Here is a 72,089-nt window from a genome sequence, read left to right on the forward strand (position 1 = left end):
CCGGTTCGATTAAAAAATGGTTAAAAAAAACCTAACATATAAAGTTTGGTTAAATCTGTTGGTTTTAAAGGTTTGGTTATAACTGACACAAAATGCATAAATTTGACATTTTTTTAATGATTAACTTAATAAATAATAGTAATTATCTTTTTATTTAAAATGTACTAATTTAAATTTGTCCATGACCTTTTAAATAGCTCTACCATTTAATTTCAGATTATTAATTAAATCAATTCCACATTTTATAACCGTCCAGACTCAACTAATTCAGTTCAATTTAGAATTCACATCATTAATCTAAAATTGTTAATTCAAATTACTTTTTTTTTAGAATCAATCAATCTTATTAATAATCTAAAGCAGTTACACTTATGGGAAATTCAGGAAAGTGACAATACCACTCATGATGACCTGAAATGGAACGGGCATTCTGCGTTACAGTATGCGCTGTCTGATTCGCAGATCGTCTCACAAAAACAAAAATAACATTAATAAATTATTTTTCCAAATACGCACGATCACCAATAATGAAATCGCCAGACCTATCCGATCTCCTAATATTAAGAATCACTTCAATTGCGTTTGGCTCTATAATTAAATTCGGACACCCCTTTAGCCAACTCAAAGCTTCTCGAACACCTATAGCTTCTCCCACTCTCGGCTCCACATTGTCATTGAATCTCACTTGTCTTGCTTGAATTATTCGGCCAGAGGAATCTCGGACCAAAATACCCAAACACGTGCCTTGATTGTTGGAAAAAATAGCGGCATAAATGTTTGCTTTTAACCATCCCCGTTTCGGAGGCTGCCAACTGAAACAACCATCACCTTCAACCATCTCCACCGAACTGAAGCTGACCCCATGCACCCGACATGCAGACCAAGCTGCCAACTGAGTCGCCCAAGCTGCAAGCACAGTACCAGCTGAACCCGCCTTCTTTTGCCAGATAATGGAATTCCTATTAAGTCAAAGCACACCATAACAATCATAGATTTTTCCTCCATGCCCTTACTAACAAGCCAACCCCCAAACTATTCCTGAATACCTGACCCCACTGTCATGACCGGAGCTTTTATTGTTTTCCAGCACTCCGTTGCAACCGGACAGGAAACCAACAAATGTTCAGCACTATCAACCCCCGCAGAGCAGACAGAGCATTGATAAAAAATAAACACCTTTCTACTAGCCAACACCACTGCTGTCGGAAAAAAGCCCTTGCTAACACGCTACATGAAATTTCGAACATGAAGGGGGATACGCAACTTCCAAATGTCTCCCAAATAACTTTGAAATGATCAGAATATTCCCCGCAAATGGCCCGATAGTAGCTCTTCACAGTGAATTTCCCTTTTGAGTCGAATCCCCAACGCCATCCATCTTCTATGTCACGAATGCTAATAGGAATATTCAGGATATCAATCACATCTGAAGGCTCAAACACATCCCTGAGTAAACCTTCATCCTAAACTCTACCCTCCACATCCATAAAATTATTGACAGTGGCATTAGCAAGATTGACTGGCATAGGAGTAGAAATACAACCATTACCAACATCACAAAGCCACGGGATGCCCCACACTCTCGTTTTACACCCTTTACCGATCTTAATTCTAGTACCTTTTGAGTTTCAAAAATACTACGCCATACAAAATTTGGATTTGAACCCAGAGATGCTTCAAGAAAAGAGGACTTTGGAAAATAATTTACTTTAAAAATCTTAACCATAAGATTATTCTCCAAATTGATAAATCTCAAAGTTTATCTTGCCGACATAGCTATATTGAAATTTCAAATGTTCTTAAACCCATGCCGCCATGCTTCTTTGGTTCACAAAGTTTGTCCCAACTAGCCCAACAAATCCCCTTCCTCTTAACTTGATCTCTACCCCACCAAAATGAGTTTAACATTCTTTCGAGTTCCTCACAAAGACGGAGAGTAATTAAAAAAACATCCATGACATAATTGGGTAAAGATTGTGGAATCGACTTAATCAACATATCCTTACCACCTCGAGATAAAAACTTCGAGTTCCACCCTTTCAGTCTACTCCACATTGTATCCTTAATAAATCTAAAAATAGAACACTTATTTCTCCCTACCAACTAAGGAAGTGCTAAGCACTTACCATTCTCCCTCACTTCCTCCGCACTTAAAATGGACTTAATATTATCTCTCAAATCCGTTTGAGTATTAGAACTAAATATAATATTGGATTTAACGAAATTAACATTTTGTCCTGAAAAGTTCTCATAAACATCCAACACTCCTTTAATCACATTCGAATCCTCCATCGAAGCACGGAAAAATAAAAACTATCATCCGCAAAGAATAATACCGAAGGCGCTCCTCTACAAATCGACGCTCCATGTAATCTACCTGCTATCTCTTTCTGAGAAAGAAGAAGGCTGGGACCTTCAGCGCAAATAATAAAATGATACAGCGATAACGGGTCTCCTTGTATCAACCCACGACTAGGAGTAATCGGCCCCAAACTATCACAACTGCCTACACTCGTATACTTGACCGAACGAACACAGTACATTACCAAGTTAATCCATGCTTCGCAAAATCCCAATTTTCGAAGCATACATTCGATAAAATCCCATCTGACTCTGTCATATGCTTAGCTCATGTCAATCTTCAAGGCCGCCATCCCATGTTTTCCTCTCCGCTTTCCTCTCCGCTTACATTTCAACAAAAGCACTTTGAGTCTTAGAAATAATATGAGGCATCAACTTTTTCAGCTAATTTAATTAATTTTTAGTCAAACTAATGACTCAAAATATATAATTAACCCAAATTAATATAGTACAGTTAGCATTTTAGATGTTATATATTTCTAAAACCACCTCACATAAAAAATGCAAGATAATTTTATATATTTATAACAAGAAGAAATTAGCAGAACTATCCATAAAAATATGATAATTCCAGCTGATAAAGTTAAAAGATATTTCAAACCCTCAACTTATTTTCATAATAAATTAGTCTATAATGGAAGAAAAAGTTGTAAATTTGAAGACAAATATTATCAAATTTTACCAAAAATCGTAATTCATAATTATATAAAATATATTCAAATGTTGTCTTATTATATTTTATTTAAATTCTTTATCCTTGTAAAGAAATAAGGAAACTACTAAAATCCAACATGTATTGCCCCTTTTACATTTCTGTGTTTCTTCTTTGTCTGCCTGCGGCCTGGTTAGGTTGATGCATGACATAATGTATAGCATGCATGCCTGCGAGCTGAGATATAGAAATGGGCAGCTCTGTTCATATTACGTATGCTAGGGTTTGTATGTACCCTTCTATTTGCTTGCCTTATTCTAGGCTACATATATATCATTCATATCTTTATTTACTGTTTTTATTCGACGGTTTTGTTGTATTCTGCCCTATTCATTATATAATGTCAATTTTGTATTAGCATAGACAGAGAGAGACGATCAGAATGCTTATTGTAACCTATAAAGGATCCAATGAATGAAAAGTTTAGATTTTTTGAATTAATTGGTTAGTCAATCACAGTAATTATTCAAGAATGTTTTAAAATTTAATTTCATGGCCATTTTTTTTTTGTATGTAACTAGATTTAAAGCCTAGTAATGAAACAAGATAGCAAAGACCTTTAATCATCTAATTCGGAGATGGTATCCATCTTTTTAGAAGAAAAAGTTTTTTGAGTGGTGTCTGAATTTTTTCCGATCTGTTGTTTAAATGTCTATATTTTTATTTTTTTAAAATTATTTTTTAATTTTTTTTAAAAATATCAAATGAATATATTTGTTTTTCAATTTTTGATTACCGGATTACTAATTAGCAAGTACAAAATAAAGTAAAATTTTCTAATATATACTTATTCATTTAAATTACACATATGTTAGAAATATTATTTTTAATTAATTGGTAGGAATAATTAATTATAAATTGGTGAGAATGTGACAACCCACATGTTTAAGAGAGTGTTTAGTTTCAACAATGACCTTCACACTTATAAATTCATTTATATTTGTTCTCTTTGAGATTCTCTTTTAACATATTATCATCATTTTTTTGATAATGTGAGAAAAGCTTACTTTTGCCTTTTATGATCCAAGATAAACTAAAATCACTTGTTTGATAAAAAAAATTAAAGTTTAAACATTACTCAATAACACAAGTTCAAACAACAAAAATGTAATTTTTTAGCAAATTATTTTAAGCCCTCTTAGTTATAGCATAATTAACACTTTTGTACTCTTTATTTTAAAATTTTATTTAATAGTCTCTTATTTTTAATTCTGTAAACTTTTAGACCCTTTCATTAATTTCAGCTTACTTTCAAACGATTTTATACCTCATTTTCAATTTCGTCAACGATATAGTCCATCGTTTTTAATTTGTCAACAATTTGGTACCTCAAATTAAACAAACAGTCTAATAGTTAACGAAATTGAAAGTGAGGTATTGTCAACTATGATATATATGGAGAGGCTTAAAGTCATAATAATTTACTCTTTTTCTTTATTTATTTATTAGAGGTCCAATGGTCATTAAAAGTTTCAGGAATCAACTTTTAAAAAAAATTAAATCTTGAATTTACATTCAAAGAGGGTAAAACAATATTGACGGAGAGAAGCGGACATTAATACAAATAAAAGAGTACTAAAGTTGAAGGCATGCAGCTGTATTTGTCTCGAGTGGAAAGGATGTTTGTGAGGAGATGGCATATTTAAATAATATGTAACATAGAGCCAGAACCAGAAGTAGAAAAAGAACCAGAAAGAATAAAACACAAACAAAGCAGTTTATAATTGAATTTGATTAATGTCAGAACATGTGACCTACGGCCACTAGCATTATGGACACAAACTGAGACCAAACGAGAGCCCCGTGATCACACTATAAACCATATATATCCCATTTTCTTTTATCTATCTATACATATTCATATTTATATATATTCACTGACTCAAAAATCACTGTAAACTCTCAGATAATTCAGATTATGATCATCAACAACCATCCATTTCCCACATCCCTTCCCATGCAACAATATCTCTAATTCATTTTACACTCTTAGGACAGCGGCTTTTTACACTTGGATAACCGACATTTTATTTGTTATATTTTGGTAACGTAACTTTTATTGTTGTTACAACAAAAAGTTACGCATTCGTTTCAGATAAAGTTTTATTTATGTGACAATATAGAATTGTTTGCAAACTCAAACTTTTCTACGTAAGAATAGCATACAAGCAAAATGATAGAAACAAACAACACATGGAGGACTATCTCATTAAAAAAACGATACACGAAAGATCATGTCATTAAAAAACTACCTACGGAAGGTCATATTAGTGAAAAAACAACACACGAAAGACATATCATTGAGTTTGTTTTGTGAAGCAAATTTTTTACTGAAATGAATGAGTAAAATCTCGTTATACCGAAAATAAAATATACCAAATAAAACATTGATTATCAAAGTAAAAATGTTTCTAGTTTGGTAAAGCATAAAACATTTCACTTATATGAGAATGTTATAGCATGAAGACAAGAATCCTCCACTTATTAAATTTAATTATTGTCTGATGTCTCTTAATTAACCTGCAGTCTCTTTATCCAATCTTTAATTTCAAAAAGTGACCGCAGTGTTAAGTCACTTCAAGATTTGAGTTCTAATGAAAAAAGAGTAGTAAAAAAAGAAGGGAATTATACATCCTTGTCTTATTACCAATTTTCTTTCTGATTCAGTTCCCAAATTCACGTGAGACAAGAAGCACTAATAGCCTTACCAATAATATCCAAGATCCCAATACATATAATACTATACTCCATTCCCATGCTATAAATAGAGCCAATCTCCTCTGTACTGAACCTCACTCATTAGCATTTAATAAACAAACACATAATAAATAAAAAGAGAAAAAAATGGTGTCAAGATTTCAAAGAAGAATGGCATTGCGTAGAAAGCTTCACATTCTAAAAAATCTTACTTCCTCTAAATCTGTAATATTAAATAAAACCTTAAATGTATATAATTTCTTCTCTTGCATTATCTTCATGCTAATTATAAGTTCTTGTTTTTGTTTTTTTTAAGGTGAAAAGAAGCTCTATTATTGCAGATGCCATTCTTTACATTTACAAGCTCAGTCTCAAGTTGGAGGCTATTAAAAGAGAACTTTCAATTTTAGAGGCCATCAAAAGAGAATACTTGCAGCACTTGCCCAAGGTCTCCTTAATCTCTCTCTATTTCGGGTTAAAATTTCTTGCGGTTACTGAACTATAAGCTACTTCGGTTATTATCGTTTTATTTTTCAAACAACGAGAGGTTATTCCTTAAATTAAAGTGAATTATCGCTTATGTGGTCGACGGAAATGAACGCTGACTGTCCAGTTATTTTTCCGTCGCCACATAAGCAATTACTAGCAAGAATTGCTTTAGTAAAGTTAGATTATCAAAATATAAACAATGAAACGATGGTAATCGAAGCATAAAAGAGCTATATTTCAGTAACCTAGGTAGCACGGACACGGATACGGGAAAACGGGACACTTGGACACGGCGAAATGGTATAATTTTAAAGTTTCCTATGTATAAAATGAAGTTTCGTATCCGAAACGGCAAGTGTCCGAAACGTTTCCGAAACGGGAAACGTCAATTGAATGAAGTGTCTGTGCTACCTAGTGAGTAACCATTAGATAGTATTAATTTCTTGGAGAAAAATCTAATTATTTTGTGTTTTGTGCATGAAATATATTAATGCAGAGGGAAGTGAAGGTAGAGGAAGCTGGAAAAGGTTTTTTGGTGAAGGTAATTTGCGAGAAGGGAGGAGATAAGCTGGTGCCAATATTAGAGGTTTTTGAAAAAATGGGGTTAATAGTGTTGAATGCTAGAGTGACATCATGCAACTTATATTTTGGGTTGGAAGCCATTGTTGTAGCAGAAGAAGAACAGTGTGGTTTAGATGTGGATAATGTTACTCAACAAATTGTAGAAGCCATAGATAGGCATGTAAAAGTAAAAGGAATATAGCTAGAGATAGTTAATTATCTTATCATTGTAAGGAGTTGATTAATGTCTCTTTAAGTAATCTTATTGTTCTATTAGCCCTTATTTCTACTTAGTCATTGAATTGGAGTTTGAATATAAAATTGTGTTAATTTTATGGATCAGACTGTTCAAATTTTATTTTAAATATATTTATAAAATATTTAAAGTTAAAATTAATTAAAAAAAATTATTTAATAATATAAAAATAAATTATTTTGAGACCCCTCGCATATATCATAATCCATATTTTCATCTTTTTGTTTGAAAATCAAACAATATGGTCCTCTATTTTTATTTCCGTCATCAATATATTTGACACGAATATAAATATACATGATAATCTTTTGAAATTTAATGCTTAATGATTTAAGGAATAATCTATTTTTAGGTCCCTAAAATATAACTGTTTTGTTTATCTGATTCTTAAACTATTTTTTGTCCTTATGTGATCCTTCAACTAAACGGAAATGCATTTTCAAGTCTCTGCATGATAAAAACGACGTTATTTTGGAAATGCAAATTGATACCCTAAATGATGTCGTTTTTGTCAGTCAGGGACTGAAAAATCATTTTTCACTAAGTTGAAGGATCAGATAAAGACAAAATAGTTTAAGTACCATATAAATAAAACAAGTATAATTTAAGGACATGTAAATGAGTTTTTCCTTGATTCAGTTGATTTCAACTTTTAGACCATGTTTGGTTTGCTTTTAGCGACAGATTTTTCCGTCGCTAAAACCAGAAAATCCGTCGGGAAAATGTTTTCGGACGGATTGCCGATGGATTTAATCCGTCGGCAAAAACCTCGTCGCAAATTGTTTTGGCGACGGATTTTTCAGTAATTGACAACGGAGTTTGGCGACGGATTCGAATCCGTCGCTAATTTAAAAAATTATAAAAAACATTATAAAAAACATTATTATTTAATTGGTCAACCACCCGTCGCCCTTCGTCACCCTCTCGTCGCCCTCAGCCCTCCATCACCCACTCGGGAAAATGTTTTCAATCCGTCGGCAAAAACCTCGTCGCAAATTGTTTTGGCGACGGATTCGAATCCGTCGCTAATTTAAAAAAATTATAAAAAATTATAAAAAACATTATTATTTAATTGGTCAACCACCCTCTGCCCTCCATCACCCACCCGTCGCCCTTCGATTTTTACAAATTCCCCAGTTGGTCACCCATCCTTCACATTACTCTCATTCAAGCTCGTTAACTTTGAAGTTCTCCTGCGCATAGCTCCACCTGCACCAACTCAATTTTTTTTTATATATCTATGTATATTATATTTAAATGTAACTAAAAATAATAAATATATGCTCCCGCATTTTAAGATAGTAATTTAATATTTGATAATAATTAATTATTTTAAATAATTATTTTTAAATAGATAAATAACATTTTTTTAATATATTTCATAAATAATTATGATATTTTTAAATAATATTATATTTAATTAAAAAAATTGATAATTATTTTCTTGAATAAAAATTTTATATAAAATTTATTTAATTTTTTTTCAACTGACATTTAGCAACGGATTTTTAAAGTTACCTTTGGCGACGGATTTAAAATCCGTCGCAAAGTCTGTCGCTAAAGATGGACTTTGGCGACGGATTCAAATGCGTCGCTATTCAAAGATGGATTTAGCAACGGATTAAAAATCCGTCGTTAAATCCATCAAAATATTTGGCGGGATTGTTCCCGCCAACTTTAGCGACGGAACAATTTTAATGACGATTTAGCGACGGATTTAAAATTCGTCGCCAAATCCGTCGGCAAAAAAAAATCCGTCGCTAAATCACCGTTTTTTAGTAGTGGCGGCTGGATCCATGTCTAGAAGAATTCGTGACTCCACCAGCTCTCCTCGTCTTCATTGAAATCTCTGACCCTTTGAATATGTTCTTCGTATGAAGAAACCAGTACGGCGGCAGTGAGATATATTGAACCGTAAAAACATCAAGTAAAGAGGTGAAGAATAAAAGAAAAAAAAGGATGTCGTATTTTTGTAGCGAGGTATATAAAATCGTATTCATTAGATTATTTATGTGTTTGGTAGTGCCCTCTCTAATTTCCTCAAAAAGAAAATCAATATATTTAAGAGGGACACTTTTGTACCCTGGTTCATATATTAGGCATAATTTTAAACCTTTCCCATAAAAAATCACTTGTTTCAATCGAAAAGGTAAGTCATTTATATTCTAATTCTTTAAATAAAGTTAGCAAATTAGCATCACTTTATGATTAGTAACCTCTTGCTGTAATGAAAATTTCGATAACTATAATGAGATTAAAGATAGTATCAATTTCGTACTAATAAATAGAAAATGTGGCGACCCACTTGCTTTAATACCCTATTAATTTAGAGAAGATTAGGATAATACTCTATTTTTTAAAATAATTTGATTTCCTACCTCAATAAAGAAAAGATAGAGAAAATACCTCATCATTTTAATGCTTTTATTTTTTTACTCTAATGCATGTATATATTATAATTATATCTATTTTTTATTAATTTTTTACTCCAAGTATATATTTTTACTTTTATCATGTGACAACTGTCATATTATTATATTTTTCTCTCTCCTCTTTCCTCTCTCCTCTCTCCTCTCTCTTCTTCTTCTTCTTCTTCTTCTTCTTCTTCTTCTTCTTCTTCTTCTTCTTCTTCTTCTTCTTCTTCTTCTTCTTCTTTTCTTCGTCAATTTTCTTCTTCTTCTTTATTTTCTTTTTTCTTCTTAATTTTTCTTTCTTCGCAGTTCCTTCATCGCATGCCGCCGTTTCTTCATTGCTCCACCGTCGCTGCATTGTTCATTCATATTTTATTTTTTCTTATGGTGATTATTGCGATTTTTTAATATTCAGATGTAAATAATTTACTCTTGAATTTTTTTCAATTTTAGATCTAAAAATCTGCATGAAAAATGATATTATTATGAAAAAAAACAATTTTCTGCACAAAAAATGATTTTCTGCAAAAAAATAGCATCTGATTATCATATGATTATCATAACACTGCAGAAAAAATAATTTTTTTGTAAATAAAAGCCAGTCTCTGATTATCATATGAGTATCAATATATTATCATGTTGTTATCATAACACTGTATAAAGAAAAATTTTCTACAAAAAAATTGATTTTCATGTTGTTATCACTGTATTATCATCTCGTTATCATAATATAATCATATGATACCGAGATGATAATGTATTATTGTACCTAAATGAATGTTACGACAACGACATAATAATAAAATTATGATAACAGTATGATAATATGAAACCTATATGAAAAACATTACATAAAAATTATGATAACGAGATGATAATGTGAAGAAAATAGTATGATAATGAAGTACAATAAGGGCATATTATCATACTATTATCTTCACATTATCATCGTATTATCATAATTTTTTTGTAATTGTTTTTTTCATACATGTATCATATTATCATACTATTATCTTCACATTATCATAATTTTTTTGTAATTACTTTTTTCATATATGTATCATATTATCATATTATTATCTTTACATTATAATCTCATTATCATAATTTTTCTGTAATTGTTTTACATATAGGTATAATATTATCATACTATTATCATAACTTTATTATTTTATTATCATCTGATTATCATACTGGTGTCATGAATTTTTTTGTAATTCTATTTTCACGTACGTTATTCCAGTTATCATAACCTTATCATAATTCATTATCATCTAATTATCATACTCCAGTGTTATGATAATGACATGATAATCAGACACTATTTTATCATACATTATCATAGATATTATCATATATGTACCATAAATATTATCATCTCGTTATCATATAATAAAACATTATCATATGATACTATTTCTGTAATTTTTTTTCCATGTAAGTATCATATTATCATACTGTTATAACTTATAAGCTTATCATTATATTATCATAAAAACATTATCATACTATTATCATTATCGTACATTTGTATTATCATAACCTTATCATAATCATATAATGTTATGATAACGATATGTTAATCTAGTGTTATTCATATGATAATCAGACACTTTTTTTTTAGTAAAAAATCAATTTTCTCAGCAGTGTTATGATACTTACATGATAATGCAGTGATGATACTCATATGATAATCAGAAGCTGTTTTATTTGTACAAAATCGTTTTTTGTGCAGAAAATCGTTTTTAATACAGATTTTTAGATTTAGAATTGGAAAAATTCAAGAGTAATTTGTTTAGATCTGAAAGTTAAAAGAAATCGTATTAAGCATCACGAGTTGAGGAAAATCGCTAAAATCAAATATGAAAAACGGCGGAGCGACGGCAGAATGATGGCGGAACGACGATGGAGCGATGAATTAACGATGAAGAAGAAGAGAATAAAAATGAAGAAGAAGAAGAAAATGAAGAAAAAGAATGGCGGGAAAAAAGAACAGAGAAGAAGAAAGCCATGGAGAAGAAAGAGAAAAAGAGAGAGAAAAGGGAAAAAAAGTGACAGTTGTCACTTATGAATTACTACTAATATAGTTAGAGTAAATCAATAATAATGAGTAGGTATAATTATAATATAAATAGATGTTGGAGTAAAAAAATAAATATATTAAAATAGTGAGGTATTTTCTCTATCTTTTCCTTGTTGAGGTAAGAAATCATATTATTTTCAAAAATAGAGTATTTTTCCTAATTTTCTCATTAATTTACTTAAGATGTAAACTAAACCCATTCTGAAACTACTTGAAGACAAAACAATCTTAACAGAACCCTTAATAATTTAAATCATACTAACTAACTATTTGAATTTTGTTTCCTTTAAACTTATTTAAATTTCAATAATTCATCAATAATGAGCATGGTTGTCAAACTCGAACCGGACCGGCCGGTTCGACCGGAAAACTTTCGAACCGGTCATATTAACGGTTCGGGTTGCACTAAAAACACTTATAATCACAAATCCACGGTTTTTTAATCAAACCGGCCGGATAACCGCTGAATTGGACCAATTAACCGAAAAATTCGGTCCGATTCAGTCAATCACTGAAAAACCAGATCCCTTATTAAAAAAAAATAGGCCAAATGTTGTAAAAAGGACAAACCTTTTACAAAAATTTCAAAAAAGTCCCGACCTTTCAATTTTGTCGATTTTGGCCAAAAACTTATTATTTGGTTTCACAAAAGTCCCGACCTTTCAATTTTGTCGATTTTGGCCAAAAATGGATTATTTGGTTTCACAAAAGTTCCGATCTTTCAATATTTGGCATGCCACATAGGCGCCACATAGGCGTCACATAGGCAAATTGAAATCAAATTGAGAGTTGGCCACAATTGAAACCAAATAATTTATTTTTGGTTAAAATCGATAAAATTGAAAGATCAGGATTTTTGTGAAACTTTTATGAAAGGTTTGGCATTTTTACGACATTTGGCCAAAAAAATAAGGAATTTAAATGTCAATGCAAGGATTTGAGTATTGATTGTTTAGTATTTTTAGTGGAAACATTCAATACCACCAAGCTAACTTGCTATTTGTGTTTATGTTTTTTATTGTATAGTATATATATATGATTATTAATAGTTATAATTTTTTTTTTATAATACGGGTTTAATTTCGGTTGAATTCCGGTTGAACTTTTAACCCTTAACTCTCTAATCTCATCGGTTTTATCACGGGGCCGAGTTTGACAACCATAATAATGAGTCATAATCATTTGATTGAATCATCAATAGAAGTCAACAACTACTTCAATTTTTATTCATCTAAACACTAAACCCATGGTGTATTACTTTTATTAATGATCCAACTGTAGTACAGTTACAATTTAGCACAGGAAAGAGAATATGCTAGAAGTAATATTGTTTCCATTTCATTCTAAAAATTACATTTATCTTGTGAGTAATGCTATTTAACCTATTAATTTTATATCATCCGACGTGATAATAAAAAAATGGAAAAAATTTAAAAAAAAAATGAAATATATACTTTTAAATAGAACTGAACATATTAAAACTTACCATATAAGAAAGGACATCAAAAATGAAATAAAATCATGATGAGTTAAATAGCATATCTTTTTTTACTTTTTTACAGAAATTAAAAAATATTTATTCCATTTGGTTTTTTATTTTTATATGTTTTTCCACTATTAATAATAGTGAAATTTTTTGTATAGCTTTCTTTAAGGTGATTAAAAAAAGTAAAAAAAATAAATAAATAGGGATAAATACTTTTACTCTCTGAGTTAGGTCATAATTATCACTTCATCGCCTAATTTTTAAAAGTGAATTAGTTCCCTCAAATATTCATTAAATTAATGACAAATCTCTGCGTCTCTCAATCTGTCAAATATTAGTTAGTTTCACCGTTGGTCAAAGTTAAAAAAATATTTCTAAACTCCAAAATGATGACCCTTATTTGTTGAAATCATATTGATATAAACAGTCAAAATTAAGGATTTTAATTTTATAGTATTTGCTTTTCATCACCGCTTCATAATATTTTGTTCTCCATATATTCATTTTCTGCACTTACAAAACTATCAAGTTCATTGTCTTCTTCCATTCATAATCATCATCATTTGCTGATTGCTGGAAATTCTCATTACTTAAAGAAGACATTATCTTCTTTTTGTAGTTTTACCCATTCATCTTCTCCTTTCTATTAATTCTCAATACTTCCTCTAATTGTACTAAAAATCTTAAGTTAACCTATTAAACTTAAAACAAAAATTTAACAGACAATACATATCTCGTCAATTTGATCCTCTCTGTTTATTTTAGGTCATCAAATAAAATCATAAACACAAATTAGAAGTTGTTCAGTGATAAAGATATAGTAGACAAAATGAAAGGAAAAGTTAAATCATGGTTCAAAAGAAGAATCAGACGAAATAGAGAAAGAGACGAAGAAAGAAAAATAATTAATGGTTCGTCTTTTTTATCAATTTGTGTTGGAGGTGAAAAACCAGAGAGATTTTTGATAAAGACCAGAGAGGGTTTTTTAAAATGAAAATAAAAAAATGATAAAAAATGAAAATAAATTCTTTTTTTTTCTCTTTAATTAAAAGAGTAATATTGTCTTCTCCAACGTAACTAACAGACATTTGACAGATTAAAAGACGGAGGGAGTTTGTCATTAATTTAATGAATACTCTGATACTCAGGAGGAAACTAATTCACTTTTAAAATTTAGTGATGAAGTAATAATTATAACCTAAACTCGGGGGGAATAGTATTTATCCCAATTTAATATAAAAAATTATAATTTAAATAATACTTCTAAAATGGGACATTTTAAAATAGCAAATGAAACTTCTAAAACGGAACAGAAAGAATATATTATTTTTATTTTTTTTCAGAGAAAAATTATGTACAAGATATCGGTAATTTGGATAAGTACGTAAGTTGAGGTGTGATACAATCGCCCGTACGTAGCTAGTAGCGTAGTCATAAATTGTTCTTAAAGGACAAAATTTACTGTATTATTCGACTTTTATAAAAAAAATATGCCGTTTGGTTATTTTGTTTAAATTTTAATCAAATAACATGGCGTTGGTTCAATTTAAAAAAAAGTCATTTGACTTCTCCAAATCTATTTAAAATATTTTTAGTTACATTAATTTTTAAGCAACGATAGTAGTTGGAATGAATGAGAATAAATTAACTCGGATAGAATTTTAATGAAATATAATAGTAAAATATGAAGAAAAAAAAAAGATAATAGTTCACAAAATATACTTTTTTACAATTTTATTTTTTTATGACTAAAATTTTCCTAGCTTAAGTTATTGATTTTATTATGTTAATATTTAAAATTTAATATTCAATTATAAATTGATTTTTATATATAAAATGCAAACAATGAACAAAATTAATACTTTATATGATTAATTTTTTCATACTATATAAGTAAAAATGTTAAATCTACATTAGCTAAGGATTTATATGATTCAGTTTCTTTATATATAGGCTTAATTTCTTAAAAAACCCCCACCTTCCGCTTTTTCTTCGTTTATACCCTGACCTTGTAAAAACACCATTTGTACCCAATTTTGGGATTTTATGTTTCATCTCTAACTAAAAGCATTAAATTGTACTTTTTTCATTTGGAAAAGAGTTTAAAACATATTTTTTTCTATTTTAAAATATACAAATAAATCCTTAAACTTAAAAAATAATCAAATACATCCAAATAATTAATTAATTATTTTTAATTTGATAAAATAATAAAAAATTAAAAAAAATTATTATTATTTTTAATTTTTTGTCGGAAATATTTTTAAAAAAAATTAAAAAAAATTCGAAATATTTTTTTAAAAAAAAAAAAAATTATTATTATTTTTTAATTTTTTGAAAAAGATGGTATTTTTGTATTATTAATAATATTAATATCTAATTAGTATATAAGTTAAAAATGAAGGATTGTTTTAAACTTTTTTTCAAATGAAAAGAGTACAATTTAATGCTTTTGGGTAGAGATGAAACATAAAAACTCAAAATTGGGTACAAATGGTGTTTTTACAAGGTCAGGGTATAAACGAAAAAAAATACAAGGTGGGAGTTTTTTTAAGGAATTAAGCCTTATATATAAGTACTTAATTGTCAAAATTTTACTATGAATGCTTAAATATTTTCTGAAAGATTATAGAAGGACTAATATGTACTTTTATCTACAAATGGGCTTCCTTAAGACTACCTAATGATATATAGTTCAAATGTTATAAATGTTCGGCAGAAATTTGCTAAGTTGTGGATTTATTTTTTTCCACAAACGCTTCTTCTTTCCAATTATTAAAAGACAAATTAGGATAAAATAATGTCGTTTCGACCCAATCAACTAATAAAGATAAATCGTCTTCTTTCTTGTCCAAATACAGACATTGAAAAACTCAAATCATAATCAATGTCGAGTGACAATATGGACACTCGGATAATCTTTAACGAAACTAGTAGTCATAGGCAATTTAGACACTCGGCAGGAGGAATTAATCACCCACAAGCGATTGTAGGTCTAGGATTTTTTTTTCCAATCCGACCTTAATTTCTAATTCACCTATATATTCCGACAGTTCGAACTTAACTTTTCTCTAATCTCGAACTCACTATAAATTGTCTTTCTTTTTAACAAAATTATTTCTTTTAAAAAAAAATCAACCCTAATGTAAGGATAGTTACGCTTTTGCCAACAAATGCTTATATTAGTCGGAAATGTTTATTAAAATATTTAAATTGAATAATGTATATAAATTGTATCAAAAATTATATATTTTATATTTGATTTCACAAGCTTGATGAAAATTTTAGCGATGCATATGTCAATTGAACTATAACTTATTATAGTCTATTATAAATTTGTTTAGTTTGATCTAAAGATGAAATGTATTTGCATTATTTTTATGGTATGGGAAAGTTAAAATTCAAGTTTCTATTTGTTTTTTTAATATTTAAAGAGAGAAGCGAGATTTCAAGACGCAGGTGAGTTGGTAAGGCGCTCTTCTGATTAAGTGAGATTACGGGATCTAACTGTACTCATGTATGCAGCTGTTTAAAATTTGGGATCAGAGCTTTGTCTCCCGCAAGAGACCTATCCGGTTCGAATGGGATTCGTTTGAATGTGAGGTGCCGTTTTGTAGTTGAAATCCGTTCAATACACCATATGATTAAATTAAAATATAAAAGAGAACCGTTTCTGAGAGAAATTAAACTCACAATCTTAGACTGTTGTCCTATACTTATAGCATTTGGTCTTTAACTCGTTCATAGTTCTCTCTGTATTTGTTTTTTCATTTCCACTCAAACTTATATTGTTGGACCAATCTGCTTAAATTTACGAAATTCCAACAATTATTCCATCAGCAAAGTAGAAGTGGCAATGATTCTGAAAATTATAGTACTCTTTTTTAATTCTTATGGTTTGATTACTAAATTTTAGAAAATAATAAATCGGTTATCGTATTATTTTAGTAATTCTGATAAAAAAAAATGATTAAAAGATAGCCATTTTATGTCTACATAAACTATTGGGTTGTACTATAATTTTCTCTCACCTCCATATAAATCATACAAACTAAAGATTTTGCACGGTTTTTTTTGCCATTTTAATTTTTCCATTTTCTAAATTTAAAACTTTAGAATGAAATATGAATACCATATATGCATAAATTGTCTAGATTTTATTAAATAAAATGCCAGAGTTATTAAAAAAAATAGTATATAAAGTAATTTATTAAATTTTGAAATTTGATAACTAATTGTAAAAATAAAATACAGCAATTTTCGAAATCAATAATCGGATAATTAGCTAATTACAATTACCAAATATATTCCATACACAGTTCTATTATTAAAAAAAACTTAAGAGTAAATTATTCTAAGGTCCTCCTATATGTATCATAATTAACAGTTTGTTACCTTTTATTCAAAAATCAAACGGTTTGTTACCTTATTTTTAATTTCGTTAACAATTAGGGATTTATATTAGATCCACTAATAATTTGATATTTCTTTTTACACGATTTGATACCTCACTTTTAATTATAATAATGTTAACAATTTGGTACCAGATTTAACAAAAGGTTATAATCGTCTGCAAAATAAAAAATGAAATATTAAATCGTTTGATTTTTAAACAAAAAATACCAAACTGTGAATTATTATATATATACTCATAATAGCATGCTCAACAATTAATTGTGCATATTGTTGTGAGATTTGATGGTAGCGAAAGTTCGCATAAATTAAATAGATAATAATCGATAAAATAGTTTAAATGTTAGAATAAATTACATTACAAATTTTAGTATGATTTAAGAAGAGAATATAAACTTCAAAATTTACAAAATTACCTATTAATTTTTAAATATCAATTTATTTTCTATTGAAGAAAATGCTAATATATACATCAAAATATGCAGCAACAACAACATTTTTTAAAGAAATATAAGTTGGTGTTTCAATTTGTCAAAAAATAGATGACTAATTTTAAAATTCATATTATAACGGAAAAACACGTTGAATTTTATGATTGTTTTTTTTTACAATTAACCAATATTCTACATACCATATTTTTGATGAAAATGATAAATATGTTTTTTTAAAATAAATTTATGACAGTTCGACCTGTAAATGTTATAATTTATGTAAATATATCCACTTTTAAGGTAACCCTATTTTTGAACAACATATTTATGATTTTAATCAAAGGTATAGATACATAATTTTTTTTGGTCAAAATAATCAAACAAACTTAAAATAAAATAAAAATATCAAATAAATATAAGGTATATGTGGTTCAGTAGTTATTCATGTTTACAAGTGAAAGAATAAGTAGTTCACTAATATCAAAATAAAAAAATTAGAAAAGAGCTCTAACACTCGCAACTCAATCACCATAAATTATTTATTTAATTCAATTAAAAGGATAGATCTAAATATTAGTATTAGGTACATTTATTATGTTTTACACACTTCTAATATTTAAACGTACATAACCATGAGTAAGATCATCCTAGACTATACTACGGCCGTGGTGATGCCACAGCCCCCACTATGGTCGTGGTCATGTTTGCGGTGGTTTTACGGACTTCATCATAATTGGGTCCTGGCCGTGGTGGCTTCCAACAAGCCATTGCTTCATGATTTCAACACAAATAGTGTTTCTTACTTTGTCACGGCTTACACGATAGCCGTGGGGCGTCTTATTGAGAGTTTTTTTTTATTCGAGGTACATGAGGTGTTCTGAACGGGTCTTAACTATAAGACGGCATTTTTAAACCTTCCACATTCAAACTAATTCCTATTCAAGCTGGATAGGTATCTTACGGGAGGCAAAACTTTAACCCCAAATTTTAAACGGGTGCATATATGAGTACGATTTGAACCCGTAATCTCATTTAAGCTAAAAGAGTGCTTACCAACTCATCTACGACTTGAGAGTTTTAAATAGTTTTCTTTTAACTTGAATTTTGCAATGTGAAATTGCATTAAATACCGTCAATAACACATTTGATTGATATAAAAAATAAAATATTCTTATAAATTATTATAGACACCCTATCCTCTATTTGTCCTCTAAAATAATTCTTAAATTAACTTCAAGGCACATGCGAGTTGATAAGACACTTTCTTAACTTAAGTGAGGTTGCGGGTCAAACTCTACTCATGTATGCAGCCGTTTAAACATTGAGACTAGAGCTTTCTCTCCTGTAAGGGATCTACCCGGCTCGAATGGGGATTAATTTGAAACAGCTGAGTTTCAATCTGCTGCTTCTACAGGCTGAGCTACAATCTGCTGCTTCTGCAGATCATCTTATGCTTTATGTTTCTGATCAAGATGGTTGCTTACTTGCTGATTAAGCTTCCTCACTTCTTCTGTCATCAGAGAAAGCATGTTCCTCATGTGCCAGCTGTATGACAGCTGGTATTAGCTGTTAGCAGTTAGGAGTTTGTTAGAGCAGTTATTCTTGTAGCAGTTATTTTTGTAATAGCTCTATAAATAGCTGATTAAGATCAGTTGAACAATGTATTGAGAAATTCTTCTTTAATCAATATATTTGTTCTTTCTATTTCTTATTATGGTATCAGAGCTTTGCTCTCTATTTTTTCTTCGAAATTAATCATCTTCTTCCTTGAGCTATCAAGCTATTTTAACGGCAAATTTTACAGTTAGACCTGAAAAAAATCTCTCAAGTCCTTATTTTATACATCCTAATGAAAATCCATCGCTTATTCTTGTTGCAAATGTTCTTGATGAAAGCAAGTATCATGCTTGGTACAGATCGATGAAAATGGTGCTTATCTCCAAAAACAAATATAAATTTGTTGATGGAACAATTACAACTCCAGCGGTAACTGAGTTGATCTTCCCTGCTTGGGAGAGATGCAACAATATGGTGATATCATGGTTAAACAGGTCAGTAACTCATACTATTGCAGACAATATTTCATGTATGGATAATGCAGCTGAAATTTGGAAGGATTTAAAAGATAGATCTCACAAGGTGATGCTTATAGAATTGGAGATATTCAAGAAAAAATATATGCTTTTCGTCAAAATTCTTTGTCTGTCACTGAGTATTTTACTCATTTAAAGGCACTTTGGGATGAATTGAAAGGTTTAAGTCCTTTGCCTGTGTGTATCTGCATTCCAAAGTGTTCATGTAATGCTTTTGATTTGATGCGTAAGAAACAATCAGATGATCAAGTGATTAGGTTTCTAAAAGGATTGAATGATCAATACAATAATGTTAGACAACAGATTTTAATGATGGAGCCATTACCTGTGATGAACAAAATTTTTTCTCTAACAATTCAAAATGAGAGGCAGTTTGCAAATGTGAGAAATGGAATTGATTCCAATGTATTGATGACTAAAGGTTCTACACAGAACTTTCAAGAGAATTATGAATCTAATGCGTGTTATGCAAGAGGATAAGGAGGATATAACAATTTTTCAAGAGGAGGATACAACAATTTTTCAAGAGGAGGTTTTAATGCTCAAGGAAGAAAATTCAAATGTGTTCTTATTGTGGCTATTCAGGTCACACGGTAGAGATTTGTTATAGAAAGCATGGATACCCTCCAGGATTTCAAGGTTTTCAATCTAAATACAGATCAGTTCCTTCATCTGCAAATCAGGTTGAATACACAGGTCCTTCTTCTTTGATGGAAAATGATGATAATAATGCAGATTATGATGATTGCAAAGAGAATGTTCACCAGAATTACAAAACTGGAGATACAAACCAGATTCCATCTGGAACTACTTTTCCCTTCACACAGGAACAATGTCAAAAGCTCATGGAACTGATTCAAAAGGACACAGCTGGTATAAACTCAGGAACTGCACATGTTAACTCTCTTACTGCCAGCTTCAAACCTACTGCTGAGGAAAAAGGTACAATTCATAAGTGTCTTTTCAATGCTATCTCTTATAAAAATAAATGGATCTTAGACACAGGTGCTACAGATCACATAGTTTGCAATGCATCTTATTTGCATTCCTCCACTGAGATTACCAATGTGCATGTCAAGCTTCCAAATGGACAGTTAGTTCCTGTCACACATGTAGGGACTATACAGTTGACAGACAAGTTGACATTTCATAATGTTCTTCATGTGCCAGATTTTACTTTCAACTTGATCTCAACAAGCAAGTTAACTGACAATGAGAACATTTGCTTAATTATTTATCATGGCTCTTGTTTCATCCAGGACATACTTACTTGGAGAATGATTGGCTTAGCTGCAAAGCAAGAAGGCTTATACATTCTCAATTAAAAATATGTTCCTAATGCCTCTGTTTTTCAATGTAATAAAGAAATAGAAGGTACAAAACCAGTCCCAAAAAACATTTGGCATTATAGAATGGGCCATTTATCTACTGGTAGATTGAAGATTCTGCAGAGATTAGATCCTAACATTCAAGTATCAAAATTGGATGTCTGTGATACATGTCATTTTGCTAAGCAAAAGAGACTTCCTTTTCCTGTTAGTAGTACTCAAAGTAATGTTGTATTTGAGCTAATTCATGTTGATATATGGGGACCAGTTTCTACTTGTTCTTTTCATGGTTACAAGTGCTTTTAACTATTGTGGATGATAAATCCAGGTACACTTGGATTTTTTTTTATGAAACATAAGTTTGAGACAAGGATTCTTCTGCAGAACCTTATTGTCTATGTTAAAAATCAGTTTAACACTGGTATAAAAACTTTGAGGTCAGACAATGGCCTGGAATTTGCCTATTCTGATCTATATCTCAGGCATGGTATAATCCACCAAACTAGCTGTGTGTATACACCACAGCAAAACAACATTGTGGAAAGAAAGCATCAGCATATATTGAACATTTCAAGAGCATCGAAGCTTCAAGCTGCTTTACCTATGAAGTTTTGGGAGTACTGCATTTTACATGCAGTTTATTTAATAAACAGGACACCATCTCCTGTTCTTGATGAACAAACTCCATTTCAGATTCTTTACAACAAGCCTCCATCATATTCTCATCTCAGAATCTTTGGATGTTTGAGTTTTGCTGCTGTCACACATGATCACAAGAAAAAATTTGATTTAAGGGCAATTAAAGGCATTTTTCTGGGGTTCCCCAAAAACACCAAAGGATTCATTCTGTACAATATGGCTTCTCACAAGATTGAGGTCTCTAGAGATGTTGTATTTTATGAGACCATATTTCCACTTACTACAAACACATCTACTCCTTCTGAATCATTGAATCAGAACTTGGATTTTGACCATTGCACAGAAACTCCTGCTGCTGTAGAACCTTCATCAGCTTCTCCAACTTCTTGTTCCTCTCCTTGGAGGAATCCGGTTTCTTCACCTTTACCTTTAACCCCTTCAATTCTTTCTGACACTGAATTTCCAGTCCTAAGGCGTTCTAGCAGAATTTCTCATTTGCCTGAACACCTTAAGGATTATGTTGTCTCCTTACCAAACACAACTTCTCCTCATTCACTAAATTTTATTCTTTCTTACCAAAATCTTTATGAATCCTTCAAACATTTTGCTTTATCCATCTCTGCTGTCACAGAACCAAAAAACTACACATAAGCCACTAAATATCCATGCTTGAAAGAAGCAATGCAGGCTGAGATACATGCTCTTAAATCAAATAACACCTGGACACTCACAGATTTACCTTCACACAAACAAGCCATTGATTGTAAGTGGGTATACAAGGTAAAGCACAAATCTAATGAAATATAGAGAGATGCAAAGCCAAACTAGTTGCAAAGGGTTATACACAGCAAGAAGGTCTAGATTACATGAAAACCCTCTCTCCAGTAGCTAAAATGACCACAGTCAGGCTTCTTCTAGCTTTAGCTGCAAAACACAATTGGCACCTTCACCAATTGGACATAAACAATGCTTTCCTCCATGGTGATCTCTTTGAAGAGGTTTACATGAAACTCCCACCTGGTTTTTATTGTACTGCAAATTAAACTAAGGTATGTAAACTTCAGAAATCTCTTTATGGTCTTAAACAAGCTAGTAGTTAGTGGAATTCCAAACTGACAACAGCTTTACTAAACCAAGGTTTTAAAGTTGCCAATGCAGATCCTTCATTGTTTATTAAAACCAATAGAGACATTTTTTTAGCCCTATTGATCTATGTAGATGATGTAGTTTTAGCCAGTAATTCTCTTACTGCTATTACTAACATTAAAGGATATCTGCATAATGCTTTTAGCATTAAAGACCTTGACACTTTGAAATATTTCTTAGGTCTGGAAGTTGCAAGATCATCATCTGGTATTTCATTATCTCAGAGGAAGTATGCTATTGACTTACTTCAAGAAACAAATTTTCTTGACTGTAAACCTGTCCCTACTCCTATGCTTCATTCTAAAAAGCTGTGTAAAGCTTCAGGTGATCCATTATCTTCTAATACTGTATATAGAAGATTGGTAGGAAATTTTTTGTACCTATGCACAACCAAACCAGATCTCTCATTTGCCATTCAACAACTCTCCCAGTTCTTGGGCTGTCCTACACAGGATCATATGCAGGCAGTTAATAGAGTCTTGAGATATCTCAAGGGTTCTCCAGGAAAAGGCTTATTTTTCTCTTCTGCTGCTTCTGTAGCTATAAAGGCTTTTTCAGACTCTGACTGGGCTTCTTGCATAGACACAAGAAGATCTATTTCTGGCTATTGCATATTTCTTAGAGAATCTTTAATCTCTTGGAAATCAAAAAAGTTGTCTACTGTTTTCAGGTCTAGTTCTGAGGCAGAATACAGAGCTCTTGCTAGTCTTACTAGTGAGATTCAGTGGATTACTTTTTAAATGAAAGACTTGCTGCAACACATTGATGCTTTCAGCTATTCAATTAGCTCATAATCCAGTTTTTCATGAGAGGTACAAGCATATTGAAATAGACTGTCACATAATAAGGGATAAGCTCCTTGCTGGTTTAATTCATTTAATTCCAGTCACTTCTGCAAATCAAACTGCAGATTGTTTCACAAAGCCATTACCACCGGCAACATTCTCTTATGCTACTTCCAAGCTGAAGCTCCTTGACATGTATGCTCCACCTTGAGAGGGGGGGGGTATCACAGCTGAGTTTCAATCTGCTGCTTCTGCAGGCTGAGCTTTAATCTGCTGCTTCTGCAGGCTGAGCTTTAATCTGCTGCTTCTTCAGATCATCTTATGCTCTATGTTTCTGATCAAGATGGTTGCTTACTTGTTGATTAAGCCTCCTCACTTCTTCTGTCATCAGAGAAAGCATGTTCCTCATGTGCCAGCTGTATGCCAGCTGGTATTAGCTGTTAGCAGTTAGGAGTTTGTTAGAGCAGTTATTCTTGTAGCAGTTATTTTTGTAACAGCTCTATAAATAGCTGATTAAGATCAGCTGAACAATGTATTGAGAAATTATTCTTTAATCAATATATTTGTTCTTTCTATTTCTTATTAATTTCAAAAGTTTAAAGGTGTTGTTTCATTATTAAACCCGTTCAGGATACCTAATTAAAAAAATAGTTCTTAAATTCTTAATGAAAATTTAAACCACCAAGTCATTTGAAATGATAACGTGGACAATTAAATTCTAAAGAATGCAACTAATCGAAAAAGTTATACATAGAATAAAAACTGAAATAAAAATATTATTAAAATAGTAAATATGCAACACAATTTTTTTGAATGTATTATGTTTTGCGTAAGTAAAGTTAGTTTTCAATTTATTTTAATTGATGCTCCATCTGTTCTAAAATAATTATCGCTTTAGTCATTTTCATACAAATTAAGAAAACAATAAATATATCTAAATTTTTTAAGTATTTTTACTAAATTAATTGTTTTTAAAATTTATTAATATTAATTATTATGATTATTTATTTGTATTTTTTATGTGTTTAATGAATTAATGAAAGGATATATATGGAAAAATAGCAATAAATGCTTTTTTGGTAATATAAAATGACAAGTATTGTGAAATAAAAAAATTCTAAAGAGGCAATTATTTCAAAACGGAGAGAGTAATAATTAATGAACAAAGGATCAAAAAAACCCTCAACTTGGCACGAAGTATCAAATATGTCCAAGTTCGCGATTTGGGGTCAAAAAACACCAATAGTTGCGAAAAACGGTCAAAAACACCCTTTTTTCCACAAATGAGAGTGAGATTGATAATTTGACCTAATTAACTCTAATTAATTATATTTAACCCTAAACAAACCTCTGATTATAATCTTAATTGGATTTTTAATTTTCATTTTAATTAACTTAATTAATCTAATTTAATTAAATTAACTAATAAAAATAATCTAACCTAATCTAATTCAGTGACACCGTCTTCACCACCATCAACCGCCGCCTCCACCACGAGTACCAACACCTTCGTCATTATCATCTACAAATATGGTAAATACTTAATCTAAGATTTCCATCTGCAATTCCGCCAATTCCTTCACATCGATTTCTAGCTTCCGACGAGATCTTCTACAGGCTGGTCCTCACCTGCGATTTCAAGCTCCAGATTGTTCAATGATGAAGCAATGATCACTATAACAGAAGGAAAAGAAGAAGAGGAAAAAACGGATTAGCCTGTGACCGGCTCTAGTGGAAACGGTAGTGATGGCGGCGGTAGTTTGGGTCGGGTTCGTCCTATCTGGCGGCGTGTAGGGGTGTAAATGAACCGAGCCGAGCCGAGTTTTGGAGTGTTCATGTTCGGCTCGTTTAGCGAACAAGGTGTTCATGTTCGGTTCATGTTCAGTCGAGCTTTGAACAGAGTGTTCATGTTCGGTTCGTTTAAATTTTATAGTGTTCATGTTCGGTTCGTGTTCAGCTCGTGTTCGTTCGTTTAGCCGCTAAACGAACAAGCTCACGAACGAGCTCGATAGGTACTAAACGAGCTCGTTCACGAACAAGCTCGCGAACGAATTCGATAAGTACTAAACGAGCTCGTTCGTGAGCCCGCTCGTTTAGCGGATCAACGAACGAACACGAACTTTTAAACGAACAAACACGAATATGAGCTGAATAAATTAAAAACAATCTAATCGAACTCATTCACGAATATGAGCTGAATAAATTAGAAACATAATTATACAAATTAATCTAGATATGAATTAGTTCACGAACACCTAATCGAGTTTCTAAACGAGCTTGTTCGTGAACTATATACGAGCTCGTTCACAAACTTGTTTACGAACTCTTAGTCGAGCTCGTTCACGAGCTTGTTCGTGAACTCTTATTCGAGCTGTTCGCGAACATAAACGAACCGAACACCACTATGTTCATGTTCGGCTCGTTTATATTAACGAACATAAAATCAAGTTCGAGCTCGGTTCGTTTAGAATACGAACGAACATGAACCGAGCTCTTGTCGAGCCGAACACCGAGCTGCTCGCGAACGGCTCGGTTCATTTACATCCCTAGCGGCGTGGTAAAAAGATGGCGGAGAAGATGAAGTCGGGTTTGCTGATGCTGCAGGAGAAGATGGAGTCGGTGATAGGGTGCGGTGGAACTTCCACCGGCGGTGGGATCTGTTATTTTTTGTTCTTGACGGCAAGAAGATGAAGATGGGGATGGTGGTTTGGGTTAGGGAGAAATTTAGGTTTTAGTGCAAATTTGAGAAAAGGTATGAAATTTAGGTTTAGAGTAAAATGTACCAAAAAAACACATGTTTTTAGATAATTTTTTTTTATATATAAACTTTTTAAATTAAAGATGTTAAATTGATTTTTATAAATTTTTAAATGTTAATTTGAAAATAAAATAAATTTTGAGGATTATTTTTAACTTTTTTTCATTTGCTAATGGAGAGTGTGTTGCAAACATGGGGGTGAGAGTGGGGGAGGGTGTGTTTGATCCGGTTTGGTATAGGTGTGGGCTTTTTTGATCCGGTTTCATGATCTTGGACATATTTGATATTTTGTGCCAAGTTGAAGGGGTTTTTTGATTATTTGTTCAATAATTAATAGAGGAATCACCAATTATCCATATCTCTATTTAAAAAAAAAAAGCATTGTGTTGTCGTTTAGCTACAAGAGGAGAAACTTTCAAGATATATATAAATAGTGAAACAGGAAGCCATGAGGAAGTTTCTGTACCTTGCAAATGTAGTTATAATTAAGGATAAATATAGGTATTAACAATTATAATTACAATAAATAAGAGGGAAAGGCCATGAAAGTTGCCGTGGTTAAAGGAAAGTCAGAGATGAAAATAGTTTTTTTCTAGATTGATTATTATTTAATGATCAAAATATATTGATAGAGAAATTGTCATAGTCACATTACTTCACGCATCAATTAAATTATACATGTCATCTATAACTTATTGAATAAATGTCATTTTTTAGCCTTTGAAAAAAAAAAGTGTCATTTATCTAATGTCATAATCGTGTCAACTGTTGCATTTATGAATAAAGTTCACTCCTCATGTCTCATTTTAATTAATTGTCAAAAATTTATATTTAAAATTTGCATTACATAATTAATATAATGTGATTTTACTTTATGTTTTCTTATTACATTAAATATTGTACATTTTATAAAGCGGTCTAGTAAGAGTCATATTCACCCGTCCAACAAAATTGTTTATTTTATTTTTATCATTCGGTTAAAAAAACACAATTAATATTCTAAAATTTTTTATAGATTATTTTTTAATTTTTCTACTATATTCTTATTTAACACTATCATTAATTCACTTTTTTAAAATAATAACAAATGATATTATTTTTTCCGTTCTAATAAAATTATCCATTTTTTTCTCAAGACTTTTGTTTTTTTTAAATGAATAATATGTATATTAAAAGTCACAAGCTGTGGTAAAACCTTAACTCAAAAATTTCGCACTAAAAGTGGCACGCTCAAAACGGCACACTAGAGGCTACGACTCAAAGAGAAGGCAAGAACACCACGATCGAAAAAGAAGATACGGGCGGAATTTCTAAAAAAGTATAATCCTGAATAAGTAAAATCCCTATTACAAACTTTAAATAGAATGACCGAGTGAGAAAAACTCTTGAAAACAACAGATTTAATATTTTCTCCACATTTTGAAAAACTCTTCAATTCCTATATTTTCATATTTCTCAAGTCATGGTAAACTAAAGAAGTCTTCACAATTTCGAATATGGACCAAATGGAATAATTTGAAACCATTGAAGCATGAAATTCCCGAACGAATAAGGACAACACCACAATACATCAACCTTCTGAATGACGTTAATCCATATTTTTCTAGTAAAAATACAGTGGATGAAAATATAATTCTACGTTTTCAACTCATCATATAATGAATAAAGAGAGTTATTCAAAGAGATAATCGAACGATAAGCAAGAAAAGCTAACGAACTAATTGAGGGCAGGATTCCACTTTTATATATCTGGAATAACATATACATCTATTACTTTAGTCACATATTATCCAGAATCATTCCAAGATTTTGAACCAATTTTATAATATGTGACATCCATCAAATATATTTTTCTTTTGCATTGTATGATGATTTTATAAGCTAGTTTTTCTTCTTAATTATACCTTAGAGCCAAAATAAAATAAAAATTCTGGAAGCACATAGCAACATTATTCATTTCCAATATTTATAATGGACCTAATATTTTATAAATGAAAAACAAAATCTGATGAGATCACTTCTTACCAAATCTTTTAAAAATATAAATTCAATCACTCTCTTGTTTCGAAAAAAAATTTAAAATTAATATTTTTAAAAAAATTAATTAGAATTAGCCTCATTTGACAAAATTTAGTATTTTTAAGATATTATTATAATAAATGGTCAAATTACTAAAACAGCTTAAATGCACCAAAAATCACCAACTTTCGCGTGTTTTTAGTATTCAACACAATCTTTTAATTTTGGTAAAAAAATACATGAACTTTCAAAATTTTGCAATTAAAGACATCGGCACCATTTTGGATGTAAAATGACACCATTTTAGATTAAAACAGCTGATTTGGGTAAAATATTGCACTATTTTTCAAAGAAAACACACGCGTGCTCTTAATTTCAAAATTTTAAAAGTTCGTGTATTTTTTTGCCAAAATTAAAATATTATGTTAAATACCAAAAACACGCAAAAATTGGTGATTTTTGGTGTATTTAAGCCAAACATTTATAAACAATAATTATGACAACTCAATCCATCATTTTTATAAATTTTAATAGTGTGTACCTAAACAATAAATAAATAAATACCAATAGCTATAGTCTAAATGGTATAGGCGCTAGACAGCATTCTGTCAAGATTGTGAGTTCAATTCATCACACGAACTTTCTTCAATTATCAAAAAAAAATGTCATTGATAAAAATAAAATTTATTTTAGTCACTTGTTTATTTTCATGTTAATTAAAATAGTATATAATTGAGTAGAAGTTGTAATAAATTTTACATTTAAGTTTATAAAAATTTATACGTCATTATTAAAATATTTTTTATTATAGAAAATATTATAAAATTTTAAATATGGACTAATTTATCATAAAATAAAATATTAAATTACATATTATTTTTATTGATTGGTTTTATTTGTTTTTTTTTTCGATATGATTAGTAAAATTTATAAAATTGACATATCGAACAGTTAAAATTTAATCTTTAATCCATTTATTGAACCGAAATAGAGTGTTTATCCCATACAATGGTTTTGCCATGTTATATTTACAATAAATCAATGAATATTTGCGATAGATTATCTTTTAATTATCACTCTCTCTGTTTTTTTATTTGTCATAGTAAAATACAATTACTTATAATTACTTTTTTTTAGGATTTCAAGATGATTTTAGTTAGGTTAATTGCACATTAATACACGAACTTTACCCTAATTTGCAATTACAACACAAACTTTAAAACTTGAAAAATTGGTACACTAAGTTTCATTTTTTAGCAAATTGGTACACCGAACTAGAAAAACACTTACGTGGACACTGTAATATACAGTCACGTGTTGTTGTATGATTGGTCGGTGTACTAATTTGTCAAAAATGAAAGTTGGTGTATTAATTTGTCAAGTTTCAAAATTCGTGTTGTAATTGCAAATTACGGTAAAGTTTGTGTATTAATTTGCAATGAACCATTTTAATTATAGTCTTCCAAATTTATCTTTTCTTAATAAATGATTTTATAACTCAATTTATAAATCATTTATTAACTAATATATTAGTATCTACTATTATAATTTAGGATGGAAATCATTTTTTTAATATGTACAATTTTAGCTAAACGAACAAGTAAAAAAAACGGAAAAAATAATTTTTCATATATTTAACGCATTATCGATTTGTTACACAAATAACATCAACAGTCATATTGAATAATTTTCTTCTAAAATAATATCAAATTGATTATTAGCTGGTAATGAAAATTAAGTTTTGACGCCTTCTTTTGTCCTTTTTGATGCTGTAAACTTTAATTTAAATCTAATTTGAAGTAATTAAGGTGAATTATAAACTAGTTATATTTGATAGTACGAGAAATTGTTAGATAGACTCAGTGCACTATATTATTTATAGACTAGTCTATCACATAATGGCACGTTATTAAAATGATGGAAATTTTATAATATTATCATTCAAATGTGTAAATAAGTTATAAACAAATTTATAAGATTGTCATCATTTTATTAACGTGTCATTATGTAATAAACTTAGTACACGGAGATATAGTGAACTGAGTCTACCTAAAAAATTCTCAGTACAAATAATTATTATTTTATATTGGTTCTTCAAAATTTTCATGAAGATTAGGATAGATTCTTTGACTAATCTTCTATTATAACCATTGGCTGATCATAAAAAAATACATAATTAAAGAATCAGTAAAAGCCGTGGGAAGGTAAGTGCTAGTGAAAGATAAAGGCAAAAAACCAAGGCCAAATCTGATGAGATCACCAACAAAAGAAACTAATATACTATTTATATATCTGATAATATATTTATTCTTATGATATACAATATTTAAGGAATTGGATAAACCTTGCCATATATATTTTCTCCCTTAATGAAGCAACATATATATTATCATGTGCACTACAATAAAATAATTTTCCTTGTTAAAGAGAAGGCATATTGATTTGTTTGATTTAGAAATATGAACTGGAACTATAATAATTTTTTTTTTTGTTAAGGTGAAAAGAAATGGAAATTGTCCTTATGCTAGTTAACACAAACTAATTATACCATATTAAGGACAGCCATAAGTTAACAAAAGTAAGGATGCATCCTATTAAAACTAGCCATGAATAAATTCATTCATAAAGAATATGATTGATTTAACATGTCATTTGTTGATTTGATAGTAGAGTTTCACATACATATACATATAAATAACGAGTAATATTATTAAAAAAAATTTATTGTACTATATGATGTGGCAGTAAAAAGAGTGGAGGTTTTCAATTTTTATTTAGACTGTATATTTTTAAAATGGATTTGAACAAATGAAAAAGTGGATTTAAAATTTTAAATAACATTTTCCAAAAATGATATGAGAAATATAGTAGTAGTAGTAGTATATATTTAAAGATATGCACATATCACTAATAGCAAAAATTATCTTCAATTAAATGAACAAAAACCCCAATCAGTGGGCTTTAATAATGAAGATTAATAAAAGAAAGAGGTCGTTTTCAAATGGCAATAAGTTAGAGATTAAATTCACATTAGCTTGCACGTCCTTAAATAAACAAATAACAAAAGCTCATCTGTCAACATGGCGGCCAATATTTTTTAAAGGACCATTCCCTCTCTTTCTCCACCTTCTCCCTTTTCTTCTTCTTCTTCACCAACCTAACCCTTATATTTATCTCTCTCTCTCTCTCTCTTTCTATCTCTACACTCTTCAATCCTCATCGTATATCGGTGCCGGAGAAGTTTTTCGGTTCTTCGTGATCCTCGGAATATTTACACTGCCCGAATTTTGGATTTTGAAGCAATAAATTTTAGAATTATGATGAATTGTAGGTTTATGAATAACGCGTTAATTACTGATCAAGAAGATACTGAGAATAGTACAGAAAGCGGGCCAGAGTCGCCTCCTTCTTCGAGCGTGAAGATGGCTTCTATTTCTTCGCCGAGGAAAAGGTATATAATAATTTTTTAATTTCCCGAGTTCGTAATCAAGAAATGTTCATGTATAGAACCAATTTCTTGCGCTAGAAGTTAATTAGTACCTTTTGAATTTATTATATTTTTCTTGTGATATGATTATCAGCAAACGAGCAATACAAAAACGAGTAATTTCGATTCCTATTAAGGATTTAGAGGGTAGGATGAAGGGTGAAAGTGCTCCACCGCCGTCGGATTCTTGGGCATGGAGAAAATACGGTCAGAAACCGATCAAAGGTTCACCTTACCCCAGGTAATTAATTAATTAATTAGTGATTAAATTCATGATTATCCTGCTAATTGGTGATTAATTGTCAGCATGCTAAATAATAAAAACACGTTCCTTGAATTATTGTCTGAATTTTGTTGTGTAAAATACAGAGGATATTACAGATGTAGCAGTTCAAAAGGTTGTCCGGCGAGAAAACAAGTAGAAAGAAGCCGCGTGGACCCTTCAATGTTGGTCGTCACTTATTCTTGTGAACATAACCACCCATGGCCGCCGCCGTCAAAAAACCACCACCACCACCACCATAATAACACCAAACACAACTCAAGAACCGTCAAACTAGAAACCCTAACTCTCTCTAAAGAGCCAGTTCAAACCCCTGAACCCCAACTCGAACCAGAACCTGAACCGGAAGAAAAGTTCACTGATCTCGGTGACGACTCACTCATAACCACCGACGAGTTCAGCTGGTTCGGAGAAATGGAGACAACTTCTTCCACCATACTCGAGAGTCCGATATTTGCGGAGGAGACGAGTGCTACTAGAGAAGTAGAGGCGGCGATATTTTATCCGATGAGAGAAGAGGACGAGTCACTGTTTGCCGATCTCGGTGAGTTGCCGGAGTGTTCCACGGTGTTTAGGAACCACCGTGAAGTGGGCCCGCAAGTCCAGATCTGCTGACAGGGTGTTCATATACATATATTATTGTTGTTATCAAACAAGCTCGAGGAATTATAAAATTTTCAAAGGTGGGCGTATCGTGCACCGTAAGATAACAAAATCACAGGAAATTAAATTTCATTTGGTTGCATTTTTTAATTATTAATATTGGCTTTTATTTTATTTTATTTTATTTTTTTCGAGCTTTGATTTCAGTGTAGTAAATGAATAAAAATAGTCCATTTCTGAAGTCTGTCGCGACCTTGTTGTACATTATGAAGCATTTGCCGTCTCAGATTTGGATTATTTCATTTTTATATCCAAAAACAGTTTACAGATAATTTACATTATTGCAATATAATTAGCAAAGTCACACTTTTAGATTTTTCATTGATAACAAAAATAATCAGTTTTTGTATATTTTCGGATAATTGAATTTGAATGCCCGAATTTTAACTTTATTTCAATTTGATGATCAAACTTTAGTTTATTTCATTTTATTATTAAAATTTAATATCATTTTAACGAGATATTTTTCAGTAAAACAGCATAAGCGGCAACCGATTTTTACTTAATTTTGCTACGTGGAAGTCATTTTTTTCTTGTTTTTTCTGAAAATTTATCACGTATGTATAATTTTAATTCAACGATAAGTTTTAATTTTAAATTATACATATGTGCTAAATTTTTAGGCAAAAATCGGTTGTCGCTTTTAGCTCGAAATATCTCTCATTAAAATAAAATTAAAATTTAGCAATTAAACTAAAACGAATCAGACTTTGATCGTCAAAATAAAATAAGATGATAGTTTGGATATTTTTATAATGAATTACTCAAATCGTCCAATGAAATCTATTTTTTTTTTCAATTCATCATAGTATAATTCTTGTAATATACTTTTCAGGTAAAAAAATAAACCAATGTGTGAATTCATTTAATTGGTGGGAATGGATGAATCTGAAAACAGGGAGTATACTGTATATATATAGTTAAAATTAAATGTACAACGTGACAAATGGGACTGCAATAATAATCTGATTTGTTCATAGTCAAATGACAAAATAAACTTTTATGTCACCAATAATGCTCACAAGCAGTTCGATAGTGAGAATAGAAGGATAAGCCTAGGTTTTGAAATTATTATTTTTTTATGTGAAAAACGTGTATTCAATAATTAATGCATGTGTAAGCGGCCATACAATTGGGGTAGCCTTTATTATCCGATTTTTTAAAAAAATTAAGAATATATAAATATTTTCATGTGTGAATCATAATGTTGAAAAATGACTCTGTTCATCCTAATTTCACTGGCAAAACCCCAAAAATTAATTGGGGCCAATTAGATTCCAAGTACCAACTGCAAGAAACTAATTAGTTTAGTTATGTTTTGAGTTTTGGAAGCTTGCGTGCCACTTGATAAGGATAATATATAAATATTAAGACTCTAATGTCTTTAAGAAAACGCCATTTTGGTAGGTTTTTTCTAGGCAAAATTGTTTTTAATTATCTAGATTAGTTTTTATTAGCATGAGACAAATTTACTTTTAGTTATCTTGTAATCTACTGAGAAAGTTTTTTTTATTAGCATGGGAAATGAGAAATGGAATTTCAAACTCTCTAATAGAACTATAAGTTCTTACCATTATTCTACATCTACACTAGTGATGACCATGATTTGAATTGATATAATTTCATAATTTTAAGATTAAACTATTTTATAAAAGATAAAGGGTTAGTTCTATAAAAAAAATCACAAATTTTACGCGAAATTTCATTTTAATCACGACTTTTAAAAGTTGTCATATAAAATCATGACCTTTTATTTTTTTTAAATCTATCACCGATTATTTTCTGGTGTATTTTTACCTTTCATTTTTTTCAAATCAGCCGGATTCCGGTTGTCACGTCGCAAAAATATACTGAAAATTAATTTGGTGATAGATTTGAAAAAAAATGGAAGTTCATGATTTTATATGGGAACTTTGAAAAGTCATGATTAAAATGAAATTTTGTGTAAACGTCATGATGTTTTATGGACTTAATCCAAAGAATAAGAGATAAAATAAAAACTTTAATACATTAAATATTTGTATAAAAATTTCAATTTGATTTGGCCCAATTTGGTTTAACGAACATAAATTGAGACTATAATTACAAGTAATAACTAAATTAATATATATTAATTCATAAAATACATGCACGCGTGCATAATAATAATAACAATAATAATAATAATAATAATAATAATAAACATTTCTGTATAATTTAGTTATCTAAAATGTTCATTTCATTTTTTCTATAGATTTAGATTATCAATAATAAATATCAAATTAAAGATAAATTTTAGTTTCTTTATTTGTTCAAATTCAATTAATATTTTAACTATTTTAATCAATTAAATAAAATTCATTTTAATTCGTATTAATAATTTTGATTCTCTTTTTACTCAGCTCTATTATGCTCGACATTGCATATAAATAATTAAATTAAACATTTTTCACTCTCATGTAAAAAAGTATGTCCACCATCTATGTGCATATATAACTCGACAAGTTAACAATTGAAATTCATGTCATGCACGTTGAGACAACCTTTTTTTTCTCCCATGGTTATGGGTAGCTTACAACTTAGAGGACAAGCATGATTCTTTAATTTCTTTTGGGTTGTGATTTGGATTAGAATCAAATGATTGGTTTTGAAAGATAAATAATTCATATGAACTACCAAAAAGTTTTGACTTTTTATGCAATAATATTCCACAACTTGCACCTATCTACTTACTTAACCTTTCGATAACATTAATTGTTATTTATTGTTTAAAATAATAATCAATATTCTTTATGGTTTATAGTATTTGTCTTAAAAAATTATTTTAATTTATAAAATTTATTGTTTTAACACCTTAAAAAAATATTTATTATTGTTTTTTTAACTTTAACCTCTATTACTAAAACTGAAAATCAAATATACAGATAACAATATTTTATTAAAAATAATTTAATAAAAATATATAAATTAAAATAGGTATAAATGCACAATAAATCACCAACTTTCGTATATTTTTGATATTTAACATAACTTTTTAATTTTGGCATATTTAACTTGAAATGTTTTGCAATTAAGACATCGCTATCATTTTTAGATGTAAAACGGCATTATTTTGGAGTAAAACGACATCGTTTTACATGTAAAATGACACCATTTTTTAAAGAAAATGCACACATGGTCGTAATTGCAAAATTTTGAAAGTTCATGTTAAATATACCAAAGTTAGAAGATAATATTAAATATCAAAAAAACACAAAAATTAATAATCTTTAGTGCATTTAAACCATTAAAATATAAATTTTTTAATTTATATGAATAGTTCAAAGCGATAAATATTATATACCTATGGGATATTATATTTATGAGTAACATATGATTGATTCAAATTGCTTAATTTTATATTGTAGCTGGAAGATGACAAAAAAATAAATAAAAAATTAGAGAAATATATGTATTATATACTAGGAGTAGTGGTTAAGGATAGTTCGTATGACAGACTGAGTAGACTTTTTTTAATTATAAAACCTATATTTTATAATCACATATAAGAAATCATTAAGTAATTGAAATACATCTTTACATATGTCAGAATGAATTGGCAAGAATCGGCCTCATTTTACTAGTTATTTATTAGCTGCAATTTTAATTGGTAGATAAAATAGTATAAACTGTATGAGATCTTAAATTCAATTTTTTGTTTCAAGAAGAAAGAATCTTTAGAGAGTTAAAATTTTGAATACCAGAGGGCAAATTCTAATAAAAAGAAATGAAAGAACAATACTATTATTTTTAATATTTTTATATTATTTTATCATATTATATGTTGGAATTTCGTAGTATTTCATATATAAAATAATCGATGAATTTAAATTTTTATTCAAATTATTAAAATATCATCTTTATATATCATCCTCTAAATTATTAACACATAGTTAAAATATTTATATTTAATAAATAGATTTTTAATACATATCACACTAATTTAATTAGTCTAATATTTACCATTGGATGTAATACACTTATGTAGCTAACATTTTATATATATATAGATCATATATGTTTTTGAAATATGATAATAATATTATTATATTGTACAGTGGCTAAATCTGACTCGAGACGCAAAAGTTTGATATTTTTTAATGAATAAGCCTTTATTTTTAATGTTCCGAATTATGGAGTGATTTCCATTTATTAGAAGTTGATTAAATAGATTATTATCTAAAATATTTTTAATTTATTTAGTGGTAGTCAGTTATATAAAATTAGTTATAATTTAATAATAATAATAATTTTAGAAGTCTTTCGAGTTACTTAAAAAAATTATGTAGCATTGAATGAGTCTATATAATAAGAATGCTGGAGGTAGTTATTATAATTAAAATTAATAATTAAGTAATATTTTGAGGGCATAAATGTTAATTTAGTCTATCAATTTTGAAATGAGAGTTGTAACTTTAAAAAAAAATGAGGGTGAACGCAAGTTTTGCTTGATTTTACAGCACGTGCATATCACAACGTCACGTGCTAAGTCAGCATAATGTCATTTAAGTGAAAATTATTCTACTTCGTTAAATAATGTACTTCCTTATCCATTAGCATTATAATTAACTAATTAAGCATAGCATAGGGATGTGTGTGATCAAAAACCAGAAAAGCCAAGCTTAATTAGAGATAAAAAAAATTAAAGATTAACATTAACCAAACCTACATCCAAGCGGTAAAGCTGAAATTATTATTCCGTTGTACTCAACATAATACAATAATACCGACAATAATAATAATGCTTTCAAATTAAAATACTCTTTGAAACATTACAAGTTGGTTAAATAATTAGTAGAGGTTCTAATAAAAAAGTTTAGCAGACGGTGACTCGATCTTTAAATGTATGAACCGAATTCATATGATTTTTATCTTAATAATTTAGTTTATAATTCTTTGAAATAGCGCTAACATATAAGTCAAGCTCGACTTGTATTAATTATTTAGTTCATAACTCTTTAAAATAACATTAACTATATTCGCTCATATTTGCAAACGCTATTTTTATTTATTATTTTATATTAATTATAATATTTGTATGCCAGCTCTACAAGTTCAAATACCGGAATGACTTCTTATGATGTGAACCGGCAATCAAGTTGATACAGAAAATAAAATTTTAAATATGAACACAACTCAATAAGAGAAGATAACTTGATCATTTTCAAAGCAACAGAATAGAGTAATACTTTGTTCCTAATCAAGTTCTCCGTCAGCTAAAACAGCAACCGAGAGAAACAAGTTTAAAAATCAAAATCAAAAATCAATCCCCATCTATCCTACCGCCGCCATTTTTCGAGAAAATTTTACACAATAATGGTGTACACAGAGATCGATGCAGCAAAGCAAACCAGCTCCATCCCCGCGAAGATCCTAACTAAACTCCTAGCTAGAGCAGCATCCTACTCTCTTCATAGCAGAAACGTCTTTACTAACATCAATTTTCTCTCCCTTCGGCGGAACTACTGAAGCGGCAGATTCGTCACCGGTTTCCATAGCTTTCTTGCTCACAATTCGATAGATCTGAGTAAGCACTTCGGCAAATGCATTGTCGACATTGGTAGCTTCCAGAGCAGAGGTTTCCATGAAGTAGAGGGATTCCCTCTCGGCAAAAGATTTGCCATCCTCGGTTGAGACAGCCACAAGGTGGCGAAGATCGGATTTGTTACCAATGAGCATTACCACAATGTTGGGATCTGTGTGGTCCCTCAATTCCCTTAGCCACCTTTCAACATTTTCAAATGTTGAGTGGCGGGTAACATCATAGACAAGCAGTGCACCCACGGCTCCTCGGTAATACGCACTAGTAATGGCACGGTACCTATAGATCATAAACCAATAAGTTTGATAACAATGACAAGTAACGAGATTTAAATGGATAACAGAGTACAATTTGAGCATATAAAGTTGCAAAAGCAGCAATACATCAATGCGCAGCACTGTAAATAAAAATGGTAACATCAAACGTCTAACGGTTCAGCTGTGAATTACAGTGTCGATAGTTTCCAAAATATCATCTATACCATGACAGCAGCAAAATTCCAACTTCCGGAAGCATATAAATGATCATATTAAATTCACCAACTCATCTCATAGTACCCTGTCAAGTCATCACAAGTCCGCAAATACGGTTGATTTAATTTTGCTATGGACCCACAAAACCATCCTTAACGGACAAACAAACTATTGCGCTTCTCAAACAGCACTGTTAGAGTGCGAAATTCGCAAAGTTCAGTGATGCACCATTATGACATAAACATGATGCACGTGAATAATGAACGCCATTGGAATGGAAGTGCGTACTGCTATGGATGAATTCTCATTAAAAAAAACTGTTCACAAACCCCTGGTATGTAGATGCAATAGAATGAGTCCGACTAATTCAGTATGATTTCATAATAGCCAATTGGACAAAAAAGGTTCTGAGTCTTCTGACTTTGATATCAATAATGACATGTCAGCTAAAGTTACCACAATTTAATCAATAGCAACGCCAAGAAGAAGAAAAAAATTGATCAAATAATTAGAGTGGTACAAATAAATGGCATGGTTATGATGTAGCAAACTATCATGAGAAGCAATAACCAATTATGTAATCCTGCTCTCACAGAGAGAAGGAAAGAAGAGAGGCATACATAAAGAAAACAGAGAAGGATTACTGTTCAAAGATCATGGTATTTCTGTTCTGATTAAATTCAGAACATGTGTACCGGAGATGGAGTTAGAAGCAACTGAACCACGTCCCATTTTTTTCTCATAAAAGTTGTCTTATTGGCCTCCAACCATTTCATCATAGTTCTTATCAACTCTTTGACTTCAGAGTAGCCCTTTATCCATGGAACTTCAATGAGTGAATTGTCAGCTACAACCGTGAAACGATAGACATTAAACCCTACAAGTGTATCAATTCTAAGCCTATATTGATGTTCCTAAAAAAAAGTCTATATTGATGTGGATAGCCACATAGACATTGGTAATATCTAATTTCCAACAGCTACAAATTCTAGTTGACTACATCCTTACAGCAGCAGCCCACTATTACTAGACTTCCTACAACTTCATTTTATTATACTTTTCTTGAGCTTCAATTGCCATTATCAATGGCGACTCTTACCACAATGCAGCCTGAAACAGAATTTAACCCATGCTTCTTTGTCTAGCTCCTGACTCATCACTGCCACCATTGAATCAATAGCTATGAAGCACCGATACGGGTACGGGTGCGGGTACGGACACGGGTACGGGTACGGGGAACGGCATTCTTAAAAAAAATAGGACACGGGTACGGGTACGGGTACGGGGAACGGCATTCTTAAAAAAAATAGGAAACGGGTACGGCAGGGACACGGCAATTTTTAATAAAATATATATATATATATATATATATATATTTACTCTATAAGGTTTCAAGATGCAAAAACAATAAATATTATGTCATAAGATGCATAAGTAATACGTAAATTAGTTGAGTCATTCAAAAATAAACTAATTTCAATAAGTTTTAAAGAACAAATATGTTTTTAACAACAAACAAAAGTACTTAAAATAAAAACAACAAACTAGATATGTTTTTTCTTCTAAAACAGCCTACTACTTCTATTTTGAAATAGGGGGCTGCTGTATTTTTTTTTTAAATTAAAAATAGGGTTTAGTTTAGGTTATTATGTAATTGTATTTGAGATTGGGCCCATTTATTATAAAAGAAAATTCATAAAAAAAAATCTAAAATTAACTAAAATGCCACTAGAAGTGTCCCCGACGTGTCCCCAAAGTGTTCCCGGCGTGTCCCTCCCTTTGACTAGTCAAAGGTACGGAGACACGCCACGTGGCGTGTCGGGTATGTATCCCCGCCGTGTCCCCAGCGTGTCCCCGTGTCCACCCCTAGATACGGCACTCCGACGGAGTGTCGGTGCTTCATAGATCAATAGTCACCTTCTCATAATAAACACTGCATTATGACTGCCATTGGAGTGGAGAATGAGAACTAAAACTACAAGCTAAAGCCAGCTGTTGGAGCTGATTTCTAAGTAGCAAATTCAGACATAGAAGCAAGCTAGAGGGAAATGTCATTTGGTGACGGGATTTATGATATTTTCCGTCACATACAACACACTGTTAGCTAAATTGATTATATTATGCAGAAATACCCACGCTGACATGATATGATTTATCTGTATTGAAACTCTATAAGCAGCAAGAAAAAACCCATCACACTCTATAAACATAGCTTTGTTCATAGAATATTAGTGTGCAGAGAAGGAAACAGATGGGAGGGTTAAAATAACAAAATTGTGCAAATCCAGCGATTTTCCATAGGTATGCATACATGAAAAGATGAGGTATATATTTCTAAATGTGAGTTCTCTTAAATGATCCTATGAACAAAGCTATATTCTATGAAAAACGCTACACCCTATGGAAGATCAAACCATAATTTCCTTAGAACAAAGCTTTGTTCTATGAATCTGATTTACATTGGAAGTCTCTCGTGCAATGATTCTCATGTTTACAGCAAAACATGGCTTACAAAAGTTAAGTACCTGGTTTAATAGATGGGCTACACCATGCAGATTTCTCCCTATAATAAACCCCTAAATTCTCTTGAATGTTTAATTTACTATTTAAGACCAGCATCACTACAAAATTTACCGATCAAAATGCAACCAGCAATAACTATAACAACTCCACTCCAGCTTTTAGAATCATCTGCCAACATCTAATACCAGAATTACAAGAACCTAAAGAAAAAATCTTCAATACTCTTTTCACTCCATTCCTAACAAAATATCAAACAACTCACACAGCAAGTAATACACATGCAATAAACAAAATTTCAAGATCTAACAATCCAGCACAATTCTAAATCCAAACTTCCTAAAATACAAGATCAAACCTAATACACAAATCTCAAACTCCATCACAAACCCCAAACACTCAAGATCCAAACAACTTAAACTTATCCTCAATTTCACCACAAGCTTAATTAAACAAGACCCAAATACTAAAAGTAAAATACTGTACCACAATTACAAAGCTCAAGACTTTAAGAACACCCAGATCCTAACTACCTAAACTAATCAAAACCCAGATCAGAAAACACAAAATTATAAACACCCAGAGAAAAATAAAATGAAAAAAAGAAAAGAAAAGAAAAACAGACCTTTCTTGACCAGCAGTATCCCAAATCTGAGCTTTGATAACCTTGCCATCAACGTTTAAGCTACGAGTAGCGAACTCAACTCCAATAGTGGACTTAGACTCCAAACTAAACTCATTACGAGTGAATCTTGAGAGCAGATTAGACTTGCCTACACCCGAATCACCGATCAGTACCACTTTGAATAGGTAATCATAGTCATCTTCAGCTCTGTATCCTGCCATTATTTACTGCAAATTCTTTTGGTTCGGTTTGATTTTTTTCTTGAAAATGAAGCAACTTTAGAGGTTAATTTTGTGTTCTTTTTTGTCTCTTTGAAACGTTGGAGAGAGTTGGAAATGGGTGAGACTCCTGTCTGTGTACTCGAGAGAATTTGAGAAAAAGTTTAAAGTGAGTGGGAACAATCTTTTTTAGATGACTCCTCGAAGAAATTTTTTACTCTTGCCAATTGTTGAAAAAGTTTTTTATCCCGCAACCGTTGCGCCACGTTATTTTTACAACAAGCCGATGAGAATTTGCGATATGGAATTTTTTAATTATCGTTTATTTTTTATCATTAATTTTTCCACATGGCTAACGCGTGATTAGTTTATTGTGCGAATGACATGGCGCAACGATTGTACCCAATAATTATTCATTTTTTAAAGGCAAAAGGTTTAAAAAAGCCCTTTATAGTTTTTCAAAAAATACACATAGCCTCTTTAATTTACTTTTAGGTTGTTTAAGCTTTTTATGTTTTGATAATGAAACAAATAACTTCTTTTGTTTGACACTGTTGCGAATTTTACGATTAACTCGATGACATATCCTTCACAAACATAGACATTCTTTTAAAATATAATTCACAATCACTGACATTCTTAGTTAACGTTAAAATATCTTTTTTTTTTTAATATAGAAGAAAATGTTTTTATTTTTATCTAAATATTCAATATAAAAAATATTTTTATTTTTCTGTATGCATAATAGCTAAATTAAAATTGATTATTAAATATTGATTTTAAATTTTAGTGATGGATGTTTTAAAAGGAAATCGATAATATTATAACAATAAATCAATTTTTCTTATAATTAATAATTCTTTTATGAATAATTTTATTATTTTTAAGAGGATAGAATATGGAAAGATGAGCAATTTAATCCTTTATAGTACAAATTTTACTGAGTAATTTTTTGGAGTGAAAGTAGGCAAATCCTATTCAGATGCCTTTATATTCTACAACTTATGTTCAGAAAGTCCTTATCGTAAAATAATTCTTTTTCAGTTTTTTATTTACTTGATTTTTTATTTCATGTTTTTTATTGGGACTAAAAAAATTCATATGTTGAAAGATCGAAAAAAAAAGGTATCAAGATCAAAATGGATAAATAGAAAGACTGAAATAAAATATTTTTAAGATAGAGATTTTCTATATAAAAGTGATAAAGTACATGGACTGTAAATAGGTTTAGCCATAAATGTTCTATCATCTATGGAGTATTTGTGAAGTTATAAATTATTCGCTCACTTTTTTTAACCAAATGGAGAATGTTTGTTCTATTCACTATAGATTTCTTTTTTGTTTTTGTTTGAAAAAAGGAGGTAAGGTGAAGAAAAATACAGGACATTGCATGATTTGGATATTGAGTTCGAACAAATTTAATACTAATACTTTATTTCATAATTTGAATTTGTTTATAATTAATTAATTAAGAATTTAGTATAATATTAATTATCAAAAATATAAATTAATATATTAGAGCTAGCAAGAAAGACGACTTTGGTCCATTAGCTTTACTAATTAGGTTAAGTATACAAATCACCCAAATAGTCTATTAATCTTCATAAATACATATGCAAAAATCTTTCTATAAAAAAAATAAATTTTCATAAATACATCAAAATCAAAACACGGAGATTTATTATTAAAATATGATAACCATGCCCTTCCTTTCTAAATACCACTTTTCTCCTAACTCAAATAAAAGATAAAATGACCAGCTCCTTTCTTCTTCTTTTTTCGTTTTCTTCAAACCATCACTATCTTCTCTCAGCACTGTAATATTACCATTGTCGTTCCTCCGTTCATCCTTTCCACCATTTTATGTTCCGCCGTTACTCCGTTTCGCCGTTCCGTCATTCCGCCATTATTCGGTTTCATCTTCTGAGTTCTTCTATTAAAACCTAACAATTTTTAATTTTCTTAGTAGCTAGCAAGTAGTAGACGTTTTTCTTGAAATTGATTCTTATGACACTTTTTTAAAGCTTTTTTTTAAGCCTCATTTTCCATTTAACTCCATTTTTTTGTCCATTATTAATTTCTTTTTTAAAAGCTCCGATCTTGTTTCAAGTAAGTGATGGATAAAGATGAAAATGAATATTCTACAATATAATAATGTTGGAAAAGATTATGTGGTTGATAAAGAAATGGGTTTTCGAGACCAAATTAAGGAGTTTATGAAAAAAGCTGCTGAACTGAGACTCCAATTTGGTAAAAGGTGTAGGAATATTGTAGTGCAGAGTTTTATCTACTTATTGTAATTGTTTTTTATAGTTTTGTTCAGATTTTGTATATTCTAAAGAATATTTTGGTTCTATATTGCTTCCATTTCTAGCACGAGGCTGTAATCTAGGTTTGAACTGTTTCGAGTAAAAAAATGAAAAGTTAGCTGGTTGATATTTGGTTGACTTATGATTGATATTTGGTTGATTTTTGGTTGACATTTGGTTGATTTTTGGTTAATATTTGGTTGATTTTAGCTGATATTTTATTGAATTTTATTTGACATTTGGTTGATTTTAATTGATATTTTATTGATTTTTTACTTGACAATTGAGCGCTCTTTTAAATTTAGACAAATTATAGAAAAAAGGTTCAACATCTTAAAAAAATCAAAAAAAATTAAAATTATATAGTTTATTTTATGAATTCACTATAATTAGATCAAATACAAATTTTAGAAATTATAAAAATTCAAAATCTGTTTTTTTCTTCTTTGTAATCCCTAAATAGAGGGAATCCATTAAAATTGAAAAATTATAACAACCATTTTGCACTGAATTATAGAAGAAAAATGAAAATTTAATGGAATGATATTTGATCGATATTTAGTTAATATTTGGTTGGTTTTCGGTTGACATTTGGTTGCTTTTAGGTTGGTTTTTAATTGATCTTAAAATTATCAAATATGCACTATTAATTTCCTCTCAAAATATTAAAATTGCACAATTCAAATTGAAACTGAATCGTATCCTCACTTCTGTATAAGTGAAAAAAATTGACACTTGGTTGATTTTCAATTGATATTCAGTTGATATTAAGTTTACTTTCAGTTGACATTTGGTTGATATCCGGTTGATATTTAGTTGATATTTCTAATTTTGTCAAATTACAAAAGAAGAGTTTCATCATAACTCGTCAACAGTCCATAGAGAAAATGAAAAGCCAATTACTTAATATTTAGTTAATTTTTTGTTGACATTGGTTTTTGTTTTAAATCTAGTCAAATTACAGAAGAGAAACTTCAATTGATTAAAGATACCTCATAAAGAAAGTCGAAATTGACGTTTGTCGTTCTTATTTAATCCCTATAACTGAATCAAATACAAATTATAAAATTAAAATTTAAACATAAACATAAACTCATCAAACATTATCAATATATTACATAGTCCAAAAGAATAACTACTATTATTCATTGAGATTAGGTGAAAATTAATGGAGTTACCAATACATCATCATCGTCTCAAATCCATCTAACACTCCAACTTAGATGATTATTTTAGCAATTTTGAGAGAACCAAAACTAAAGGCACAAATCCATTAGCATGCATTCCATCAAAAATAAAGAGCATCATAAGATATCCAAATGAAATAAACCATTAAAGAGAGTATTAAAAGTAAAAAATTCTGGATTTGGACCAAATCTCTTCCTACTCAAATAAAACTCCAGCACTGCATTAACAGAAACATCATTGCTAGATTTCAAATAATGATAAAGTAAAAAATTACAATAAAAAATTTAAAATAAGAATTTACATATCTAATATCTCTGTCAAGCACAATCATCATTTCCGACCTCACAAACCTCCAATTTAGCAATAAGTCTTAAAATGATTAATCTTTTCAAATTTGATTTCAAATCATCTAGATCCGCACTAAACGATGGTCGTCGGAGCATGAATGACGATCGTCAAAGCGGAGGCCATGTGACCGTCGTTTTCTTCTTTCAATGACGGTGTCTTGTTTCTTCGGCTCCTTCAACGTTGTAGTATTATTCTCGTTGAATAAACACAGAGAATATTGTGTTTTATTTATTAGGCAAGGGTATAGTAGGAATAAAAAAGGAATGTGGTATAAATGAAAAGTCAAACATAAAAATGAGAGAATTCTGCATTTGTTAATATTGTGAGTCACGAATGTATACATTTAGAGAAACTAGGTTATAGAGTGTAATTTCCTCTTACTAATTGTCTGCTTTGATGAATGTGGGTTTCATTTGACAATTATGGACTTAAATGGCCTCTTAGGCCCAGATTTATATTCTAGAATGGCTTTGCATTTAGGCCCAAACTAACAAGCGTCGTCTTGAATCATGGTCTGATGGTAATAAGAGGCTCAACTTACTATAGTCTGAATATTGGCATTTGCATATGATTTGTTTAGGACCCACAGGAGAAATCATATGGGTCGGCCCAACATTTAAGGTTTGCTTAGTTGGAAATAAGTAGATTACGAATTTTAATTCTTTTTATTTGATTACCTTTTGGTCTCTTTTTGTTGTCAAGCAAATAATAATATTAATATAATAACGTCAAAGTACGTGGTAGTTCTATTGTTACAGAATATTAAAAACAAATATTAATTCCAATAATCGATCTAGTATAAAAAACGAAATAATGATATAAAATTTAAAGATGAAAATTTTAAAGGTAACAATAATTGAATAAATTCAAGTATTAAAAATTCTCAGGCACTAATTGCCTCTTTAAAACTTTCATTTCAGCTTGTTCTGTTGTAAATATATTCCAAACCAGATCAAAATTTTGAATCTTTAAAAAATTGAATTGAAATTTGAACAAACACTAAAAAGTTTTGAATAATCGAAAGATGTACATAAATAAAATTTAAAATCTAATAGAAAACACTCCAAAACACACAAAATTTCAAAAATATAGCAATATTACTCAAAAAAAAGTCGGAAATAAATATAAAGATCAATGAAGAAACTGTAAATTTTGGTTTAAAACTGAATATAAACCAAAAAAATTCAAAAGATGAAGAATTTTCGAGAGAGAATTTTTTTTTGAGAAAAGTTGGATAAACCCACAGCTTCGCTCTATTTTCCATGGAAGTTAGAATTGGTTTTGCAATTGAAAAACAAAAATATATTATTGATTACTCCCTCTGTTCCAATAGATTTATCCATTTTACTTTTATCATACAGTTTAAAAAAAATAATTATTATTTATGAGTTCTGTAAAGTTTACCTTACTTTTTTTGTCATACGCCTATTTAATATAGAATCAATTTGCAATTTATTTTCAATTTATTCATTGTAGATTTTAAATAAGAATAATATATAAAAATTAAGTGTAAAAATTAGTGATTTTTTAAAAGTGGACAAAATTTTTGGAATAAAGGGTCAACGCACCCCCTAAACTTGTGTCACGGGGTCATCTAACTCAATTTATACTTTTTTAAGTAACTAACCCCAAAACTCTTCATTTTCGGGTCAAGTAACCCATAATTGTATTTTTAAAACGCGTAAAATACAAATCAGAGGTGAGAGATGCAAAAAAGTAATTAAATACTTCCCTAATTGTTGTGATATAATTATCCAAAATCTGTTTTTTAAAATAAAAATAAAAATTATTGGGTTATTTGACCCAAAAATGAAGAGTTTTGGGGTTATTAGCTCAAAAAAGTATAAATTGGGCTAGATGACTCCGTGTTACAAGTTCAGGGGGTGCGTTGACCCTTTGTTCAAAAATTTTGGGACAAAATAATTTTTCAAAATATACAATTCTATTGGAACAGAGGGAGTAATAAGTAATAACTATAAAAGCAGTCTACTTTGTTTGCGTTTTATATGTATTTTTAAGGAAGATAAATTTGTGTATCTTACATTTAAAATTCTCTTTAATTAGAAAATAAATTATGTAGTAAAATCCACATTGTTTTAGTTATATTGAAAACCTTATTTTAAATCTAATTGCTTTAATTACTAAATAAAAATATGTTTGTTTGAAATATTTAATAAAATAAAATATAAATTTAACTTCCTTAAAAATATATATAAATGAATCAAATAAAGTGTAACTACTTTTAAAATAATTTTCTATGAATAATTAACCTCTTAACAAAAAAATACTCTTTTCGTCCTATAAACTTTCACTACTAAGACTAAGACCTTGCTTGGTTGAGGGTAAATAGACTAGGGAAGTTGTACTTTCCGAGAAGTAGCAAATTTGTTTTGTTTGCTTCAATTTTTACATTTTACTTCCCGGGAAGTTGGATGTTTAACTTCCCTTTGATTAGGAAAGTAACTTCCCTAACAAAACCCAAGGAAGTAGAACTTCCCTAGCACTTTTGTTGGTTTTTCCTAATTTAACCGTAATTCTTTTCTTTTTTTCTTTTAAAATTCATATTAAAATATTTTTATTTATTTCAAAAAATATACTTATATTATTTTATAATTGTATTTATAATAAGTAAATATTTTTATTAAATATTTTATATTATGTAAAATTCAAATAAAAAAATATAATTTTTAAAGTTTAATATTTAAAAACTCTCCTAAATAGTACTTGAATCGTAAAATAAGAGATAATAAGCAAAAATTAAATTATTTATTGCTCGATTTTTTAAATTAAAATTATTTGTTTAATAATATAAAAATTATCAAAGGACATTTATGTCTTTTAGTTAAAAATATAGTATATTAAAATTAATTTTGTACTTTCCGGGAAGTAAAAATTGAAACAAGTAACATTTATCAAACTTCCTGGGAAGTCAGGAACTACACTTCCCGGAAAGTTACTTCGCAGGAATTGCTATAAAACGAACCAAGCGAGGCCTAAGAATCTAGTTACTTATAATTATTTCATGATAAAAATTCCTAAATTATCTTTTGAAATTTTAGTTATTTAGAAAAATTAAGGTTATTATAGAAATACTACCTAATAGAATTTCATATGTATACATATCATACACTAAATTAAAATTTAATTAATTTATAATTAAAAAATTAAGATGTATATTTAAATGTTGATATAATAAAACTCTAAAATATTTTGATAATCTTTTATTTAATTGACATTATATTTTTATTTTTGTAGGATATATTCTTTTTATCTTAGTATGTATTTTTTTAAAAAAAAATCCAAGCACGTTCTTGTTAAAGTCATAAGATATAATTAAAATTGAATACTTTTATTATCATTAATACCAAAAAGAAAAAAAATAAATACTTCCTTCATCCTATTTTAAAAATCCCATTTGTTTTTACATACAGATTAAGAAAATATTTATTATTTTTGTTCTTTTATATCTTTTATATTTTTTCTTATTAATTATAGTGTGAGTTTTCATAAAATCCTTTTAAAATGACTAAATGAAGGGTAAAATAGGATATCCATTAAAAATATATTCTAAAAATGGAAATGAAATATTTTAAATGGAATATGAGACTTTTTAAATACGACGGAGAGAGCATAAAATTGAACAACGTATCTGTATCAAAAAGTGTAGGCATTAAATTGAAATAATAGGATAGTTATTGGTGGGGATCCCCTACAAATAGAGAGGAGAATCCCAAAAATATTTAAAGGTAAAATTAAATGTTTATGAACCATCTCTTCTGCGAAAACAATATAGCAATGGCATTTCTAGTTATCTGTGTGAACTTAACTGTGTGCTTTCTATGACTTTCACTAAGGTTGGGTAGGATGTACAGCTTTAAGACATTACTACAATTAATGGTTTTCTTACTAATTCTTGCTCCTGATTCTGACCATTTGCTGCTTTTTCCCTTCTACTTTTTATCTTTCTATTATTACCATTTACCTTATCATGAAAGGATCAATTAATTATGATGGTTTATCAGTGAAAACTTTTTAAATTTGAGTAAAAATGGGAATGTTTATAGAGTAATAGTATTACCAAAAATAGGAGGCCTAATTGATTCTAAATCTTAATGGATTGTTAATCTTGTTGACTATTGTCACTACAACAAAAATGATCTATTGTGACATTGAAAAAATGTCACTTAATGCTTAAAAAACGTCACTTAAAGTTTATACCAATATTTTTCACAAATGTCATTAAAGTGTTACATTAGTCGGTGTCGTTATGCGTTTAAGTGACATTTAAACTAAATGTTTGTAGCCATTTGTTGTAACATTTTTTTGTATTTATTGTGACATATATTAAACATTATTATATTATATAATATAATAACATTTATAAAGTGTTACAGTAATTATTTAATATTTTCCCAATAATTCGGCTGTGAGAAAATATTTTTCTATAATATTATGAATTACAATAATGTTTAATTCTTATTTTTTTCTTCATTCATTATAATATTTATTATGGCTAACACAAATCAATCATAAATATTAAAAAAAAATACATAAATTAGCAAGATAAATATATTTAAAAAAAACTAACATTTTTTATTCATTGATATTTTGATTCTTTACACAAACCAGTAAAAACAAAAAGAATAAAAGATTAAGTTCTATAACATCTGCTTTTTTTCCCTTTAATTTACATTGGACCCTTCTAGCTAGTTTATCAGAATGGTAAAATGATAGATATATCCTCTTTTTCAACGACAAGCTCCGGAGAGAACCAAATTCTGAAATTTGATTTATCCACTTTCTTGCTGTTAAGAGTGCTATGGGGTGTCAATTAAGGCTCACCAGTCACCACTAGTACAATGCTGCAAACAAATAAAATTTGAAGTAGAAAGATTATCATTTAACAAATATAAAATTAGGATATACAACAAACTAACCTACCTGAATTAGAAGATCGTCACAAGCATACCAATTCTTTTTAGTTGTAATTTTCAAAGGAGAGTTTGGATTTTCTATTCTCCTTGAATAGCATCTTCTCACCAAGGACTTAGAAGAGACTGTGTAATGTTCCTGCCATATAATTTTCACTGGAAAAAAGGAAGAGCAACAAATTTATTTTCCGAGAGAGATCTAGGAACCATTAATATAGAAATCAAACCACATCAAAATCTAAAGAATTTCAAAAAAACAAAAATGATAAAAAATGAAACTTGAAACTTGTCAGAAGAAGATCCGCCGGTGCATGCTCGATATGTTTAAAATAAAATAAAAAGTTATATATATAGAAACCTGATTTGAACTTTCGGAAGCCGGCGCGAATGAGTCGTTCGGAAGCATTCGAAAGGTAGCATGGCGGCGGCAACCGAGGAAGAAAGGGAGAGACTGTGGGAATGAGCAGCAGTTTCTGGATTAATTCAAGCACGATGTTACTCTAAGCACAATTTTAATCCAAGCACGATGTTAATTAAATAAACTAATTTTTCTATAAAGTAACTGTAGTTAAAATTGAAATGTAGTTAGCGATAAAAAGTGGTTAGATGAAAAATTGAATTTCAAATTAAAGTTGAAAAGTGATAATTATTTTACTTTAATAATTAAAATAAATACATATTTACAGTGTCATTTTTCAAATATCACTTTAACATTGATTTATTATCTTAAATGACGTTTGTTAAAAATGTTACTATAAATATGTCGCTAAAGGTTGTTTTTGTTGTAGTGTGTAAACCTAATTAGATATTTTAATTATGGGTGGGGATTTTTGCACTCTACCATTTATAACCCCACTCCAAAATTTATACAATTAGACTAATATAACTTTCACAATATTTAAAGAAATATAATTTTTACAAAGATTATTCTATTGTTAGTTTAATTGTGAAAATGTACCCTTAATTTTAATCTTTACTTCAACAAATATGATTTTTTTTACATATTATTAATTCTTTTAAATTGTTATTAGTTTTACCAGTAGACTTTTTGTAAGTTCTTCAAACTTTAATAAATCACTAATTAAGATTTAGTAGTTTACCGTTTTCAAATAAAAATCATAAAGAATAATATACTTAATATAATAATAATTTATAAAAAAATTGATACGATTAAGCTATATTCAAAATCTTAATAAATAGTAACAAAAATGACATTTTCTTATGATATTGTCTTATAATATTTTATTTAAATTAAGAATTAATATGAACAATTAGCATCATTATAATAAATTAAATACAAAGTTTGGTAACAAGAGTATTGTAAAGTGATTCTACTGTTAATTTAAATGAAATTAAAGTGGATTATAAATTCAATTTTAATTACAGGAATATATAGATGTAATATTATTTTTAAAAACAAAATTAATAAAATTATTTAGTTGAATTAAAATATTTATGTGCCATAGAAATTTAATGAATAATATCATAAAACATTACTTTAGAAGATTATTTCGAGTAACAATTAGATATTAATCAGTAATTTTCTATCTAAAGAAATTCTTGTTGGTGAATTAATTTTTTTTTTAAAAAAATAACAGAATCTAAGCTTACAAGTTTTATAAAGGGTAAATTAGACTAGTGATATAATTGTGGAGTGCGGTTATTAATAGTTGGAGTGGGAAAATCCCCACCCTTTAATTATTCATAATTTTTTTTTAAAAAAAATTGGCATTAATTCTACACTAATTTTAAGTATTATTCAGTTTGCATATGACGAGAAATTCTTAGGTAGACTGAGTCTATCACGTCATCCGTAGAATAAATCACTTATAATGCGACACTTCTTTAAAATGATGACAATATTGTAATATCACCATTAAAATTTGGATGCATTTATTGCATATTATTACAATATTGCCATCATTTTGATGAGGTGTTGTATTATGAATGATTTAGTTTACGGATGACGTGTTAGACCCGGTCTACCTAAGACCTTTTCTGCATATGACATGTTGTATTAAAATAATACTATGAAAATAATACATGTATAGCTATGAATCTAAAATAATATTTATAATTTGCCATTTTTACAATTAGATTAAAATTATAAAAATAATTTTTTTTGGCTTGATTTATACAAGAGGTTGAAAATGTTGAAATTCTTAAATCATTAAGGCCAAAATAGGAAATAATTAATTGTGATGATAGATTACTTAAAGTGACAACTAAATGGTTTATAGTTGGTGTCATGTAATTGTTGTCATTATCTCAAGAATTCCATTCTATACAAATTGGCATAGATACTCTAAAGTGGAAGATTAGATGACTGAAATAGAATAAATAACAATTGAAAATTGGGTAATTAAATATAGGGAGTGAAATAGACATTAGCAAGGAGGATGTTCAGCTATAATAGCCTATAAAAGCATATATATTTAGTATTGGCCAAATGTCAATTTTCACATTCTAAACTTCACTTCAAAATCAAACATTTAATTTGATAGTTGCTGCTCTAGCCGTGGAGCCTAAGATACGTAGTCAAATTACATAAATTACAACTTACCAGTTAGTTTGACATATTACCGGGCACTTGATTATATCCAAATTTTAATAAAAACATGGAAAACTTATAAATATAACGGTAGATATAATTTTATTAATGAAATATCAACTAATACTTTTACATTTTAGGTGGATTGGTTATAGAGGTGTAAACGAGTTGGACTACTCACGAGTTATATAAAACCGACTTGAGAAAAAAAATGAAATTAATCAAGTTGAAACTCGAATTACTCAAATTTATTCTCGAGCTCTAGCTCGAGCATCAATCATGTAAAGTATTTACCGAGATTTAGCAAACCATGCAAATCAAATTTCGGTAAACTTCTCTTATTACTCCAATTTCTATCCTTACTACTCCATTTAGTTGATTCAATATGATTTTCCTAATTCGCTATACCTTGGTTATTAAAATTATTCTCTTTTTTTATTTTTCTTTAATAAGCTCGTAAGTCTAAACAAACTTTTTACACATGTAAAATAATAAGTTATTTTTTTATTATATGACTTTTATAACTAAGTGTAGACCATCTTATTGATTGAATTTTATATTAAATATATATTATTCAAATAAGCTAATTTTTTCGACAATTATTTTTATAATTCACTGAACTCGAATTTGAATAGTTCGGATGTTGTTCGAGGCTTCGCGCTCTTACTTGGACTTAAAAAGTTTAGGTTCATTCATGCTTGAATTTATCATTACTCGAGGTCGGTTCGATTTATTTACACCCTTAATTAGTGTTAACATCTAGTTATATGACATTGATCATCAAGAAGTGCATAAATAAGAAACCAGCCGGATGCACCGCCATTCTTAATCACTATCAAAGTTTTTTAATATTTTTTTTTATAGTTTTATTTCATTATCTTTTTTAGTTATAGATGTTTTCTTTAATACTCATCTTCAATAAATTTTGATACTTTTTCTATCGAAATAAACAAATCAAGTTAAATTTAAAAGTCCAAATATGACCAACAAACTATAATTTAAATAATAAAACATTAAATAATAATCTGTCAAATCGTGAATTCAATTACTCTCGTAAGTGTTTTCCATCTTGGATTATAAAAAAGCCAAAATTATGGTATTATTTTGAGGGGTAGAAGGGATTACGTAGGGTAGTGGAGACACCATAACTTAGGGGTGGATATGTGGTCTCGACCAATAAAGAGCTTTGAGAAAACCAGCTGCCTAATGCATCCAAATGCATTACATTTCTGGTTTGTACAATCAAAGGCAACTACCTAATAAATCCCAACGTTTATCTTGGCTTCAAATATATATATCGGCTAAACATTTTTTTAACAAAATTATTTAAACATCATCAATCTGAGTAATACTTTAATCTTAACAGAAACGGCACTATTATATGTTATATCTAGATTACTAGGATGGTAAGACACTCTTTTAGTTTAATTGAGGTCGCGGGTTCTAACTGTATTTATGTATGCAACCGTTTAAAATTTGGAGTTAGAGTTTTACCTCCCTCAAGGGACCTACCCGGCTCGAGTGGGAATTAATCTGAATGTGGAAGACTTAAAGGTGCCGTCTCATAGTTAGGATCCGTTCAAGACACCTCATGTACCCTGTACCAAAAAAAGAAAGATACTCATAAAATAAATGTTATAATTATCTAACTAATGTCCTAATTATAACATAAAACATCATCTTTCTTCTTTTTTCTTATCAATTCCGGTTGTCGAGTTAAGAAAGATATACCAAATTTTTACATCGATGATAAAAAAATGAAAAGTAGTAAATTTATATGACACCTTCTAAAGAACGTGATTAAAATAAAAAATCGTAAAATTATGATGATTTTATATGAAATTAATCATTAACTTAATGCATCTTTTATACATCAAATTTGTCTAGATAAGAGTCTATCATTATAGTAATAAGATACCAATTAGCTATTGTATAACATTCTATTAAGACCGTAAAACTAGATTTTTCTGCAAGCGCCAAAAAATTCTACCATATGCAAATGAGAAAAAGGATGGGCTTAATGCGAGAAAAGGTAAACTTTACGATTTTTTAATTTTTATAATAATAGTAAAGTTGTATTTTTTTGCAATAGTAGCTAAATTTAGATTTTTTTTGTTGGAAGTTTGACCACCAATTTGACTATTATTTCAATAAAAAATGCAATTTAGCTATTATTAAAAAAAAAAAAAAAAAAAAAATTGTAACAAGTCGTAAATGTTTGATTCTTTTTACCATTAGAACAAAAAGATATAATCATAACATCTTTTCCTCTAATTGCATTTGGGGGTGTTTTGCGCCAACTATGGATTTAAACCATTTATCATTACAATAGGGTCCACATAAAGAATCTGTACCTCATCATTAATTTCATTTCAAATATAAAAAAACTAAATAATCTTTTTGAAATAAATCTTCTTTCATCAAAATGTCACCAACTCAAGATATGTTCATGTTTCTCACCAAAACTTTTAAAAGAATTAAACATATTTTAGGGTCAATAATAAGTAACATCTTAATAAATATAATTCTAGCCCATATATATGAGTGAATCATCTCTCTCTTTATGATTGCATACAGCCATACACGTCTTTATCACCTTCTAAAAATGTTGTCTCCTTCTCAATATCATCTTCATCACTCTCACCATTACCTAACATATTATCTTATTTCTCTTTCTTGAATTTCTATTTCTCATTTTTACTTCAATGTATTCCTCCGAAGCTTCATCGTCCTCGTCCTCATCCTCGTCTCCTCGTAAAATTCAACTCGTTTCTAAGTCAGTATCGGACCGACTCCTCAATAAATTCTTTGATGTTAGTGAGTTCGGTTTTGATTATGAACAAAGTGGATTATGGTCTCCTCCGGTTAAAAGAAGCGCGTTCTTGAGCTCGCCTGGTCGGATTTTCACCGAAGAAGAAATGCTTAAGAAACTTCGAAATATTTTCCAACAACAGCGCCGCGGTAGAATACATAAGGCTTTCTACAATGTATGGTACATATTTTCAATTCTTGATTTGGTTTTTACTGTTTCATTAATTTTCTTGGAGATAAGAATGAGAAATGTAAATTTTAAATTATTCTTATTTTTGTTTCTTGGTCTTGATTTTCAGGCAGTGTGTTGCTTTTGAAGTGAAATAGGAAATTGCTTGAATCTCCATCTATAACTTTCGAGTTCTGCTATATAAATACCAAGGAAGAAGAAGATGAAGAAGAACTTGTAATTTTTCATTTTCTCTTAATTTGCTAATTATTTAAAAGATGTAAATGTGTTGATTAATTTAAATATTAACATATATATAAAAAAAACATATATATAAACATTAATTATGATATTTGCATGTAAGTAGTTTTTAGTTTCCTTTTTTTATTTTATTAGTGTTTCTCAAAAATTCGTCACTTTAATGGACGATTGCAATGTTCAATGAAAGGGATACAAATTAATTCACATTCTAAGTGAGTGAGAGATTCTTAAGTAGACTCAATCTACCCCATCATCCGTGAACTAGCCTATCATATTATGGTACGTTATTGAAATAGTGACACTATCGTAATTTTGTTTATTATTTATTTACACTTTTAAATAGTAATATTACGATACTGGCATTATTTTAATGACGTGTTATAATGTAATAGGTTTAATCTACGTATGACATGATGGGCTGAGTCTGCTTAAAATTTGTTCATTTTTAGTTTATTAGGAACTAGCTGGGTAGTGGGGTTTCAAAGGAAAAATTATACATAAAATATAATATATGTTTAATCAGAAGAAAAATTAATACTAATATAGTTAACTTGCATCTTCTTTGATTTAATATTGCATGATTTTATTTTTTTATCATTTATGGGAAAGAATTCTCGGCGCGAGAAAATTTTATCTCATGATTTTAATAGAATGTTAACCATCATATGCATATATTATTTTACCTATAATTTATTAGTATTTTTTATTTTAAGCTATTGATACCGAACTTGGGTATATTTTGGTTTTGTAATATTGCTATTTAAATTTTAGTGTCACTATCTAAAATTAAATGCAAATATATAGGGACAAGTTCTTTTTTAACAAGTAGTTCTTTTATTTTCTTTTTTAATATCAATTTATAGCAAAATTGTACTATCGTAAATGGAACAAGTGAAATGGTAAAACCACATTCCCTTTTGAAAAAATCACTTAAAGATATTTCAATTTTGATTTTAAATTATTTTTTTATATTTTTTTTATTTCACTTTATTTCTAGAAGTTATTTTAGTCAAATTTTATCGTTAAATAGTCTTTATGTGAATGAAATTTCATGTGAGATAATAGACCCGTTAGACTATTTTTTCATCATTAATAAAATAAAAAATCCTCATTGAAGGGATTAAAAATAAAATTATATAGGGACCTAATGAGTTTAACAAATAGTTTAAGGACTTAAAATAAAATACCAATTTGATGCATCTATATTTTTTATTTCATATAAGGTGACCTCATTTTATCATATAATTTTAGATTACTAATTAATTAAAATAAGTTTAAGTATAGACTGTTTGTAAACAATAAAATAACTAAAATTATAAACTATTTACCAACGAGTTATAGCTTACACACTATAAACGCTGGACAATAAACTGTCAAGGTCGTGGATTTAATTTCTCCCACAAACGCTCTCCCTTCCTAATTATCAAAAAAAAAACTATTTGATTTTATAAAATAATATTTATCATTCTAAAAGAAATTCATCTAATAAAAAAAAATTCTATAGTAAAATACCTTATATAATATATAATTGAATTAATGTCAAAAAAAATTATGAACTTTACACGTTTTCTCATTTTAATCACGCAGTTTAAATTTTTTTATTTTCATGCATAAACTATCATTTTTTCTCAAATTCATACACGGTGCAGAAGTGACACTCATTTATTGGTGTAAAATGACCTCCAGCTCAGTAAATTACACCAATAGAGCCGTGACACCTCATCACCGTGCATGAATTTGAAAAAAGTCGTATTTATGTATGAAAATGAGAAAATTTAAATTACATGATTAAAATGAAAAAACGTGTAAAGTTGGTAAATTTTTAGTACATTAGATCCATATAATTCGATGTATAAATTTCTATTAAAATAAAAATTCAAGTCTGCCAAATTTCTGCTGCAACTCTGCCAAACACTTCAACTCAGAAGGGTTTTCATTTATTTATTTAACATTCTCTAGTTCATCAAATTTCAATCACATTTTATAACGTGCTAGTCACGTGATAGGCTGGAAAAGGGCCGCCACTCACGTGGAATTCACGTGCAAAAAACCAAATTAGAAATGAAAATCCAAAAAAATCACAGCTCAATGCTCATGCAACACAGACAAAGTATTGGTATAATTGTTTCAAGCCAACTCAGAATTGACTCAAAAATATATAAAATCTACTCAATTAATATGTAGTCGAACTATTCTAATTAATTACCAAATTGAATTCGAGCATAAAAACACTTGATCCGATAATTACTCTTTATAGATATTTATTTTTATGATAATATATTTTATTTTTAAATATTTATAATCACATTGAATCAAATTCAAATCTCAATTATTCTACCAAATTCGAGTTTGAGTCTAAAGTGAAACTCAATTGAGTATTGAACTTTATATTATAGAGTCAGATCAAGTTTGACAGTATTTTAACTCAACTCAACTAGATACAACGAGTAAAATATTTGTATTGGATCAAGCGCTTAGACGAAAAGCTATAGCTGTTAATCATAGGGCAACTCTAAAGTATACGGTCCAAGAGTCGTGGTTCGATTTGATCCAACTTGGCCACCAAGAAACATTTGAATGGTTTGCATGCAGATGAATAATATATATATGCAAATAAATGTATATTTAACGATCGATCTGAAACCTATTTTATATGTTTATAAATTTGTCAATATCCAGCAATTCTGCCATTTCATCTGTCACAGTATCATCCTCTGTCTTGCCAGAAAAGCAGAAAAGATTCTCCATTGATGATGTAGAAGCTTGTCTCTCACAAGCTCTTGATCTTCTTCTCAAAATTTTACCGCCATTGAAATTCTGTACGGTAAAAATGGAGCCAAAGCATTAAAACAACAATGTTGTCTACTAAAAATGCTCCATGCTCTGTCTTCTTAAATCTTCCCTTGTTTTTTTTACCCTTGTCATTTACATCTGCGTTCTACTGCCAGTAATGTATAGATTCCTTTGCATGTAAAAACATGTTTTTTTAGAATATGAATTGACATTAGCATACTAAAAACAAAAAAACTTTCTAGATAACTGTTGACAATATTTTCAGTAAAATCAGCAATGGAAGGCCAGTACATTTGAAAGATACATATGTGTCCAATCATATCTAATTCAAATATGCTGTGATTTTGTTTTCACTTTCGTTCTGCCATGCCATGCATGCCAATCATCAGAAATCACAGAAGATAGATGATTGTTCAAGAAATTTGTTTGCTTATACTATGTAGAGAGTAATTTTATTTTACATTAATTTTATGCGTAGTATTAACTTCATTTACTGTTACAGACTCTGTAAATTTTGCTTCCAATAGTACCAACTTGTATTTTCCTTGCTAGACCTCCTAATGAGTATTTTACAAGCCTTCTTTGGCAACTTCTATGATCTGCAATAAACATCATAAGAATAGATTATGAGACTTTAATAATTACCAATACTGAAAATGTTCACTTCCTAAATTTACTTCATTTTCTTCGAATTTTCATGCTAGAACATTTCTACAACATTTGGACTATTTAACAATGCCTAGCTTAGGAGTGATTTGAACAGTACAATTCAAATTATTAATCATACAATTTTGATAACAGCGGCTTGAATAATTTCAAGAAATTTTATCTGTTCATTCATTAGATTGTTCTAGACTACTAGATTGGAGAAACAATTAATCAATTCATCTATTGTACATGTTTCTCTATGGTTCAAGAACTCCTGGTAGCTGATGCCTTCCTTATGTTGAATCATATATCTAGATAAAGATAATAATGCTAACAAAACATAACATCTAGGGTTGGATCAAAATTACTGTTTTTCCTCTAAATTCTAAGAAGTAACTGTTTTCCTCTGACTTTTAGGTATTGGAAAACTGAAATCTTAGCTGAAACTAAAATATAAGATAAAACGATAAATTTTTAGAATTTTAAGGGGAAAATAGTAATTTTGAGATTACCTCAGGGATGATAGACAGGTAATTTTCCTTAACGTTTATCATAGTTAAATAGCTAATACAGGGATCATACCTATTATTTGAGACATTAGACTGAAACAGGACAACGTTGTTCTAGATATTCTTTTCCTGTAATTCCATCCTTCAAATTCTTAAAATACTCGTTATAGTCTTTCTCTGGAGGTGGATTCTTGGGATCAACTGTAAATGGTTCACTAAATGGAACGACGCTTTTAACCTGCAAAACGAAACATGCACACAGAAATAGCTCAAAACTAGAACAAAGATATGCTGAATGTTAAGTTGAATCAGTATTTATTAAAGTTCAAGAAAGGAATAAATGAGAAATATTAATGCCTCAAATGTCTTATCGAGCGCAAATGGACTTTCTAGAGCAGCAACACATATCCGAGCAATCTCTTCCCTTGATATTTTACCCTGCATAATCAAATAAAGGTTCATTTGTCCCTAGAATTGAATTCCATAGAGCCATGTCCAGCTAACAAAGGACATTTTTGTGCCCTGAACTGTGATCAATTACATTTTAAGCTATCTATAATCAAGTTCTAATAGGAAAATAAGAAATTTATTTCCGCTATTACTAACCGTTATATTGTCTCCTTGGTCGAAAATCAGATCTGCTCCGGCAGGCTCCTCAGTTAAGGCACAAGGCCTCACAATTGCATACGGGATACCACTTTCGCGTATCAAATCTTCTCCCTGTCATACAGTTAATTGTTCAAAATAAAATCTGAAATAGTTGAAAACTATTTCATTTTCTATCTAGATGGCTGAATAAAGAGCAAAATTGTTTATTTGTTTATGGCTATCTATGAGAGTGGAATTGTTTATCTTCGACATTTGTATACTACGAGATCAACAATTTCATGGCCATATTCAACCAAAATAGATAAGAACAAATCGGGCTTACTAACCTAATCAGTATATGAAACCAGGAAACTTTTCAATACTCAACTCTGTGATTGTTTTGGGAGTGTGTATTTTGCATGCCCTTCCTAAGTATTTAAGACAAAATGATTTAATTTATTCATAACTTTGATTGTTTTGGCAGATATATCCTTAAACAGATTTGGAAAGTGCTATAATTTTACAAATTATGACAAATATATTTAGAACGTGTATGGACTGACATGGATTGTTTACGTGGATTTACTTAATTGGTCCTCCTAGGAAAGAGAAACTCCATAAATTTGATTGGATTGGTATTTGGATATAATTATTTCAAGTCGCCAAATTAACGGACCAGATTGTTTAATTTTTTAGGGTATATATCTGTCAAAATTATGGATATAAAGATCATTTTGCCATTATTTGAATGGCAGGACATTCCAAATTTTCATTAAAATATTAGGCTTTGTTGAGCTAATGGAACCTAGAGACACATAAATTGCTTGTATGATGTATACAAATGATAACCAACCTTTAACTTAAATGTGAGGATAAAATCCAATTCTTTATTCAAGCGTACAGCAGGAGGTTGTTTACTGAGATCAAGGCCAGGCCTGTCTGGTCGGGTAACTCCTGCAGAACCCACATGAACAAACCTACAATGAAGAGAGTATAAACCAATAAGAAAATTCAGTCAAGCAACTAAACTTAGACAGTTAAATGAAAGAAACACTAAACCTGGGAGTTATTGGATCCTTTATATATGCCTTTATGCTTGACACAGGAAACTGAAATGGACCCTCCACAAAAGTTGGATTCAATTTCCCATCATACTCAAACTTGCTGAACATGAGCTGAAATTATGTTGTGATGATAATCAATAAACAGGTGAAAGAAAAAAAAGAATAAACAATATTTAGTAATGATGGCATGCCTGCAATGAGATAATATTGCTAGGATCAAATGGAGGAGCATCTGCTACAGTTCGAGCTCGAAATATTGGCCTGAGAGTAGAAAATGGCAAACGTATCTGGAAAAAGTAGCTCAATGTTAAGGATACGTCTTTAATACAGCCAATTAGAAAGAAGGTCTTGTCTTCATACAACTTACTGATTGCCATTGCCCTGCAACAGTGTCGAAGCTTGCTGTATAACCAATAGTGTCCCAATCACGACTAATACGGATAATAAGTTTATACCTACGACCATCGCCCTTCAGCCGCAGTTCTAAACCATCATATGCAGAAAGATCCTCAGGTACTGCAAAATTCTGAAAAGAAATCCAAATGACTTGACATTTATTTATAGGATTTGCCACAATAAAGCAGTGATTCCACCATTATTCGCATTGATATTGGTATTCTGATGAACAACAAACCATATTTGCATAAGCAAAGTAAGTTAAGCTATAAAATGCTGCAGATTACCCTAGTTCTGACACTTGTGAAGCCACCATTATTTGCAGTGGAAACAACGCCTGATAAGGTGCAAACAAGCAAAAGACAAGGACATAAGCATAAAGTACATATAAAATTACAGAAAACTACTAAGGCTTCATTCTGCACGAAACAAAGTAACTAACCCTTGAAAATCCCAGTTGGTCCACCATTTTCTCCACCAGTTGTGTCAATTTGAAATGTACTTTCACTGACACCTCCCATCACAACATCATCTAAAGCACCCCATGGTAAATCTTTAAAACTATTATCTGCAAAATGCAAGTTGAATAAAGTATCACGCTTGAATTGTAGGTGATGCACTTCATAAATAGTAAGCATAGCTTTTGATGCAATTGATAGTTACGATTTGGTCACAGATCACAAGTAACATACTCCAAGTGAAAAGATCTGAAACTACAATTTAGTTGCACATAACTTTGAGCGTTTATTCCATACAGCCGTTGCGCCACGCCATTTTTACAACAAGCCAATGCGCATTTGTGATAGGAAATCTTTTAATTATTACTTATTCTTTTTATCATTCAATATTCCACATGGCTAACGCAATATTGGTTTGTTGCACGAATGACATGGCGCAATGGTTGTGTTTTATAATTTTCCCATAACTCTAATACATTCTGAACAAATCTAGTTGAGTATCGAGGAGATTGAATTGTTATAAAATTTGTCTAATACATACTAAGACAAGCCTCTAGCAGAAAACAACTCTTTGAGCACTCAAGTGTTTTGCTGTTAATGTAATGTTACTATTAAGACTAGATAATGCAATTATGGATCACAAAATTTTATTTTCTGTAAGGAAGCGGTATACCTTCACATCCAAATAAGAGTTTTCCATTTTCAAGTCCAACACTCTCTTTCACAGCATTAATCAAATTCTTCATTCCAATGTACTCCACCATCTCAGGTGGATCACCTTTAATCTGATTATATCAATCAACCAAAGCTTTGTAATTAATAATAACCAATTTAAATGTCTCAAAACGCGAAAAAGAACTTAGACAGACGTCGAGTTTAATTCCAAGAATTAAAGATGACTATAGCTTATGTACCTCAGGTTCAAAGAACTTGATTCCCTGTGCATCAAAATTGAAAGTCAGTTGCATAGTGGAAAAATAAACGAAAATAAACACAAAACTTTGGTGAAGAATGTAACTGAGATTCAATTTGAAAGTCTATATAGATCTATGATAACAGTTTAGAAGAGTATGAGCAGCGATCATTTCTAAGACACTACCTGGCTATACTTTGCCCTGTCTGGAGTATCACCTTCCTTGGGACCAACAATGACAGAAGCAGCATTGATAACTTTTCTCACCCCCTTGAAGTAGTCAGGGACCAAAGTATTTTGTTTCGTGATATCTCCAACTATCTAATGATCGGAAAACACAAATGAAAAGGAACCAATTAATGCATGATACATAAACATGCTAAGACATCTAGTTCTTCAATGTATAACTAATACTTGTAGTTATACTGCAGAAATACTCTACCTCAAATCAAATGCAAACACCTCTCTAACCAACAAAAACCATTAAATTGCTAACTGATCAACTATTGTAAACATCACAATACAATGCCATGGTTTTTCCAGAAGTCAGCTTACCATGTCAATATCTGAACCCAATAGCTTTCTTGCCTTCTCTTCGTTCCTTACCTGATGAACAAAATAGGCAAACAAAAAAGTACTATTAGCTAAAAAGGCACACAAAAAATAGTTGAAGCCTGAAGGTAGAACTGCATACCAGCACTCGCACTTGCGATCCATTCTTTTGTAAGATGTCAACTACTCTTTTGCCAACTCCACCTGTAGCCCCAACTACCAGGACAATCCCAGAACTTCCCATTGGCTTTGCTGTCTCACTAGGTGATGTACTAGATAATTTTGCAGCTAGAAACTCAAAAAACTTAACAACAAAGTTAGTTAAAGTTAGTTAAATTACAAATCATTTTATAATTCGCGCGATAAGGCAAAAACTCCAGGGAAAACTATATCCAACCTTGGCAGGAGAGGGAGGCCCATTAAAGAAATATAATGTTTTCACAAATCTCCCCAAGTCCCAACCTTGCTTTCTAGCTTCGGCTACCACTTGTCCTTTATACGCCTTTAAAGCAAAAACAGCTGAATTTTCTTGATAACGCAGTGTTTGTGTTTCATCCACTTGCAGAAACGGTTTTGGAAGTGGATGGGATAGCAGTCGAGGATGACGCGAATGTCTTGATAATCTAGTATGAACATGCGATGAAGAACCCTGCAGCTAGTTTATCACTTATAAATATCAAACAAAACACAAACATTACATCATTTTTTATGCAGCAATCCCAGTTTAATAGATTAGGTGATGATATACTAAGGGGGAAGAAACCTCAAAAGGTCATAAATATGACTAAGTTCAACAAAATGCTGAACTCAGTCTCAGAAAACAGGGAACTTAACTTTGAAGAGGAACCTCTACCTCTTAGACATATAAGGGAAATCCCGGATTGATGTATCAAAGCAGGCATAGGAGCAATAATACCAAAGGACGAGATAAAGGAACGAAGCACTATCTCGGCTAACTTAAAAACTGAGATTACCGCACAATGGACATTACTTGGAAAGTAAGTTAAGTTACACACATGCAAAAGAGTACAGAAAGATACTCTGACACCAAAAAAGGAGCGCTCTCGCAATTCTCGATCTGACAAGAATCATAACAGAAAGACAGCCGAGCTTGCAATCATAGAGAACCACCTCTCATGAAAGGAAGATCCGACGGTCGAAGAAATACACATATAAAACCACCTTATCTCTAAACTCTAAGGTACTCTCTCTTTTTATCTCAATTTACACAAATTTGTTCTTTTATCTCTTCTTTCTTTTACCAAATATACTTACTTGATGGAGGGAACGCCCGGAAACCCCCTTCCGTCGTTCTTTCTGACCATCAATCTCTGTTTTCAGGTTCTTAGGTCAGACTAGATGAGTCTCAGCGTTTGGTAGTTTATAAGGGGTGTAATCAAATCAAGCCAACTCACAAATTCAAGAAATACTTAAAATTAACTCGACATCTTGAGTTTGGGCTACTCAAGTCAATTTTTCCTGTCAAAATTGACTCAAACAATACTCTAAATTGACTCGATATTAATCGAGTAAACCTCGAATTTAACCTACTCGAGTCAAGGTCGACATTAGCATACTCGGCCAGTGATCCTAATCTATCTGATCATGCTCCTAAACATATAATGGAATTACTTGCACGCTGACCACAATTCAAACTCAGTATTAGTACAATGCAGCAGTCATTTAAATCAAAATTACGTCACATATAACACTCGCCAATCCTAAAATTGGAAGCAAAATGTTCAAACAACCTTTAAACAAGAATTGCAACAATATATAAAAAAAAAATATTAAAATCAATTAATTGCTTCTCGTCTCGTTGCTAATTAAGAGTTGATATTTTGTCCATTAAATTATAACAATTCAGTGATCAAGAAAGTGAAAAGAAGAGAAAAAAAGAACGCATGAGCGTACGTACGTACCTGAAGGTTAAGGATAAAAGAAGGATACGGTGGTGATAATTTAGCAGAGAAACAGCACTCCATTTTATCTCAAATGAATTGGTTAATTCATTATTAATGGATACTGAAGACATGGTGTTATGCAATTTGAACACTGGCCAGTGACCACACACGTAGTCTCGATGTGACCCCATCGTCAGCTTTGGAAGTTGGGCTTATTAGGTATCTACCTAAAATAAGAAAATAATAGCAAATACTACTTCAGTGTGTAAAAGATATTAAAAATACATCAGATTTTTTAATTATTTACTTGTGTACTCTCCGTGTTTGAATATTTAAAATTTTACTCTCACTCACACTAACTGACGCAGCTCTCTCTTTAATTGCTTTAACGGCGTGTGTATTTTTACCGCTCCATTTTTGGTAGTTATATTGGTGGCTGGAGTCGTCCACTATGTTATTATTGTTATCCCTCCCTCTGCCGCTTAATTGGTAATAGAGGATGGTTTTATTTTTGGTTTGAGGAGGACCTTTTATCCCTCCTCGTAATACGTTTTTTTGGTACATTACAAATCAATACAAATATAATACAGTGTGTTTCCAGAGTAATATGTTTGTATCAGTCTCTTGCTATTTTATGCTCCAATTTATTCAAATGTCAAATTTCTGTTTTCATTTACCTAATTATAATATTATTTTATAAAATAATTTTACATACCTTTATTATAATTTTATCATAATCTTATAATAATATTATGATAATCTTATCATAATATTATTATAAATTTATCACAATCTTTTTCATAACAATATTATTAATATTATCATACTATTATCATTAACCTTATCATACTATTATCATCGCCTATTTTTATTTAAAAAGTATGATATCATTATTATAACATTATCATAAACTTATAATAATATTATCATAATAGGTATCAATGACATTATTATCTCAGTATCATAATTTTTTTGAAAAAATTATTTTTCGTACTTTGTCATACTATTATCATTAATCTTATCATAATATTATCATAACGTTATCATATTATTATCATAAATTTTATTATACTATTATAAAAACGGTATCATGATGTTATCACAATCTTATTATTATAACATTATCATCTGTTTATCATCTCGGTATCACTATAATATTATCATCTCGGTATCACTATAATATTATCATCTCGGTATCATAACTTTTTGTAAATATTGTTTTTCTGTACATAATTAGATTACATTTTCATAACAGTATCATGATGTTATCACAACGTTATCATAATAACATTATCATCTCGGTAACATTATCGTCTGATTATCATTATATAATCATAACCTTATCATTATATTATCATAAATATCATCGTTACATTATCATAATATTATCATCTTTTTATCATAATATTATCATTATATTATCAACCATTATCATAACTATTATCATAACCTTATTATAACTTTATCATGATATTATTATATTCTTATCATGCAAATTTATTTTACGTACTTTATCCTAATCTTATCATAAATTTATCAGTAACCCTATTAAATTTTTTGCGTAACTTTTCTCATTATTTTTTCACAAACTATTTTACATAATTTATGGTAAATTAGATAACATTATCATAAAATTATCAAGCTCCTTAACATTATTTTTGCATACACTATGTATGAAAATTCTCCACTTTCTTCTTATTGTCAAGCTCCTTAGCTTTGTGCATGCTGTCATCCATACTTTGTTTTGCTAGCTTTACTCTGTTCATATTCATTGTCTTAGAAAATATCTCCGCAAAAGCACAAAATTCTACTGTCAAGTCAAATACAAAAGCAAAATAGTAACTTGGAGACTAAAGAGAAATAATCGACTGAGCCTTAAATACAGAGTAGAACCATAGAGTGTGAACACAACATGGTGGAGAAGTAGAGAACATAAACTATTTCTATACTAACAGTGTAATGTAATTAGCCCTATACGACATTATTCTTTTACAAATGCTTGCAAAAATGATTGTTGTCAAATAATTAAGAAATTTGAAATCGTTCAACTACTAAAAACTCAATTCATGATTCAAATTAGACAACCTGTGTAATAATAACAAGAGTAAGGAATCAACCAAAACACTTATAAGCTAAAGTAACTTGCTCCTGATCAACTAGCAAGCAAGTCTAAGAAAAAGCATCAGTGGAGAGATTTAAAGATTCAATTACCACATATATAAACCTATAATATAAGAAAAATAAGATTGAATATACGTAGCTTATTTTAAAAAGTAATTAACACTAAAAACAGGTGACATGGCTTAGTGGTAATGGTAACTAAATCAAACATCTAAAACAGAAAAGCGGGCCTCAAGTGCACTCTATAACAACAAACACATGCATACCTTACTGAAGATTATTAAACAAAAACCATCAATTTTAATCAAAACTCATTGTATTCTCACAGACAATACATCAAACACCTAATGGTAATACTAAACCTAAATAAATGAACAAGAAAAATATACATATCAAACAACTTACGAAATTGAAGCATTCAGTTGAATTAAGAGATGAAAGATCATGATTTCATAAACAAAAGAGAGGAATGATCCATCTGTTTGTTGTTCTTTAATTTCTACAAGTCTTGTCAGTACCTTCTCCCGATCAACACACTTTTGTTACGCTGCTGAGCTTCCAGTCGTCGGAGCACCACCAGACGCAACAGAGAACACACGAGATAGCACAACCAGTAGCAGCCAGAACACCGATGAGGACGGTTGATATGAGCTTCAATCAGAAAACATTTATAGAAGCCTCACTAAATACCGTGGTGATAGTTTTCCTTTGCTGGAACAACGCCGCTGGTAGATCCGCCTCTGACCACCGGTTGCCAGGAAACGAAATTTTAATGTAGTTAAACCTAGGAATTTATGAATAGAGGAAGAAGAGTAAAAAGAAAAGTTTTAAAAATTACAGAGTATTAAACACAATTATAGAAGGTAAATAAATAAGTGATAGATACGGTGGAGTAAGAATTTAAAAATAAAAGAAACGGAGAGTATTTTTTTAAAAGTTTTTTTGTTGAGGTAAATTTTATAAATATTGTAATAATTGGAGTGTTTTTCCTAAATTTCTCTTGGAAGTTCTAGAGCTTATTGTCGGATGGGCTCGGCTTTAAGCTTCATAAAACTATGGGCCTGGTGTAGAAGATTGGGCCAAAACTTAAGCCTGGCTAAAGTACGATTTTGGTACCCATAACGTTTTGAAGCATGCTGTCCGATCCCAGTTGCTAAGTTTCTAACAGTTGGATCTATTATGTCATAAATTCATACCAGTTTTTTCCAATTATATTATCTTCTACCATTATGAGGGAGTATATATTAACCACCATGTATATAATATTATAATAAAGGTATGGTAAAAATAATTGTTTCCATCCATAATTTTGACTATTTTATGTTAAATATATTTTTAAACAAATTGAACAGTGTTGTCCCTCAATTTATAAATTGAATAATTATGTATAAAATTTAGTTGAGGTAATGTCATTTTTCATTTCAAACCTATCAAAAAAAATTATTGAAAAACTCTCTCTCATCTCTCTAAACTCTCTCTTCCTTTCGAAAAATCCTAGCCGCAACAAGAGGGAGGTGATTTTGGCCATTATTTGGTTTAAAATCACCTCCATAACTTCTCGTTTTCTCTTCAAATCTCGTATTTAGTTTATTTTGTGTCAATAATCACAGATCTGAGATCTGTTGGTATTTTTCTTTCTTCTTTTATGGATGTTTCTTTCTTTATGGATGTTTTCTTCCTTAGTGGAGTTCTGGCTCTTACCCTTTATGGGTTTTGCTATTTCCTTAATAGAATGATCTACGGAGCGTAGATCTGAAATGCTATCAGTAGAAATCTTATTTCTAATATTCTCTCAATCAGACTCATTCAAAGATCAAAGAGTAGATTTGTGGTTTAAAATAATCTTCGAGTGGAGCGGACGAATCGCCGAGTTGCATATTCAAAGAGCTTCGTCAATGCGATTGTAGAAATTAGATATGATTTTCTGTTATTTTACTGATGTTCTATTATTGTATCTCTTGAATGTATTGATATATTCAATATTTGATCAAGTTGTATTTTTATTTCTCTATTAATGAAATTTTCATTATTCTAAAAAAAATATCATTTTTCATTTCTAATTAGATCAATCAAGTAAATTCACATAAGCAATATCTGTCGGGTCAGACACATTCTGAATAATTGTGTTTCATTTCATAAAATTAACGAATTTTAAAATGTATTTGATAAAATAATGGCCTAATGTTTTAAAAAACCCCGACCTTTTAACCCCTTTTCAATCATACCCTGACGTTGAAAATTTGTCAATTTTACCCTATTTTGCATTTTTGTGTTTCAATTGTACCCTGAAAAATTAAATTAACGTCTTTTGCGTTTGGAAATTTATTTAAAACATTCTCCATGTCTCGCATATATTAATTGTATATTTTTAAAATTTATTTAAATTTAGTTAAATTAATTAAGAATTTAAATTAGTGTTAATTTGATTATGGTTTTTAGTTAGTTTTTAAAAATAAAGGACTTATTTGTACTTTTTTGAAGAAAAAAGAATTTAATTTCATGTTTAGACTTAATTAATTGAATGATTTCATCATTTAAGTAAAAAAATTAGCAAAAATTAAAATATTGGGGTACAATTGAAAATGTAAAATTCAAAAATGGGTAAAATTGACAAATTTTCAACGTCGGGGTGGAATTGAAAAAAAGTTTAAAGGTGAGGGGTTTTTGAGTGATTAGGCCTAAAATAATCAAAGCTATGAAGATAACACCATTTTATCTAAAATAATCATCTAAAGTAAATAAAATTTTACTTGTACCACACTCTCCCATAAACTAGTATACTTCATAATTTATGAAAATCAATTATGCGAAAGATACTCATAGAAAAAAAGGATAATTGATTGTGAAGGTCATTAAACTTTTGAGTTTTTTCATTTTAATCACTAATTTTTTTTTCTTTTTAATCACTGAAACTTTCAAATTTTTTTCATTTTTGTTTTTTCGGCCAAAAATGCTTAGGTGGCAGCCGAAGTTAATTTTTTTACCTGAAAACTTGTCATATATGCTTAATTTGACTTAAAAACTCATTTTAAAGTGAAATTATATATGTGCTAAATTTTCAAAGTAAAACTGGCAAAA

The 72,089-nt window shown here is 29.8% G+C and overlaps 5 protein-coding genes across 6 annotated transcripts; 3 read left to right on the forward strand and 2 right to left on the reverse strand.

Annotated features, from left to right (window-relative positions):
* Positions 1-5,853: 5,853 nt before the first annotated feature.
* Positions 5,854-7,103, forward strand: LOC126674111 (uncharacterized). Its single transcript, XM_050368489.2, has 3 exons — positions 5,854-5,995; positions 6,087-6,218; positions 6,756-7,103. Exons 1-3 carry the CDS (start codon positions 5,918-5,920, stop codon positions 7,020-7,022), a joined length of 477 nt encoding a protein of 158 aa, XP_050224446.1. The 5' UTR covers positions 5,854-5,917; the 3' UTR covers positions 7,023-7,103.
* A 24,634-nt stretch (positions 7,104-31,737) lies between these two features.
* LOC126671072 (probable WRKY transcription factor 65) lies at positions 31,738-33,282 on the forward strand. The gene is made up of 3 exons (XM_050364771.2): positions 31,738-32,119; positions 32,250-32,396; positions 32,525-33,282. Exons 1-3 carry the CDS (start codon positions 31,986-31,988, stop codon positions 33,051-33,053), a joined length of 810 nt encoding a protein of 269 aa, XP_050220728.1. The 5' UTR covers positions 31,738-31,985; the 3' UTR covers positions 33,054-33,282.
* A 4,977-nt stretch (positions 33,283-38,259) lies between these two features.
* On the reverse strand, positions 38,260-42,696 carry LOC126673775 (ras-related protein RABA1d). Its single transcript, XM_050368036.2, has 2 exons — positions 42,280-42,696; positions 38,260-38,940 (listed from the first exon to the last, which is right to left on the reverse strand). Exons 1-2 carry the CDS (start codon positions 42,498-42,500, stop codon positions 38,505-38,507), a joined length of 657 nt encoding a protein of 218 aa, XP_050223993.1. The 5' UTR covers positions 42,501-42,696; the 3' UTR covers positions 38,260-38,504.
* Positions 42,697-56,339: 13,643 nt separating this feature from the next.
* LOC126674095 (uncharacterized) lies at positions 56,340-57,156 on the forward strand. Of its 2 annotated transcripts, none has more exons than XM_050368470.2 (2): positions 56,340-56,816; positions 56,935-57,156. In XM_050368470.2, the coding sequence occupies exons 1-2, from the start codon at positions 56,530-56,532 to the stop codon at positions 56,960-56,962; spliced, it is 315 nt and encodes a 104-aa protein (XP_050224427.1). In that variant the 5' UTR covers positions 56,340-56,529; the 3' UTR covers positions 56,963-57,156. The 2 variants fall into 2 exon arrangements, with proteins under 2 accessions (XP_050224427.1, XP_050224428.1); XM_050368471.2 differs by having other exon boundaries at positions 56,351-56,811.
* Positions 57,157-60,093: 2,937 nt separating this feature from the next.
* LOC126673518 (protein HIGH CHLOROPHYLL FLUORESCENCE PHENOTYPE 173, chloroplastic) lies at positions 60,094-67,004 on the reverse strand. The gene is made up of 17 exons (XM_050367689.2): positions 66,909-67,004; positions 65,384-65,641; positions 65,129-65,290; positions 64,990-65,040; positions 64,621-64,755; positions 64,436-64,459; positions 64,195-64,306; positions 63,506-63,631; positions 63,351-63,400; positions 63,035-63,193; positions 62,859-62,954; positions 62,663-62,778; positions 62,457-62,580; positions 61,622-61,735; positions 61,373-61,453; positions 61,089-61,253; positions 60,094-60,457 (listed from the first exon to the last, which is right to left on the reverse strand). Exons 1-16 carry the CDS (start codon positions 66,969-66,971, stop codon positions 61,104-61,106), a joined length of 1,821 nt encoding a protein of 606 aa, XP_050223646.1. The 5' UTR covers positions 66,972-67,004; the 3' UTR covers positions 60,094-60,457; positions 61,089-61,103.
* Between the last annotated feature and the right edge of the window lie 5,085 nt (positions 67,005-72,089).

This window comes from Mercurialis annua, linkage group LG3 (assembly GCF_937616625.2).
Source record: "Mercurialis annua linkage group LG3, ddMerAnnu1.2, whole genome shotgun sequence".
Taxonomy (NCBI): Eukaryota; Viridiplantae; Streptophyta; class Magnoliopsida; order Malpighiales; family Euphorbiaceae; genus Mercurialis; species Mercurialis annua.

What these genes read in the sequence shown, in the direction of transcription:
- LOC126673775 (XM_050368036.2), bottom strand. Translation starts at nt 42,500, where the DNA reads ATGGCAGGATACAGAGCTGAAGATGACTATGATTACCTATTCAAAGTG. An exon ending in GATACTGCTGGTCAAGAAAG is followed by an intron (nt 38,941 to 42,279) that starts GTCTGTTTTTCT and finishes TATGATCTATAG; the next exon opens with GTACCGTGCCATTACTAGTG.
- LOC126674095 (XM_050368470.2), top strand. Translation starts at nt 56,530, where the DNA reads ATGTATTCCTCCGAAGCTTCATCGTCCTCGTCCTCATCCTCGTCTCCT. An exon ending in AAGGCTTTCTACAATGTATG is followed by an intron (nt 56,817 to 56,934) that starts GTACATATTTTC and finishes CTTGATTTTCAG; the next exon opens with GCAGTGTGTTGCTTTTGAAG.
- LOC126671072 (XM_050364771.2), top strand. Translation starts at nt 31,986, where the DNA reads ATGATGAATTGTAGGTTTATGAATAACGCGTTAATTACTGATCAAGAA. An exon ending in ATTTCTTCGCCGAGGAAAAG is followed by an intron (nt 32,120 to 32,249) that starts GTATATAATAAT and finishes TATGATTATCAG; the next exon opens with CAAACGAGCAATACAAAAAC. An exon ending in AAAGGTTCACCTTACCCCAG is followed by an intron (nt 32,397 to 32,524) that starts GTAATTAATTAA and finishes TGTAAAATACAG; the next exon opens with AGGATATTACAGATGTAGCA.
- LOC126673518 (XM_050367689.2), bottom strand. Translation starts at nt 66,971, where the DNA reads ATGGAGTGCTGTTTCTCTGCTAAATTATCACCACCGTATCCTTCTTTT. An exon ending in CTTTTATCCTTAACCTTCAG is followed by an intron (nt 65,642 to 66,908) that starts GTACGTACGTAC and finishes GTGATAAACTAG; the next exon opens with CTGCAGGGTTCTTCATCGCA. An exon ending in TGGGTTCAGATATTGACATG is followed by an intron (nt 64,756 to 64,989) that starts GTAAGCTGACTT and finishes TCCGATCATTAG; the next exon opens with ATAGTTGGAGATATCACGAA.
- LOC126674111 (XM_050368489.2), top strand. Translation starts at nt 5,918, where the DNA reads ATGGTGTCAAGATTTCAAAGAAGAATGGCATTGCGTAGAAAGCTTCAC. An exon ending in ATCTTACTTCCTCTAAATCT is followed by an intron (nt 5,996 to 6,086) that starts GTAATATTAAAT and finishes GTTTTTTTTAAG; the next exon opens with GTGAAAAGAAGCTCTATTAT. An exon ending in ACTTGCAGCACTTGCCCAAG is followed by an intron (nt 6,219 to 6,755) that starts GTCTCCTTAATC and finishes ATATTAATGCAG; the next exon opens with AGGGAAGTGAAGGTAGAGGA.